Raw genomic sequence first — 72,089 nt, 5'->3', positions numbered from 1 at the left:
TGAGAAACGAAACCTGTTCAAACGTGTATTAAAGAAAAATTCTAGCTCGGCACGGCGTACCATCTTCATTATAATTTCAGATCGGGATACTCGTCTCACTTCTAAATTCGGGATGCCTTACAAGGAACCTTAGGGACACGTTTAAACATGAGTATCGTGTATCATCCATAACCAACAGACCAAACAAACGTACGTTTCACATCTTGAAAAGACATGTTACAAACTTGTATTGTTGCCTTTAGTTGTCTCCTCTCACACAGCAGTTACCATTCGTGTATTAACGCCGCACTTCCGAAACCCTATATGACCGCAAATGTCATACCCCTATTCGTTGGACCAAAGCATGTGGCAATCAAATCACCGAATCCGAACTCATTCAAGAAATAACAGTTGAGATTGTTCAAGTCCGAGAAGGACTCAAGACGACCCGTAGTCGCCAAAAGGGCTATACCGATATTCGACGTAAACCTCTCGAATCCCAAGTTAGTAACCGTGTAATATTGAGAACCCACACCTTGGGAAGGTGTAATCCGTTTCGGGAATCAGGGAAAGTTAAAACCGCGATATATTAATGCTTTTGAAATCTTGGGGCGTATTGGAACTGCCTCCTACCGTTTAGATCTCCTGACTCAATTAAATTTCCGTTTACCTTACATTTCGTGTAACAAACTTAGAGACGTGTCCTGTGAAACAGGAACGTGCTATCCTTCTAGATAAACCTACTATTGATGACAAACTCCCCTCCATGGGAAAAACTGGTTGAAATGGTGGATCGTAAACCAAGCCTTAATACAACGTGAAACCCCGACTATCCAAATTTGTGGGAATGCCCAAGGACGTATCTTCACTTATTCATAGCATTGACAACGTAAGGTCTCGAGTAAGAAGCAACGACTATTGCTTCCAACTAAATTTCGGGACGAAATTTCTTTTAAGGTGTGGGTAATGTAACATCCCGCATTTTTCCGTTAAATTATTTTAACACCCGTCTTTTTATTTTAATAATATCCTCAGTATCTCGATTCGTATCCTCCATTAGCTAACATTCTTAAAAAAATTTCGTTATTGGATTATAACATCTCTGGTACTCTCGTGTAATTCAAAATAATTCGTTTGGTTAATTCACGCACCCGCACCCGAACTAGAGGGACTAAACTTGCAAGGAGGCCAAAGATTTGACTAGATCAACTAGTCAAACCTTCAACCTCCTCCTCTCATTTTCTCTCTTTCTCTCTTTTCATACTTCCATTTTTTCCTCAAGAACTCAAACAAGATTCATCATCTAATTTCGGATTTGGAGGCTAACATCAAAACAAATTACATATTTGAAATCCTCTCTTCATCCTCTTCGACTTGATACCAATTTCATCTCATTTGGGTAACTTTCTAAAATCACTAGATTTTGTGTTCTTGATGTTTTTGAATTATAAAAGTGTTAATTAGTGTCTATGGCTTGTGTATAACATGAATATATGTTTTGTTTGTTCGATTTGTTGTTTTGAGTAACTAGTTTGAACACTTGAAAATGAGTTTGCTTAATCTTTGATTTTAGAAGATTAAATGTTGTTAAATTGTTAAAGTTCATGTTTTAATTGTGTTACTAGTATCACTAGCTTCATTTTTGATGTGTAGGTTGATTTGTAAAACTTCAAAAACATGATTAATGATTTTGTGATTCTTGATTAGGGTTTGATCGTTCTTGAGATGAACTTTTTGATGCTTGAATGCCATGAAATGTTAATTGTTAGTGTTTAGTTGTAATGCATGTTTCATTACCTTCAAAACAGCATATCATATGTGTGAATCGGATTTCCGAAACTTAAAATGCATTTTGTGAACTTGAAACTTGAAAATGGACTTTAAATGATCACATGAAGAGAAATCGGTTATTGGAAATGATGTTTTTGTTTGATGAAACATGTTTAGTTATGTTCCTTGTCAAAAGAGCTTTCCAACGATATAAGGTGCGAGTTCTAAATGTTTACGGTTTGCATTTTGTGCTAAAACGAATTTTGGATCAAGACTTGAACATTTGAAACTGGCCAGGTACCAGCTCCCGTGTATTGTCGCGGCGCGACAATTGTGGGCCGCGGTGCGGCATAAGCCGTGTCCAGGCTCTGACCTCCTTGGTCAAAATAAGAAAAATGTTTGGCACGCTATGAACCTCCGATTCACATGAGACTTGTTCTAACATGCTTATATATGAATAAAAACCTCAGAAAAATAGTTCGAGACCCGACCCGAATGCGTTGACTTTTCGTTGACTTTGACCCGACCAAAGTTTGACTTTTGTCAAACTTAACCAAATGATTATGCAATCTTTCTAACATGATTCTATACTTGTATCTTGCATGAAACTTGACAATTTGATTCACATGCTTTATAATCGAGTCGTGGCGAGCCATAGGACTAATTGAACATCTTTGACCTATCGTGTTTACCGTTATTGATACAACCTATATGTTTAGGTCAAGACTAGCTTTGTCTTTGCACGCGTTTACTTGTTGAAGTACTTTATTACTCTTGCACTCAAGGTGAGATCATAGTCCCACTTTTTACTCTTTGAACTTACTTTTGGGATGAGAAAACATAAACGCTTCTTTTAACTAAGTGAACACAAGTACATGAAAACAAACATTCTACATACGAGTTTAGAACAAAATCCTCAATTCGATTATCATTAGTTACTCTTGCAGTGTGTAAGTGTAGGCATGAACTTATGTTGTATGGCCATATGGGTTTGACAAACCCTCATCTCGGACGGTTCGCTACAGTCCACAGATGAAATATATTTTCGAGAAACAGTGTTGTTCTAGCACTATTAATGGGGTTCAACGGACGGAATGTAAAGCCTTGATAATTGGGTGCTCGTGAATATTAACTTTTAGAATGTACTACTATTTTATCAATGTTGCAAATCTTGTGGTTCGACTTACTTTTACTCACTTACTTACTTAAACCTATGATTTCACCAACGTTTTCGTTGACAGATTTCTATGTTTTTCTCAGGTCTTTGAACGCTATGTGAAACATGCTTCCGCTCATTATTTGATACTTGCATTGGATGTCGAGTATACATGCATTTCATGGAGCGTCTTTTGACTTTCTTTAAAACTGTGTCGCATAGGTTTCACATGTAACTATAACTTTGTAACGTAACTTTTGGATGAACAATTCTTGTAAACTTTGAAACAATCTTTATTTTTGAAAGGAATACGACATATCTTTGGTCAAACGTCACGTTAAAGACCTATGACCACGCAACGGGACCTAAGTAGTCGACACCGTCAATTGACGATTTGTCGGGGTCGCTACATTATACTTGGTATATCACACCCGTGTATTTGTGCTTAAACAAGTCCAAATACATAGAAAAACCGTTCATAAATGATTTGGATCCCCCCATTCCTTTTGGAAATCAAACACACCTTTTCGGGTCAAATTGACACCTTTTCAGCGTCCATGTGTTAAGCCACGTCGCGGCCCAAAGACCTGCACCGCGGCTTAACAAAGATACCAAACACCTAAAATAAGCAAAACTCTCGATCAGCATTTCACCCTATAGGCTGTGCCGTGGGCCCAGGAGCTGCGTCGCGGCTTAAAGTTACTGCGCACCTGAAGCTGTTTTGCACTATGTGATTTGGTATGTTTGGCCTTTCAAATGTTCCAAACATTATTTCCAAGCTTATGTACATTACCTCAAACCATATTATCCTTTACGAACGTGTACTCCACACTCTTCATATTCGTGTAGCGTTTCAACGGTTTGATCACTTTCAACTAAGCAATCCAATCAACTAAAACGACGTTGGATCATGCTAAAATCACCAACACAAGTTAAGATCATATATAAATAATATGTCGTATCCTAATTTATATTTTTGTGTTTAAGGTTATAATGATAAAGGGTTAAATTCGAGTCGAACCGTGACCTCTAAACTTAAATTATTCCTAAAATTCTAGTTTTCCCCCTTATAAATAAAGAGACCTCTCCATAAGCAAAACACACCTCCTACGATCATTTTTTTCTTCTTCTGAAAAGCTATAACTTTATTAAAACAACACCAAGCCACAAGACTTGAGAAAACAGGAAGGGCGCACAAGGAGCATGATGCAAACAGAATACACCTCAACTCCTATTGATACATATATGAACAAAGAGAAATATAAAAGCAAAACCTTCTATCTTCTGCCAAAACCATGGATCATCGCCTTACACCACCATCACCTTACCTCACCGAAGATTTTTAGTTAGATTTCCTTATTCCGAAATCACCATCAACCCATTTACACCTGCTCGAGAATCAAAGATGGGTCATCACTTTGAGAGAGATCAATACAACTTCTTTTATAATTGTTTGGCGTTTTTTCGGCTGACAATGGACCACCGTATTTCTCCAGGTCCAAATGAGCCACAACAACACGTATCGAGAGGCAAAAGCGGTCGTGTTTGTGTTATCTGAGCCCAAGTTAAAGTTTGTTGCACTTAGTAAATTCTTGAGATCATTAGGTAGAGAGATTGGAATCTGCCACCATGATAAGAAACTCGTCCAAAGGGGAGCCATATAACTACATGAAACAAATAAATGATCTCGATCCTCTTGCTGTCGATCACAAAAGGGACAATTGCTCAAGCTAAGGATCATTCCTCGATTGATCAGATTTGACCGAGTGAGGATCTTGTTCAAAGATAATCTCCGAACAAATATATTTATCTATTTTGGGATCCATGGTAACCAAGTAATAAAATTTAGATCTTTACTAACCCCTAGTAAGTGTTTATCAAGTTCTGGAACTAGCGTTTTTTACCTTGAACATACCATTTGATCGAAAACTCCATCTCCTTCCGTCTTCTTCCTCGGTCAGAGGGCAACAAGTAGCCAACAGACCGTTTAGTTGTTGAAATTCGTTATTTACACGACCCCTAAATGAGTTATTCCAAACCCATACACCTACTACACCCGATTTTTCAATTTAACGTTAACCGTCTCTTTTAAGGAATTCTTCCTGGACCGATTCTCTATCTTGTACGATAACACATTAGCGGATTCGTCATCGGTAACGGCCTATCTTCGTTCGATTCTAAGCTCTATTTAGCAACCAATTTTTCTTTCTATTTTTTCTTCTCATTCTTCAATCGGGCCAATCTTTTCGCAGATGTTAAGTTATCATCATTTGATTTTGAGTCTTCATTAAAAACAACAACATTGTCACCTTTAGCTTGATTTACTATTATTAATGGATCAAGATCATTCCCATATACTGAAACACCACCACCACCACCATCATCATCAAATAAATCACCAACAATAGCCAACCCTTTGACAGAAGCATCGCCTATGATATTCCCATTTACATCATCGAATAACGTTTGAATGGCGTCCCCGAATTAAATGTCGTCAACGTTGTCATGTGAACTTAACGAACTCGATATGTTTCTCTTCTTACTCTTTCTAGTAGCTAGCTTTTTCCTACCCATTTACGTTCGACACATTGTACAACATCCTCCTGTCCTGATTTAAAACCTTCACACGATCCCGAACTAACACGTCCAACAACCGAAATATCAACGGAATCAAACATAATATTCAAATTGTCAATAATAGTTCCCACTCCAATAGACGTTTCCGAACCAAGACCGGAACAAATTAGACACTTTTGCAACAAATGTATCCCCCTCTATAGGAACAAAACTAACATTTTTACGGTTCAATTTAGCGGCAACGTCTTCTAAATGTGAGGAATAAGTTGAGTGATCAATACTCTTATTTTCTCTAATACATCACTTCGAACAACATCAGATGAAATCAAAAAGCTCAAGTTACAGCTACTTATCAAATACTTATAAAACATAATAAACACTTACAATCGTTAAATATATAATATGATACTACAAAAAAATAAATATTTTAATTATTATATATATATATATATATATATATATATATATATATATATATATATATATATATATATATATATATGGGCAGGATCAATGGGGAAGTAACCAATCGGGGGGAAGCGGGGGGAAGCAAAAAAAAAAATTCGGTTTTTTTGAAATTTTTTTTTTTTCGACATCAAGATCACACGAAAATATGAACATTTAGAAGAAACACTTCATGATGAATGTTATTATTTAGGCGGGAAAACGATCGACAAAAATAACATTTAAGATAATATTGTTCGTGAAGAATATGAACGTTTTTTTTTCATGTTTTGTGAAGTAAAATTTAGCCCGATTTAGAGTTTAGGGTTTGGGGTTTAGGGTTTAGGGTTTGGTGTTTTGGGTTTATTCCATAAACTCAAAACACCAAACCCTAAACCCTAAACCCTAAACTCTAAACCGTTCGTGTTAAAAACTCAATCTAAATCCTAAATCTAAACCCTAAATCTAAACCCTAAACCCTAAATTTCTAAACCCTAATATCTAAACCCTATAAACCCTAATATCTAAACCCTAATATCTAAACCCCAATAGCTAAAACCTCAAAATACGCTCGAAAAACACGATAATTGTTATATATTACTTCTTCGAGCGTTTTCCCGCCAAAATAAAAATATTTATCACAAAGTGTCTCTAATAAATGTTCATATTTTCATCTCATCTATAACGTTCGTGAACAAAGTTTTTTCAAAAAACGAAGAAAAAAAAAGTTTTTGCTTCCCCCCGCTTCCCCCCGAATGGTTAATTCCCTCTTGATCCTACCACTATATATATATATATATATATATATATATATATATATATATATATATATATATATATATATATATATATATATATTACGTTTTTGTATTTATTTTTTGTTTCTTTGTTATGTCTTCAATTAATAGTATTTTGTATGAACAAAATTTTTATAAACATATATCAAATAAACTAATAAACGATAATAAGTTAGTTTTATATAAATATTGGTATGCGTAGTGTAATACTACGTAATAAATTATAAAAATAATATTTAATTTTATTATTAAAGCGATTTTTATTTCTATTGCAACGCGCAAAAAACTCGTTTATAATAATGGGGGTGTAATTTTGTACAGTAGTGGAGATGTTCAACACTTACTAACTAGTCATCATGCAACGACTTGTTAAAGTCTTTTTCTTTAGTCATCGTGGCAAGATGTGATCTGTTCTTTCCAGGAAAGTTATCTTCACAGTGTAACGACTTTTAAAGTCTTTGTTTTATCGGTATTTGACTTTTTCTTTCTTTTGCATATCAGCAGTTTTTGTGTGCACAAATTACAACCAGAGGTGTGGGAAGATGAATTGGTTGGGTTTGTTTCATTGTTTGAGTAAGAGGGCTCAAAATGAGTTTTGTTTAATTGGACTATTTAAAATTAGAGTATGCTTTACAGTTTCTCAGCATTGTTAATTATTTAAAAACTTATAGCATTTACCATTTTTTGTGACCAATTAACTTTGTTATCACCGTTTTCTTGTGATGTTATATATGTACAAGTTGATTAATATGTTAATTTGGACTATTTAAAATTAAAAGCATTGTTAAATATTTAAGAACTTATAGCATTCACCATTTCTTGTGACCAATTAACTTTATTATCACTGTTTCTTGTGATGTTATATGTACAAGTTGATTATTACTACGTATGTTAATTTGTGACATTTGTTATGGACTTATGGTACTGATAAAATTAGAAAAAAATAAAAAGAAAGTGTTATAATTCAGTAGGCTTATAACTACCTTTAGTGATCTGGTTCTTGACTGTGGACTATTGATAATTATTAGAAGATAGAGAGAAAGAGAGTACATAGGAAAATATATCTCAAGAAGTGTATATTATGTAATATCACATGGTACATATTTATAGTACATATAATTACTATTCAATTTTGGATTCTTATGATAATTGGCAGCCATCACTTTTGACAAGTTCATAACACTCCCCCTTGGATGACAATTTATTTTCATTAGAGATCAACTAGTACTGCCTCGTTAAAAACCTTGCTAAAGAAAACTCAGTGGGATAAAACTTTAGCTAAGGGAAAAAGAGTGCAGCACAGAGTTGACTCCCCCTCAAGTAGACATCGCTGAGTCGTCACATCTTTTGAACTTGCCTTATGCCAATATTGTGAACGTATGTTTTGAAAACAGCGATTGACAGTGCTTTGGTATAAAGATCAGCAGAGTTGTTGATTGAACGTATCTCATTTTAATCTGGTTGTCTTTTACAAAATCTTGAGTATATGAGAAGAATCTGAGGTTTTCATCTGAAACTGTATCATCTAAATCTTTTATGTACAAGTTTAGCCCATGTGATTTGTCTACAGTCTCCTTCATGGTTTGCTCAAACCCTTGTTTCAATTCCTATTCCCTTTTAGTCTTTTCTGAGCCTTACCAACATACCATTCTTTTCCATCAAACTTATGACCGTTAAGACCGTCTATGGCTTTGGCACCTCGTCAGCATTTATATTTTGTTCTGTCACTTTTGATACTCTTCTTTTATTTGTATTATGCAAGCTGCATTATCTTCATAGTTGTTGGTGAAGATAGTTTTTGGTCTTTTATAGCGTTCTAGTCCACAAGAATCAATAATGATTTGTTTCATTGATCTCAATCAAACACATTTTCGAGTAGTTTCATATAATGCAATCACTTCGTCATGATTTGATGATGTTGCAACAAATGTTTGTTTTAAGAATGCCATGATTGTGTGGTACCTCCATTTAGGAATACATATCGAGTTTGAGATTTATCTTTATGAGGATTTGATGAATGACCTGCATATACATAATCAACCAAATCTTGTTTTGAAGCGTTAGAATAAAATAATTTTAAATCAGTAATTCCTCAAGGGTATCAAAATATCTGCTTGATCCCATTTTAATGTCTTTTTGTATGAGTTGAGTTAAACCTTGTCAACAAATTAACTGCAAAAGAAATGTCAGGTCTTGTACATTTTGTAAAATACATAATAATAACCCCAATTGCACTAAAATATGGAACTTCTGATCCGTAAAGATCTTTATAATCTTCACGGAGATGAAATGGATCAGTGTCAATATTGAGTGATATATCAACCAATGGTTTTGTATTTAAAAATGTTTTAAAATCTTTTCGGTATAAGTTGTTTGATGTACAAGTAAACCATTAGGCATGTGCTCAATTTGCAATCCAAGTCAATACTGATCTCTTTAGTTGTTCATATGATGTTATGATCATTGACATAAACAACTTATAATCACATATCCGGACATTGTTTTCTTAATAAGAACACATGTGCAAATGAGATTATTTGTATACCCTTTTTCTTATCAAGTAATCACTTAATCGGGTATACCATATGCTATGCGATTGTTTCAACCCATATAAAGACCTTTGTAGTTTAATTGAGTACATTTCTTTGTGTTTTGCATTTGATACTTCTGATACCTTAAACCCTTCATGGATATTCATGTATATATCACTATCAAGTGCTTCATTTAAATAAGTAGTAATAACATCTATGAGATGCATTTCTAAATTTTTAGAAACTGTTAGGCTGTTAAGTATCTAAAAGTAATTGCATCCATAACAGGAGAATAAGTTTTCCTCATAATCCATTCATGGTCTTTGAGAGAAATCTTGAGTTACAAGTCTAGCTTTATCTTGTAACCTCATTTTTTTCTCATTTCTTTTTCGGATAAAAATTCATTTTTTATCTCATACGTTTCACATCTTTAAAAGTGATAACGATTGATCCGAAAACTTTTCTTTATTCAGTGATTCTTATTCAGCTCGTATTGCTCCTATCCATTGAGTCCAACCATGTCTATTTTGACATGCAATGACATATTTTGGTTCTAGATCATCATCTTTATTCATGATGTCATTGTAAGATTATATGAAAAATTCTTATCAATATTTTGTCATTTCATTTCGGTTCCATATTAATGCATAATTTATTGCAATTTATGTATTTATATTTATCAATATCCTCTGCAGAAGGAATATTAATTTGTGGTTCTTCTTGAACACTTTCTTTTACCTCATTATCAGCTGATTTTCTTTTCGAGGATTTTTATCTTTGGAACCAATTGGTCTCCCACGTTTCAGACATGGCAAAGACTCATGAGTGACATTATTTCCAACTTTTTGAATTTCAATTCAAGCTGAAGTATTTCCTGTTATTATATATGATTTAGTCACTCTTTTTGTATCTATAATGCATTAAGTAATCGATTTGCAAGTTCTTGCATATGCATTATTGTTGAACTTTCTTTTCGCATTCTTTTGTGCGATGATCAAGATACATTAATTTATGTTCACACCATTAAACATCTTTTTCTTTATTTTGCATTTCTTCCCCTAATCTAGGGAACAAATTTTTCATTATAATGACAATCAACAAAATGTGTCGTAAAAACATCACCCGTCATGAGTTCAATATATCTTATAATTGAAGATGTTTCATATTAAATATATATATCCCCATCCTCCTTTGAGGATCCATTTTAGTGTGTTGTGGTTGTGCAACCAGAACACGCACTGCACAATCAAGTGTTCTAAGGCGGGAAATATTTGGCTCTTGGCCAAAATCAAGTTGGTAATGGAGAATATTTATGACTTGCACTTGGTTTAATGCGAATTAATGTCGCATGTAAATTTACATGTCCCCATATAAATATTGAGAGTTTTGTACTCATTACCAATTGTCTAGTTTTTAGCTACAAGCGTTTATCTATTGATTCAGCTAAACCAATTTTGTGTATGCACATGAGCAACTGGATGTTCAACAACAATCCCTGTAGACATATAATAATCATTAAATGCTTGAGATGTTAACTCACCAGCATTATCAAGTCTCATCCTTTTAATGGTGCAATCAGAATAATGTGTTCTCAATTTAATAATTTGTGCAAGAAACTTTGCAATGCCATATTGCGGCTTGATAATACACAAACATGAGACCATCAGCTAGATGCTTCTATTAGAACCATGAAATATCAAAATGGTCCATATGATGGATGAATTGGTCCATATATATATATAACCTTTAATTCTTTCAAGAAATATTGGTGATTATTTCTCAATATTCTTTTCATTAATCACCATATGTGCTTTTCATTAATCACCATATGTGTTTTTTTTTATTAATCACCATATGCGCTTTTCATCATATATCCTTTTCACCATATGCGCTTTTAATCGTATGCGCTGCGCTTTTTATCATATGCACTTTTCATCATATGCGCTTTTAATCATATGCGCTGTGCTTTTAATCATATGCGTTGTGCTTTTCATTATATGCACTTTTCATCATATGCGCTTTTAATCATATGCGTTGCGCTTTTAATCATATGCGTTGTGCTTTTAATCATATGCGTTGTGCTTTTCATTATATGCACTTTTCATCATATGCGCTTTTAATCATATGCGTTGCGCTTTTAATCATATGCGCTGTGCTTTTCATCATATACATTTTTCGGTGCTACATAGGTATTTCTCATTTCCGGATATCATTGACTGATAATCATATCCATTATGATATATATCAGAGAAACTTAACAAATTTCTCTTTGATTTGGGAGAAAACAAAGCATTGTTTATCAGAAAATTCGTACCATATGATAATATGAATTTTGTTATAATTCAGTAGGCTTATAACTACCTTTAGTGGTTCTTGACTGTAGAAGGTATATAGAGATAGAGATACTGTAAAACGGAGAAAACAAAGGTTGAACAAAAGGTATGAGTAATTGGTTTTTTATTTATAGAAAAATATACAATGAGAGTTTGGTGGCATTTGGAATCTAGAGAGAGAGTGTGTTTTTGTTAACCAAAAAATACATACATTAAACTCTAACTCAACACACCTATTTATACTCAAAATAAAATATACTATGCAATATCTATAATAATAATAAAATTATCATCCAATTATTACTTTTATAACACTCCCCCTTGGATGATAATTTTATTAGTGAATAACTAGTACTGCCTCGTTAAAAACCTTGCTAAAGAAAACCCTTTGGGATAAAACTTTAGCTAAGGGAAAAAGAGTGCAGCATAGAGTTGACTCCCCCTCAAGTAGGCAACGCCTGAGTTGTTACATCTTCTGAACATGCCTCATGCCAATATTATGAACGTGTGTTCTGAAAATAGCAGTTGGAAGTGCTTTGGTGAAAAGGTCAGCAGAGTTTTTGCTGGACTGAACATATCTCATTTCAATCTGGTTGTCCTTAATGAGATTTTGAGTGTATGAGAAGAATCTAGGAGGTATGTGTTTTGTTCGGTCACTTTTGATATACCCTTCTTTCATCTGTGTTATGCAAGCTACATTATCTTCATAGATAGTTGTTACGCTTTTATAGCGTTCTAGTCCACAAGAATCAATAATGATTTGTATCATTGATCTTAACTAAAATCATTCCCGAGTAGCTTCATGTAATGCAATCACTTCGGCATGATTTGATGATGTTGCAACAAGTGTTTGTTTTGAGAACGTCATGATATTGCGGTGCCTCCATTTAGGAATACATATCCAGTTTGAGATTTAGCTTTATGTAGATCGGATAAATAATCTGCATCTGTATAACCAAACAAATCTTGTTTCGAGTTGTTAGAATAAAATAATTATAAATCAGTAGTTCCCCGAAGGTATCAAACTATTTGTTTGATCCCATTCCAATGTCTTTTGGTAGGGGCTGAGCTGAACCTTGTCAACAAATTAACTGCAAAAGAAATGTCAGATCTTGTATAATCTATAAGATACATAAGAACCTCAATTGCACTAAAATATAGAACTTCCGATCTGTTAAAATTTTCATGATCTTCGCAGGGATGAAATAGATCAGTGTCAATATTGAGTGATCTAACAACAATGAGTTTGTCTTTAAAAAAAATGTTTTAAAATCTTTTCGGTATAAGTTGTTTGATGTACAAGTAAACTATTAGGCATATGCTCAATTTGCAATCCAAGGTAATACTTGATTTTTTCAAGATCTTTCATTTCAAAATAATTCTTTAGAAGTTGAATGATTTCATAGATCTCTTTATTTGTTCATATGATGTTAAGAACATTGACATAAACAACTACGATCTCATATCCGAACATTGTTTTTATAAAACATACGTGCAAAATAAGTTTATATTTATACCCTTTTTTTTTATCAAGTAGTCATTTAATCGGTTATACCACATACGTCCCGTTTGTATAAACCCACTTAGAAATCTTTGTGATTTAATGGAATATATTCCCTTGGGTTTTACATTAGATGCTTATGATATCTTAACCCTTTAGGTATATTCATATATATCACTATTAAGTGATCCATACAGATAAGTAGTAACAACATTCATGAGATGCATTTAAATAACTACCAGGTTGATTGAGTATCTAATAAGTAATTGTATCCATTACAGGAGGATAATTTTTCCTCCTAATTCATTTCTGGTCTTTGTGGAAAATATTGAGTTACAAGTCTAGTTTTGCCTTGTAACTTCATTTGCACATTTCTTTTCGGATAAAAATTCATTTGTATCCCATACGTTTCACATCTTTAAAAGTGATAACGATTGATCCGAAAACTTTTCTTTTATCGAGCGATTCTAATTCAGCTCTTATTGCTCCTTTTCATTGAGCTCAATCATGTCCATTTTGTATATTCAATGACAGATTTTAGTTCCAGATCATCATCTTTATTCATGATGTCATTGTAACATTATATGAAAATATCTCATAGAGATTTTAGTTTCATTTCGGTTCCATAATATTGCATAATTTATCGCAATTTTAGTATTTACATTTATCAATATCCTCTGCAGAAGGAATATTGATTTGTGGTTCTTCTTGAACACTTTCTCTTACCTCATTATCAGCTGATTTTCTTTTTCGAGGATTTTTATCTTCGGAACCAATTGATCTTCCACGTTTGATGCGTGGCAAAGACTCAACAGTGACATTATTGCCAGCTTTTGGAATTTCAGTTCGAGCTGGAGCATTTATCGCTGGTATATATGATTTAGTCACTTTTTTATATCTGTAAATGCATAAAGTAATTAATTTGCAAGTTCTTGCATATGCATTATTTTTGAACTTTCGTTTCACATTCTTTTGTGCGAGTTCAATATACCTTAATTGATGTTCACATCATGAAGCATCATTTTATTTTTTATTTTTATTTCTCCCCCTAATCTAGGGAACAATGTTTTATTAAAATGACAATCAGCAAAACGTGCTGTAAAAACATCACCCATCATGGGTTCAATATATCTTATGATTGAAGATTTTTTATATCCAAAATATATTATCATCTTTCTTTGAAGAACCATTTTATTGTGTTGTGGTGATACAATTGGAACATACACTGCACAACCAATGTTTTAAGGTAGAAAATATTTGGCTCTTGGCCAAAATCAAGTATTAAGTGAAAATATTTACGACTTCCACATGGTATAATGCGAATTAATGTCGCAGCATGTAAATTTACATGTCCACATATAAATATTGAGAGATTTGTACTCATTATCAATTGTCTAGTTATTAGCTGTAAGCGTTTATCTATTGATTCAGCTAAACCAATTTTGTGTATGCACATGAGCAACTGGATGTTCAACAACAATCCCTGTAGATATATAATGATCATTAAATGCTTGAGATGTTAACTCACCAGCATTATCAAGTCTCATCCTTTTAATGGTGTAATCAGAATAATGTGTTCTCAATTTAATAATTTGTGCAAGAAACTTTGCAAATGCCATATTACGGCTTGATAACATACAAATATGAGACCATCCGCTAGATGCGTCTATTAGAACCATGAAATATCAAAATGGTTCACATGATGGATGAATTGGTTCATATATCTTACCTTGAATTCTTTCAAGAAACATTTGTGATTCTTTTTCACAATATACTTTTCATTAATCACCATATGTGCTTTCCATTAATCACCATATGTGTTTTTTTTTTTTTTTTATAAATCACCATATGTGTTTTTTTTTTATCATATATCCTTTTCACCATATACGCTTTTAATCATATGCGCTGTGTTTTTCACCATATGCGCTTTTAATCATATGCGATTTTCATCATATGCGTTGTGCTTTTCATCATATTCGCTTTTTATCATATGCGCTTATCATATGCGATGCGCTTTTTATCATATGCGCTTTTTTATGTGAATAGTAAATTAATTAATTTCGTTTTACTATTCATATGAATTAATTTAGATTTACTATTTTGTTAATTGAGTAATATATATATACATCATATACTTGTGACTCCGAAGGCTCAAATGAATTTGACCATATAGTTATACGTTGTACCTTGCACATTAATTTTCAGTAGAAGCTTTAGATGCATATTATTTTCAGTAGAAGCTTTAGATGCACTTTTTTTTTTAATCACCAAATACCACAAACACTTTGTTTGCTTTGTTCATAGTCATCAATGAAAACCATTTTCTTTAATTTTATTTTATACAATAAAATTAACGCATCATTATTCTTTTCAAAAACAATAATCTATTGTTATTGTTCACTTGTGCCATGTTTAACAACAAAAGTCAACAACCTCTGTCTTGTTTGTTGTGGCAACCAAAAACAACCTTTGCTTTTGTTACCGAGAATCCAAGACCAAAAAACAATTAATTTTTAATTAATCTTTTATCAAAACCATAAATGATTTTATTGATCTACGTTGATATGGCCATAAAGAATTGACGGCTGACCTACTTTTGTAAGTGTATTTCGGCTATCATCCCGAAAACGCACAACGACCTTTTTTTTTTTTTTTTATGAACTATTTGTTTCATATCTAGCTTAGGCAATTATTGTGAACATTTGGTCCCTATAAGAGCATTTATATTTTAGACTTTTAGTTGATTTGTACTTGTCACAATTAGGGATAGCACCCGCGGGTCGTGGATGCGGATCCATTGGATCCATCACCCGTACCCGCGGATTTTTTTTAAGAGACATCCAATTGAACCCTTGTTCGTTGAAACAATTTGACTATATTTTTACTCCCCATTATTAAACGGGCCATTTTGATGCACACTCTTAAAAAAATAATTTGTTTTTTAAGTTTTATTATTCAACCTCCTTTTTTCAACGGTCACGTTTTTAACAAAACATTTGACAAGTTTGGAAAAAAGTTTTTTATTGATTATCATCAAAAGTTTTCTATTGTCACTCTACTGGATGGAATTATGGCATACAACCAAAATTGCAACCCAACACTACATAAGAACAAAAAGGTTGTTTTTAATTAACATATGTATATGTGTTAAACTCGGAATAATAATAACTTATTTTAGAAAATTAACATAAGACATGTTGAAACATTTTTGTCACATTTAGCTCATCAAGTCTAATACTTATCATTGATAGATTTTATCACGTCTAGGAGATGTTTACTTTTTTCTTGTATTAAGTCCTACTTTCATTTACCTTTGTTTGGAAAAAAGTTTTTTTTTTTACTTTGCTTTCCCCCTTTCTGTAAAACTCATTTAAACACTTTCTTTGTTTTTTTTTTTTTTAAAAAAAACTTCCTTTTTTTTTACGTTACCCGTAAATTATAAATATATAAAAAAAAAACTTTTTGTTTAAATTTTTTTTTCTAGTTTTTAAAAGGCCACTTGACCAATTTTTTAATTCTTTCACAACACCTGATATCGTGATCGTGACCTTTCACCAAAGCAAGAGATATATTCTTGATAAACTAAACACGGACTCGTGTTTGAAATTGTCGGCCACAAAAAAATTCATTTGATAAAAGTATATATATTTTTTTTTAGTTATAGAAGGAGACCACTTCATTTTCAATACTTCATTTTTGACAAAAAACTATTCCATTTTACCATCCCCTTTTTTTTTCTTACTTTAACTTTTAAGATATACTTTTAATAAAAATACAAACTGCTTTTTCTTATTTTAATTTTTAAGATTTACTTTTAATAAAAATACAAACTACTTTTTGTATTTTAACTTTTAAGATTTACTTTTAATAAAAGTACAAACTACTTTTTCTTATTTTAACTTTTAAGATTTACTTTTAATAAAAATACAAACTATTTTTTTATTTTAACTTTTAAAATTATAAATTTAAGAATAAACATTAGTATGCATGAAATAAATAATGATTAATTGCATAAGTAATCATAAATGTTAGATAACATATAAAGACCCCGTCGTATTCGTATTGATCGGAATTAATCTCGACCCATGGTACCGTGTTGTCAAATGACGTGTTGCGTACATAAAGTACCGTGTTGTCAAATGACGTGTTGCGTACAATCATGAGGTCTTATTAACATAAATATAAATGTTAGTGAAGTTAATAAGAGTTAGATTACAGAAAATATAATTCAGGTGGTATAACCGACCATATATAACTTAAATAACATAAATATAAATGTTAGTGAAGTTAGTAAAAGTTAGATTACAGAAATATAATTCAGGTGGTATAACCGACAATATATAACTTAAATAACATAAATATAAATGTTAGTGAAGTTAGTAAAAGTTAGATTACAGAAATATAATTCAGGTGGTATAACCGACCATATATAACTTAAATAACATAAATATAAATGTTAGTAGTCCAAAATTTGATATATTCGAGTCTGAAAATTATTAATAATTTCATACCTTGATTAGTGATTCGTGATCGTTTGAGATATCTTTTAATTACACTAAGCTTTTCGTGCTGATAACGTGTTATAATTCAGTAGGCTTATAACTACCTTTAGTGGTTCTTGACTGTAGAAGGTATATAGAGATAGAGATACTGTAAAACGGAGAAAACAAAGGTTGAACAAAAGGTATGAGTAATTGGTTTTTTATTTATAGAAAAATATACAATGAGAGTTTGGTGGCATTTGGAATCTAGAGAGAGAGTGTGTTTTTGTTAACCAAAAAATACATACATTAAACTCTAACTCAACACACCTATTTATACTCAAAATAAAATATACTATGCAATATCTATAATAATAATAAAATTATCATCCAATTATTACTTTTATAACAAATTTTTGCCTTTTTCGTTCCTTATATCAAGTTTGCAAGACCCGATATAGTATTTATGATTCATTCATTTGATTTAAATCAATGAAATATTTCTTATATTTGATTATAGTGTGTATGCTACCATTATCTACAATACATAGGTCTTTACACTTTACGCTATATTATATGCAAAGAAATTGAGAGTGGAATTAATCAAGGACTTGTGGTTCTAACTTTAATCAATGATACGAAGTCTATTATGAGGACAAAGGCTGCTGCGAAGAGGGATCGATCAACACACACACGAAGCAACAATACTTTGCTCATGTGTTTTCTTATTGTTGAAAAATGTATGGTTAAATGGATTTATGTGTTTCAAGTTTTATCAATATTTTATTTTGGGATTTTTTTTTTATTTATTTGGACAGCCCTCTTAAACCATGTGCACAAAAAAAAATATTTTTAAACTTTGAAACAGGTGCATTGATGTACTTAGTTTACACTGATCAAAATTTTTTTAAATGTAACAGCAGATACATGGACGATCCATGTAATTTTGTCTTATTATTATTATTATATTATTCTTGGAATGGAAGGAATATATGTGTGTGTGTGTATATATAACTAGAAATAGGAGGTGCGCTTCGCTGCGCTCTGCGATTTTTTTACAGCATGATGTTTAATATGCAAATATTACGATACTGTATAGATTCTCATGACTTAAAAATTAAAGAATTAATTAAAATATTTGAACTACTTATCCAGTATTCGTGCAGTTCTATGTTTCATCAAAGAATGTACAAATTATATTGAATAATGTACATGCTTGTTAGTATTATTTTAAAAAATTATATTGAAGGGTTCCTCTCATACCGCTATTCTTTATTTTTTTTACAACAGTAAAACAAGTTAATTATATATTTATATGTAGAGGTGGAGCTTTATTTGAGTAGCGTATGTATTTACAACAACAAAACCCGTTAATTATCTTCTGGGTGAAACTTTATTTAGGCAAAGGAGGGGCTCTCATTTCTTCTAAAATATAGATAAATAATGAATTATTTAGCTCTTTGATTTTAGGCTTTTGAATCTGAAAATCGAATCATGATGATCATGGGATCATGATGATCATGGGATCATGATGTTCAATTGTGGTTGGCTCATGGATTAGGAAGGTGTAAAATGATTGATTGATGTTGTAAAGGGGTGTCCCATGATGCTTGTTTTCAAACATGAAAACAAAATGTATCAGTAAAAAAGTAAAAAAAATATGAGTGGGTCAAAATAGAAATGAATTTAGATTATATCACTTTTGGGCCACCACCTACCATTTTTGACCATGGAAAAAAGTTGTTTAAACGACAAATAATTCCTAGTTGTCTCCCTTTTTGTATTTGATGTAAAGCGGAAAACGACTTTTATATATATATATATATATATATATATATATATATATATATATATATATATATATATATATATATATATATATATATATATATATATATAGTCATTACATTAGCAATAATTCATTCTTGCTTTATTCCCTTCAATGATTGTTTTAATAGTACTAAGTTGAAGAGGTCTCAGGTTCGAATCCCGTCTAGGGCGAATATTTAGTGGTGGCCAGGGATGGGTTGAAAACAGCCAGAGAGTAATCCTGCTGGGCTGCGTACATTAGAGTATGGGGTCGGATTACTCGCCCTCCCGGGTAGCCCGAACAGAAAAAACCTTCTACCTTTACCTTTACCTTTACCTTTACCTTTACCTTTACCTAAGTTGAAGATGAAACAACTTTATCATACATACTTCATATTATTCTTAAAGAAGCACCAAGTTGAGAATTTTGTATAGCCAATAAACAATCTTTTTTGCTCCTTTATCTATAATTCGCAATTTTTTTTTTTTTTTTTTTCGGTTTGATCATATGTTCATCATTTTGTTAATTTTTTTTTTTTTTAGAAAGAAGGAGTAAATTCTTATTAAAGAATGGTGTACCTACTGATTACAATCGATAGCATAAATAATAAATTTTAAGAATAAATATTAGTATGCATGAAATAAATAATGATTAATTGCATAAGTAATCATAAATATTAGATAACATAAATATAAATGTTAGTGAAATTAAGAGTTAGATTACAGAAATATAATTCAGGCGGTATAACCGACCATATATAACTTAAATAACATAAATATAAATGTTAGTGAAGTTAATAAAAGTTAGATTACATAAATATAATTCAGGCGGTATAACCGACCATATATAACTTAAATAACATAAATATAAATGTTAGTGAAGTTAATAAAAGTTAGATTACATAAATATAATTTTACTTATGATGATAATAATATTTACCTTACTAATAAATAATAGAAGATATCGTTAAAGAATTTCTTACCTTGATTAGTGACTTGTGCTTGCTTAGATAAACCTTGATTATACGGAGCACTTCGTGCTGATAACGTGTTATAATTCAGTAGGCTTATAACTACCTTTAGTGATCTGGTTCTTGACTGTGGACTATTGATAATTATTAGAAGATAGAGAGAAAGAGAGTACATAGGAAAATATATCTCAAGAAGTGTATATTATGTAATATCACATGGTACATATTTATAGTACATATAATTACTATTCAATTTTGGATTCTTATGATAATTGGCAGCCATCACTTTTGACAAGTTCATAACAGAAAGAAGCTTTTTGTTTTGTTTATTGAGGGGGGTCCATGCCAGTCTGTTTCCATGAATGTTATGTGAGGAGACTAAAATGCCATCCATTAATTAATACTATATAAGTTCATCCATTTCATTTACACATTCATCATTGTCATATCTAATTAACAGTGTTGTAAAAAACGGAAAAAACGGGGGTGTAGACGGATTTTGGAGTGCCCCGTCCCGTTTATACATAAAACGTTTGAAAAAACGGAAATCGGCCAAAAAACGGTCAAAAGACGGTCAAACACGGTTCGAGAAGGGAAAAAACGGGTTTTTCTGATTTTTTTCAAGTAGCGATGGCAATGAGTCTAATTAAAATGCCACCACATCCACGTATACATCCACGTCTCAATGGTCACAACAAGCATGCTGTGTTTTTGAGTTTGATGAAATTCTGTTAGCAACAGATAATTTTAATGAATCCTTAGTAATTGGGAATGGAGGCTTCGGGAAAGTCTACAAAGGCAACGTTAATATTGGAGCTGGAGCTGGAGCTGGAGCTGGAGCTGGAACGGTTGATCATGTCGTTGCTACGGAAAAGGAGAAGCCGTCAAGAAATCTGCAACTCTATCAACGAATATCAGTTTATTTAATGCGGCAAATAAATAAAAAGTTATTTTTGTTTATTTGTTGGTGTTTTTCATTATTAGCGTTTTCTTCCAGCCCGAGCTTTTGCTATTTCGTCGCTCGGACTGCAGAGGAGTGTTAGACGGATTAGGTTAGGCTCAAGTCCGTTTGTGGGCTTGGGCCCATTAGAGTTAATTAGGGTATTAGGGTTTATATGTAATCTATAAATACCCCTTCAATAATGCATAATAGATCAACGAGTTTACATTATTTAACATTCTAAACTCTTCATTTATGTGTGTGTATATTTTTTTGATATTTGTGCGTCTATCTTTGAAGATATATCAATAAAAACATATCACCCCCATCAAAAACAACTGAATAGCTATTGAACATCATATATATTTAACCTAACTTGTTCAAAATTATTTACATCTCACCTCCTCATACACTGCCAATGGGTAGATATGATATTGTTGTTATTTTTGTCAAAATTTGTCTTTATAACACTTCAATACGATATTATAGTTGATACAGATATTTTTCTTCCTTTATTATTGTTTCATGGAGTGCATTAATTGTGAAGAATCTTTGAACCATAACAATATTTCAATGTTTATTTGTATTTCTTGTTGAGAGTGTTTTCCTTTGGAGAACGGTCTCGTTTTTATATGAGTTTTCGTTTTTTTCCGAAAAAAAAAACAATATTTCAATGTAACCATGGGGGTGGTGGTGACATGGTAAGACTCTGGCCTTCCGATGTGGAGGTCAAGGGTTTAATTCAATGCAACCACAAAGTTATTCTCTCTCATGGCCTCGGAGGTTCGCCTGCAATAACTCACGAATGCTCGCAAAGCGGGTAATCGCCTTGAGATTAGTCAGTTCAATATAAGTTTAATTAAAAAACAACATCATTTCAATGTACAACTAAAAAGAAATGTACTAAGTTTGAAATCTTGCAACTAGGATTACCTAAAACTTCGAGGATACTCCAGGTAGTGGGAACCTTGTGTAGGGGTAGATTTGTGTATGGTTGCCTGAACCTACTTGGACCAACACTATGTTGAATCATTTTGTCGCCTAACCTGACGTGTTCATGTTGCCGGACAAGTTGACATATTGTATGAAAGACATCTGTTGGAGAGCTGAACGAAAAAATCACTGTGTATAAGTTTTCCCCATTCAGTTCACCCGGAATGAAATATTTTTACTCAGATGTATACAGCCTAACCGGGTTATCCCGTGACCATTTTAATTCCTTTTCGCTGGCCAACCAAAGATATGTTGCTAATGATGTTTGAACATGAGATCTCTTGTGATGATAACAGGACCTCTACCATTCGGCTATGTTGTGATAGTTGAGCTAAACGTAGTTGGCCAAAAAATTTCTTATTAGTTGTTTTGATTTGTGGGCTTGGGTTAGTATTTTATTTTCATGATCCAACATATTGGTCGATTTTGTATTTTTTGTGTGTGTAGCATCTCTGTTTTTCCCAGTAAATTTGTCATTAAAAATAAATAAAATACCATAATATTAATGTGTCAATAACCACATATAGGTGTGTTTGGGTTCCTTACCAAGAGGAAGCAACTTATGCTTAGGAAAAAATTCCTCCAGCAAAATGGGACTCTTTTATTGGAAGATAAACTAAAAACCATTGGTGTTGGTTCCATAAAAACTTTTTCGAGTTAAAGAGCTTGAAGAAGCGACCCAAAATTATGCAAGCAATATGATTATTGGAAGGGGAGGTTATGGAACCGTTTACAAGGGAATACTGCGAGACAATCGTGTCATCGCGATAAAGAGGTCTCGAACAATTGACCATACACAGTTGGATCAGTTTCTGAACGAACTTGCAATTCTAGGACAAATTAATCATCAACATGTGGTGCAGCTTTTTGGATGTTGTTTGGAAACTGAGGTCCCGTAGTTGGTTTATGAATTTGTTTCTAATGGGACTCTTTACCATTACATTCATAATGAAAACAGTGGAAACATGAGATTGTCATGGGATAGCCGTTTAAGGATAGCGCATGAATCGGCTCGCGCACTTGCTTATCTTCACACAGACACTAGATTGTCCATCATACATAGAGATGTTAAGTCTTCTAACATTTTGTTGGATGAAAACTTGACGGCAAAAATTGCAGATTTTGGTAATTCTAAGTTAGTCCCGTTGGATCATGATCGTGATGCAATTACTACATTAGTTGCAGGTACATTCGGTTACCTGGATCCTGAATATTTCCATTCGGGTCAATTAACGGTTAAAAGTGATGTGTATAGCTTTGGAGTGGTTCTTGCAGAACTCTTGACGGGAAAGAAATCACTTTTAACGGAAATTGATCTGGAAACAAGAAATCTCAGTGTGTATTTTGTGAATGGAATTAGCGAAAATCGAATGCCTAAAATTATTGATCAACAAGTCTTTATGGAGGCAACCGATGAGCAGCTAAAAGCAACATGTAACCTGGCATGTAGATGCCTTCATTTAAAAGGTGAAAACCGACCTAGCATGAAAGAGGTGGCCTTGGAGCTTGAAACAATAAGGATTGGAAGCGAACAAGTTGACCCTTATGATTATCCTGGTACACCAAACAGCAAAAGTGAACAAGATAGTAATATTTATGATGTTTCCCTTGCAGAAAACAGTGATACTTTTAGCTTTGGAGAATATAGTTCAAGCAGCGACATAAATTAAGAATAGACCATTATTTTGCATTCCATTTAGGCATTTATGTATTTGTTTCTTGTTTGCAGTATCATACACCATATTTTGTATTCAATACTATTTTCATGTGTAAAGTGCGTAATACCGATTAATGATATACTTTGTGATGGGCCGGGTTTTACGAATACTATTTTCTTAAAAAAAAAAAAAAAAAAAGTATTCGACCAATTACTGTTTTTGCTTTCAAGATGTTTTATTCAAAGCTTCTACATATTACTCTTGTAGTGTGGCATAATCCATTTCATGGATTAACCCTGTAATAGTCTATTGTAAAATCTATTTTGTTATGTTTACGTTGGAAAGCATGTTTTGAGTTATTGTCATTTAAACCCTATTTTGATTTTGATATCATGTTATGTTTGCAGGTTTTGAGTGTTCAAGCTATTTCATTTGTATTTGTTTTTAGATAACGGCGATTTCATAGACTTTTGAAGTATTTAATAAGGGTAAAACTTGAAGAAAAAAAAAAAAAAACCTGGTTATACTTTTTATACTTGTTTGATCTTCACATAGACAAGATATATGAATGTCGAATTCAAATTTCATGGGCTTTTAGCCTTAAATATTTTTTAAGACTATGACTTTCGAAGTCAGAGGCCTTTGATTCCTTTTATGCACATTTTGATTTTGATTCTCTATAATAATAGAGTAAGAATGTAAGATGTGGATCATTGATCATCGAACAGTGTCACTAATAAAAGATTAAACAATTTTATTCATTTTCGATTACTGTTTCACAATCTTCAAAGTCGATGTTTTATTGTAGAAAATAGATATGTTTACAGGGTAGAACCGTAAAGCACAAAAACGTGAATTCGTGTATTTGATCTTATATTTGTATGAACAGGACGTATATGGAAATATAGATCTATGAAGATGTGACGATGAATATAAAGGCAGTGGCAGTAATGTAATGAATTTTCTTGTCACATGAGGTTATAGTTGCAGTGTGGATGAATTAGTTATCAGGTTGAGGGGTTTTGGTTTACTATGTGAAGCCTAACGTGTATATCTATGTGTTTGTTATCAAAGTAGAAGTGAGTATTTATATCATATACTCCCTCCCTACAATAAAATCTTAATAATCAAAACTCACACCACATTTTGTAGTCCCAACAAGAACAATTGCATTGCAGAAAAATTTTAAGCCACATTGTTTAAACCACAGCATTAATCTGAAAGTTGAATGTTGGAAATTTGCAAAATGTGGTAAAACTTCTTCAAACATTGCTGTTTTATAAACGTGACTGCTTCTACTGAGATCTTGCATCTTAGGTATCATTTTGTTTTAAACCCCCTCATCTCCGACAAAGACAGATCAGCAATCTGATAAAAGAAAATATAATCAACAATAAAGTCACTAATCATATGAAATATTTTTAAAGCGTCATAAAATAATTAACATCGACATTCATTATTATTATAAAAACTACAGAACATACCTTATAAGTGGCCAACTCACGCTCTAATTCAGAAATCTTGTTGCTTAGAGATGAGCTGGTTTCCTGTGAGAACAATAAAGCATTGTATCAAAGAAAGTATAAAGATGTGAGCGTATAGATATATTTAAAAACATACCTTCAAAGAACAAACTTTTGCTTTCAGGATCTCAATTTCTTTGTTCAAAGCTTCTTTTTGCATACAATCCTACATATTAAATAAAGCACCCATTGAAAACAGGAAGGTTTAACTTATACTTGCAACTAACAGCTGGAATAACTACTTAATTAGTTCACAACTAAGAGCCCATGGGAAGTATAAACGTAGTTACTGATTGTTCTTGAAACCTCAATTCACTAGTAACAAAGCAGGAATTACAGATAAAATAAAATAAATACTACAGTAGTAACAGATAATGATGATGTCAAAAAAAACATACTAAGAATTCACTACACAGTCCTAAACTCAATATGAAAAGTTGAAAGACTTACTTTCATGAATAAGGCTGATTGGTTTTTCAATAGTTCTGATTTCTCGGCCTCCAAATTCAAGATGAGATCATCGGCTCTTTTAAGCTGATTTTGAAGAACCATATTGCAGTCCTTATATTCGCAGCACTTATTGCAAATGTCTTGTGTTTTCACCTGAAAGAAAATCAATATCCAATAATTATAACATTACATTAGCTAATTGGCTAAACTTAATAAAAAAAAAAAACAAATCACCACATTAGGCTCAGATGGTGGTGGCTCAGACGCTGACTCAGCTTGATTATTATCCACGTTTGATGTAGATGCTGTCCCTGATATACTATTGTTGTTGTTGTTGTATCTCTCAAAGACCCGGTCCGAGCTTGCATATTCCTTTAGTTTTCCATTGTCTGAGATCATCACAAGACCAACTTCAGCATCACACATAATAGCCAACTCCCTAGCTTTTTTTAAGAGCCCCTTAGATCTTTTTCCAAATCTTTCATTTCTTGTTTTTTTGTCATCAATTCTCATTATCTCTTCAGCCATCTACAGATTAGAAAATTAGCAAATGAGCAAGTTAAATAAGTATGGTATGTCATGATTACATCCAAATATCTATCTAGCATGAAGCATTATGCAAATTAAGTTAAGCTTGTTTTAATAACAAACCATTAATAGTGGATAAACTTTGTGATTACTAATAGAAAGAGGCCAATGGTCAACGTTATAAAGCTATTATTATTATTCTTATTATATTATCAGTTCTTTCAGCACATGTTATTCTAATTGATAAGAATGAAAGAAGTTTCAATTGGATAGAGCTGAGATAAGATGAATTAAAAGAAAAACACTTCTAAAGCATCAATACGTATTGTTTTGTAATAATTAACACAATCGATTTACTACAACACATCAAGAGGTCAAATGAACAAACACGATTAGGGTACGTTTAGGTGTGGTAGTATAAGTATAGTTGGTATAGCTAAAAAAGAAAAAACAGAAACAGTATAAACTCATATAGTAACAGATAGAAGCCAATAATTTAGAACATATAAAAAACAGATAGATACCGACTACAAATATAGGAGAAAGAAACAGATAGAAGCACAGAAATTCAAAACGGTATAGACGCAGATAGATGCTAACCTTAAAAATTATTCAACTATCCGATGGAAATTGCAAATTAAGCAAAAGTTTAGACGCTAACCTTGCTGACTGCCGTGTATCTTGCTCAATGTTTCAGTTTAAACCTGGTAGAACACAAGTGTCATTTATACGGATTGAAACCCAATGCTTGTAGTATCAAAAAAAAAAGTATACATCAAGTGACAATCGCAAAAATACAATCCATATATGAAGACGTTACATCAACTTGTATAACAGTTTGTACAACAAAGAGTATCAAGTACAGAGTATCACTTAATACAGCATCGATATTTCAATTTTGGTTTTGTAACATCGTTTGTATAACAGATGTCACAAAAAGACCACATTCAAAATATACATTAAAAAAATCAGTATGTAAAGGCCATAAAACATTTGCATCAGCGACTATTGATTAATCAAATCAGATCATGTGCAGTTTTAAAAGGCCATAAAATGTCTGGATCAGAATAACAGCAGAAGACTAAAAAAAAAAAAAAACCTTCAAAGTGTTCAAACCTTGTTAATTACCAAGTCTAAAAATCCTACATCAACCACTACCAAGGGGAAGCTAATTTACCTAATGATCATCATCAAGGTTTATAACTTCTCATAAAGTAATCTATTATCATCCACTTGCAGACATGTACAAGTATTAATAACTGTCATACATTCCCTGAAGATATGATTTTTTGTTATTGTTCTCAGCTCATGTTGACAATATCACTATGTTAGATCGATTTGATTCTCACCATTGACTATGTACGGTAATTACAAGTAATATACATCAATACATATACACACACATATATATCGAACTTATTCATATACTATGTAAGGTTACAAGTAAAATATACAAGTATGTAAGTAATTACAGGTAATATACATATTATATATACAAGCAATATCACAACGAAGACTAATTGAAGTAAACAGACTAATTACAGAACTTAATGCGACGTATAAATAACGTACAGGTGCGGTTCCGTCGCCGGAGCAGAGGTAGGGGTTTCCGTTTGCAGGAGCAGCGATTTGATGTAACAAATTGATGTGAAATGTATCGAATGACTTTTTGTGGTCGGAGCACCAATTAGGGTTTTCGTTTTCTTTTCATTTGACGGGTTTTTTCTGTTTTAAGACTAAGAGAGACGAAATTACGTGTTTGGTCCCCAAGGTTTGTTTCATATTGCATTATAGACATTTACTATATCATTTTTTATGTCGATAGTCACTGAGGGTTACACTAATTACGAGATTAGTACCTCTCATTAACAAGCGTTAAAAATCTCTATTAATTATTATTATTATTATTATTATTATTATTATTATTATTATTATTATTATTATTATTATCCTACAGACTAAAATACACCCAAAATTTCGTCGTTTCAGCTGTTTCGGATTGTCGTTTTAAGTTTGCATTCACACTGCAATCGGTCCCTCAACGTTGACTCAATTTCGCCACGAACTCTTAAGTTTACATTTTTACAGGGGTTAAAAGTATAAATATATAATTTTATTAAAATAAAATAAACTAATTCCACCCAAATTTTTAACGGGCCCTATCTTCTCGCTCGGTGCGAGTTAAATTTTTCCGAGCTCACCGTTCAACTCGAAATAATTTTACGAACACAACGCTACTAACTATAGCGAAACTGATATCATTAAAAAACCACTAAATATTTCGAGCTATATTTCATACATATACATACACGTACAACAAACAACTCAACCTATTAGATATATTAGGTACCAAACAACGTATATCCAAATTCGACCGCGCGTTGAATACAACTGCAGCAACGCGCGGTCGAACTTGTTTCTACAAATGTGAAATGCCTAGTATGTGAGGGTAGTCTCGTCATTTTACTTTTCTATTTATCATTTGACACATCCTCCCTTCACCTCAAAAACACACAAACCTTAATTTAATACTCCGTACTTCTTAACTATGAAAATCAAATCAAAACCACATCCAAATTAAACAAAATACGTGACGTACATGTTAACTGTTAAGGGAAAGTTAACGTAAATCCAAAAATAAAGTAAAATAGTGAAACAGAGTTGCAGTAGGAGAAATTTGGTGAAATAACATTGAAACCTTAGCCTAGTCAAATGTTCGGATAATTCAGTAATTTTTTTACCAGGAATAAAAATACGTTTTGGTGTGGTTGCTTCCATGTTAATGTTTCAAAAACATGTTTTGAACCTACTAAAACGCGATTAATCAATTTTCAGACTTTATATGTCAAGCACAAAAATTAAATTATTTACGCCTTACAGATCATAAAAATCACTATTAAAACGCACCCAAACACCATCTACATCAATTACTCCCTAAGTTACACTTATTAATTTCTAGCGTTCAAAAGCGTCCATGTGAATAAATACCTCGATCATTTCAACAATTCTATTCTTTAACTGAAAAAACATGCCATTAAACTCGTCATTTGTTGTTCGTCTTCTATTCCCGAACATGAATAATGGAGGTAAAGTTCTTATGCATGCACAAAAAAATATAGTTAAAAAGTACTTCATCCATTTTATATTAAGTGTCATGTTTTAACTTTTTAAAATCTGTTCTTTTCAACTTTTACCTCAAATATATTTATTTGTGTTATATAATATTTGATGAAACTCAGATCAATAAAAAGTACATTTAAACTTAATCCAATTATATAATTTTTATTAAATATTATATGCTACAGATACATATATTTAAAGACAAAGATAAGGTACAAGTCAATACATGCATGACACTTATTAGGAGATATAAAACAAAAGTACAATATTTTTCTAAACGAGTTGTGTTTTTTGTCCAGCAACAATTAAATTGGAATGAAGGGAGTAACGTATTAGGTTTAGAGTAGCAGTTCATCTCGATGGTGGTTCCAAATGTTAATTATGGTTGTTCTCCGTACCCAAGAATACATAAAGACATAAAGTCATAAACCAAGTAGGTTACACCATGTTTTTGTTTTAGTAAAAAACTAGTGAAATGACCCGTGGAAACACGGGTTTTTATTTAAACGAAACAGTTTAATGATATGTTTTAGGTATTAAGTGAATGTATATGTAAAGTCATTTGGTTTATTGCCCCGTGAAACCACGGATTCCGACTAAGAACTTGTCGTTGATTTTACAAACATAAAGTTCGCTCAAAATTAAATATTTATATTTATATTTTTAATAATAATAATAATAATTATTAATAATAAATGTCTTTTAAATTTTTTTAGCAAAATAAAATTACAATTTAGCAGAGATTAATATTTCCTTTTATAAAATATTTTGTATTATTTTTGAATTAAATTAATATATAATTATGACATCATCATTATTAAAAGTAAAGGGTAATTTAACTTAATGATGATGTCATCATTTTAGAGGTTTATTAGACTATATAGATATAGATCCTGGTTATATACTTCTTATACTTATGTAAAATAGATAGATATGATCTTCACATAGACAAAATATATGGATGTCGAATTCAAAGGTTTTTAGCCTTAAATATTTTTTAAAACTATAATATTCCAAGGCAGAGGCCTTTAATTCCTTATTCGTATATTATGCACATTTTGATTCCCTATAGAGTAAGAATGTAATATGTGGATTATTGATCATCGAAAAGTGTCGCTAATAAAAAATTTCACAAGATTATTCATTTTCGATTGTTGTTTCACAATCTTCAAAGTCAATTTTATAATTTCAGAAAATATGATGTCTACTGGGAGAACTGTAAAGCATAAAAACTAGAATTCGCGTATTTGATCTTATATTTGTATGAACAGGACCTATATGGAAGTATACATCTATGATGATGATGATGATGATGATGATGATGATGATGATGATGATGATGATGAAGAAGAAGAAGAAGAATATAAACAGAGGCATTAGCAGTAATGTAAGGAATTTTTTTGTCATATGAGGTGATAGTTACAATGTATGTGAGTTAGTTATCAATTTGGGAGGTTTTGATTTAGTGTGTGAAGCCTAAGGTGTATAGCTATGTGTTTGTTATCAAAGGCTTATTCAAAAAGGAAAATTGTTTGAAAATACATTGAACTTTCACCAAATTCCTATTGTATGTATCCAACTTTCAAATCTTCTATTGTATGCATTCAACTTTTAAATCTCTACTATTGTATGCATTTAACCTGTTATAACAGGTAAACTTCCAGGTCACCTCAAATTCAAAATTACATTATTGATCCCTCATGTTTGTAGATATTACATCATTTGTTTTTAAACTTCCCATTCTTTCATCTTCATCATTTCTTCCATCAACAATTTATAAAGCAATCATACACTTAAAAACTCATTTGCTTCAATTCATTAATATTATACGATTCATCAAGTGATACAAGACACCAGACGATTATGAAAGTTACCTACACCGGAATTAAATTGCACCGCCACCGTCGACATCTGCTTTAGTCGAACAGATCTTGTGGATCTCGAACATGAGGATCTATAAGGTGAAAAAGAAAACCCTAGATCTGACTGGTACGGTGAGTGGCGAAGTTAGTGAACCCCATGGTTACAGATCTGAGATTAATTGTATTAAAACTAATTCACTTCAATTAATTTTGATTAAATTAGAGATCAGAAGATTAGATTGGGAAAATAATCAGTCATTTCAATTAATTGTATTAAACCTAATTCACTTAGATTATTCTTGTATGTTAGTAGCTCTCTGGTTTTTGTGTTTTTATTTTTAGGAAGAGTGACGAATAAATTGAAGAATTTTAGGAAATAGTTTATTTAATTTAGGTTTTGTTAATTGGTAAATTATGTTGCCAACACAAAGTTGCCATGTCAATTGCCATCTCAGTTTCCACGTCGGTTTGTAAAGATTCAAGGTTAAACTGCCAACACAAAAGGGGTGTTCATATTTTGGTATTCATATATGTTTTTATAGATTTTTTTTTAAGATTCAATTGTTGTTCATATATATAATTGAAGATGATTGAAGTTTAGATTGTATAGTGAGAATCTGAAAAACCTTCTGCTAAAGATATCCTTGAGTGGAATTTAGTGAATTTGTGTTATAAACATGAAAAATATAAATTTTGTTAAAGATATGCTTGCATGATGTACTTTTAAGTTTTTGGGATGAGTTTATTATGATCTTGAAGTTTAGGGACCAAATAAAAAAATGATGCAAATCACAAGGACTAATTTAATAATTATTTTTACATATTGACCTGCAACCTGACCTACAAGTAATTCAATACATACAATAGTAGAGATTTACAAGTTGAATGCATACAATAGGAGCTTTGAAAGTTGGATGCATACAATAGAAATTTGATGAAAGTTCAATGTATTTTCAAACAATTTTCCCTATTAAAAAATAAGGTAGAGGTGAGTATTTATATCCTATACTCCCTCTTTACAATTAGCTCTTGATTATTATAACTCAGACCATATTTTGTAGTCCTAGCAAGAACAATTGCATAAAAATTTTAAGCTTTGTGGTTTGTCACATAAGACTATTTAAGAAGGTGAAAACTTCCTGATTTCACGTTGTTAAAACCACAGCATTCGTCTGAAAGTTATCTATTGGAAACTTTGCAAAATGTGGTACAACTTGTTGACTTTAAAAGTTATATGAATTTGTTTAACGTTTGGTTTGAAAATAGTTTGCATCAACACATCCAGGTTACAAGAATCTCTCTAACGACCTTCAAAACGCTTGAGTGCCACATAATGAATTAATTGTATTTTTCGTCTTAATCTTTTAGACTAATATATATTATCTTATCCAGATAGTATACCAGGATTGTTGGCAATTTTTTAAACCCAAAATTTTGATCTGCATATGAACCATTATCATATTAATTTGCTACCGTTTGCAGGTAACTGATGAAGCTGAAGAAGAATGGAGCCAACACAATGCCAAGATGTTAATCGATACAAGTGAAAAGGAGTTGCGTCACTCAATAGTCAATATGGATGACACCAAACAACTTAATCAGTATCTTCTTTGTCTCTTGTTTCTACTCATATCTGTTGTATGTTCTGAAATACTTGCACATTTTTTTTATGGGTACAAGTCTTTTTTTCAGAGTGTAAAGAGGTTAAATATCATTGAAGATGGGATATCAAATATGTAGTGTGTAGATTGTTGATTACATTTTTTTTACAGATATTTGACTTTCTTCTTTGTAGATCATTCATTTTTAATTATGTGCACGATTACAAGGTGGCAAGATGGATGGGTCACGGTAGTTTGGGTAACGGGTCTAAATGATTTTAGTCAAATTGATAATACTATGTTCTGCGTTTTTATCAGACTTGTTATTAATTGAAAAAACATTAGTGATAACTCCTAAATTATACATGTTTTTGAATACATTTTGAGGAGTTATTTTGGTATTTTAAAGTCATTTTGATACTAAAACACGCTAAAATGGGTAAAAATGGGAAAAAAGTATTTCTAATGATTTTATCAAAGTTATGTATCAAACATGATCAAAAACACATGAAATTGCAGAACGGCTAAAAGAAGCCGCCGGCATGGATTTTATGAAGCCGCCGGCTTGGAGTCACATATGTCAGAATGTTCCAGAATCTTCGTAAAATTGAAAGAACTTGTTGATCAAGCAAAAAGGCAATGAAGCCACCGGCTTCACCCTGAAGCCGCCGGCCTAAAAGACACGGTTTCTCGACTTGACGACCAAGTTCAAGCAAAAATGGAAACAAAATTAGAAAGATTTGGCGGATCTTCGAAGCCGCCGGCCTTCCCTGAAGCCGTCGGATTATTGATGTCGGTTTAAAGAGTTGTGCTTGCGGATTAAGTTTAACTTGCGAAAGGAGTCACCGACCCAAGGCAAGCCGTCGGCTTGGCCACCGTCCCAGAATATTATAAATACAGGCCTCTGGTCTCAGTTTTCATAGGTATTAGTTTTCAGAATTCTATAATTCTGGTTAGGTCGTTTTTTCTTTAGGGTTTTCTCTAAACTCTTAGGTTAGATTTATTAATTGTAATCAAGATTCAAGCTTTTAATTCAAGTTATTTTACATCTACCTTCTTTTTAAGGTATGATCATATCCTTATTTTATTGTTTTACTTATTTTATTTACTGTATTCGTTACTGTTCATCTTCTACTATGAACTAACGTTCATAGTGGTTACTTGAACGAAAACTGATCTTCATCTGGGAATCAGATGAAGCCGCCCGCCTCACCTCCCAAGCCGCCGGCTTGGTGGGAAGGAAGCCGCCAGCTTTATGCTTCAGTACGTACAGTTTCTGGTTCTTTTTCAGATATGTATGTTCATGTTTCTGTGATGATTATTTAAACTGTTTATGTCTGCCATGATTTAATAGCTTGTTTGCCATGCTTAATGATTAAATATTATGAATTTAGGATTAACTAGTCATTGATTCTATGATCTTATATTCGATTCATATCACTTGTTTAGATCTAGTCCATCAAATATAGTGTTTGGATTGCATGCAAATTAGGTAAACATCATTGGAAGATATACAACTAGTTGAAATTGAATCACATTTATATAATAGAATTCATTATTGTTAGGCTTAATCGAAGAACCTTTGTTTATGTGTGTTTAATTGTCAATTGCATGAGAACCTGATTAAGATTAACTTTCAGCTAGTAACTTGAGTTGATCTGATTAAGTTTATTAGCTTATATAATTTTTCAGTCTAATTAAATGTTGCCTTGGATCCACATCAGGTTTAGGTAATATTTATCATGTGATTATTTGAAAGACACCACCACTTCCATCTTACTCGTATTAACCTAACAACCATATCGGGTTAGTCTTGCCGGTGTCGGAGCTTTCACGCGCCTCCAGGAGCAATCGCCGGATGTGGGTATTTTCCGACGAATAATCTTGTTTTCCGGTCAATTGTCGGCGAGTGGCATCCCACCGTAAACTTATCTGGACCAGGGAAGTTGGAATCAACTACGTTTGCTCACCGGCCACTCGGTCATCGCCGCTGCTACCGGAAATTATAACTTTCCGGCCGGTTAACGATTTCTCTATCTCTTTGTGTTTTCTATATTTTTGTTTGCTACCTCTTTGCTGTTAACGTAATTGCAAATCTGAAAGCTTTCTTACTCATATACGGTGTATATTTATATTTATTTTTTATCTATATTATACAGATATCTATATCTATATTTTATAATTTTATAATCCGACGACGGCTGGCTGTCACCGAAGATTAACTTCTCCGGAGGTTCAGTCTCTTTTTCTCTCTCTGTGACTACTTTACGTCTGTTTCCCTTGCCTATATGCTTTACTATCTATTTCTATTATTATAATATAATAATAATAATATACATTATATAGCCACCGTATTGTGTAGCATAATTTAATTTTTGCATAACAGTGACTTTGCTACTTGCTATTGCTTCTATTTTGCTGCTTTCTTTGTGTAGAAAAGTTTTTCTTACTCTAAGGATTAACTAGTTTTAGTTTTTAACTTGTATGAGCCCTATTATTCCTATTATTTAATTATTAATTATTAATTGTTATTTTGCGCACATACTATTGTTAGCGTTTTGCCCGCTAATTTTACTTCGGTTATTTGCAACTCTTTTCTACTATTATTGTTTATAGGGTAAGATTAACTCGTCACATACGCATGGTTACTTGAGGTCATGTCCTATTAGCTTAGGGGCGGGTAGGGCTAGAGGGAGTAGAGATATTCGTGTTAGGATTAGAGTAGGTAGTTGGAATGTAGGAACTTTGACGAGCAAATCCCGTGAACTTGTAGATACGTTACTTAAGAGTAAAGTGGACATATTGTGTGTTCAGGAGACCAGATGGAGGGGTGCAGAGGCGGTTGACATTGACGACTACAAGTTGTGGTTTTCGGGTTCCAGAGTAGCTAGAAACGGGGTAGGGATCTTTATTGGGCCCCGTTATAAGGATAATATTGTGGGTGTGGGTAGGTGCAGCAATATGATTATGTCGGTTAGGTTAGTTATCCAGGAGGAGACGTACATGGTCATTTGTGCTTACGCACCTCATGTTGGTTTAGGCGAAGAAGAAAAATGTCGCTTTTCGGAATTGTTAGATGAAGTTGTGCGGAGTTGCCCTGCTGATCATCGATTACTTATTGGGGGAGACCTTAATGGACATATAGGAACGTGTTTGGATGGATATGCAGGTGTCCATGGGGGCTTTAGGTACAGAGTTCGAAATGAAGAAGGACGCTCTATCCTCGAATTCGCCGTTGCCCACGATTTGGTTGTTGCAAACTCTTTCTTCAGGAAGACGGAAGCTCAGCTAGCAACTTTTCACAGTGGGGGTCATAGTACCCAGATTGATTATTTGCTGCTTCGCAAAGGAGACCTTAGGGCCTGCAGGGACTGTAAAGCCCTGACTACCTGGACGTGTTCCACCCAACACAGACTTTTGATCATGGACTTGGTTCTGCAGAGACGAGTTAATAGAAGAGTGAGACCTGTCCAACCTAGGATCCTTTGGAAGAATCTGAATGAAGAGAAAGCCGAAACTTTTAAAGCGTCGGTTTTGGAAAGAGTAGAGGCAGGAATGGATACCGTTACTCACAGGGGCGCAGATCAGATGTGGAATAGTTTAGCATAAACTATTAGAGATGTTGCCAAGAAAACCTTAGGTGTGGCAGTAGGGACATCGAGAGGACATAAGTCTTGTAGAGAATCATGGTGGATTAGTGATGAGGTTCAAACCAAAGTCGAGCTTAAGCAACTGAGGTTTAGGGAGCTCATTACATGCCGGGACGGGACACGTGATGACAGAACTAGGTCAGAAGAGAGGTATAAAGAAGCTAAAAGAGAAGCTAAGAAGGCCGTTGCCTGTGCAAAAGATAATGTGTATGAAGTTTTGTATAGGAAACTAGACTCTAAAGAAGGAGAAAATCATATTTACAGGATTGCTAAAGCTAGGGAGCGTAGGAGGAGGGATATAGATAACATCAAGTTTATCAAGGATGAAGCCGGTCAAACCATAGTGAAGGAAGACGAAATTAGGAAAAGATGGGAAGGGTATTTCCAATCTCTTTTCGTGGGTGAAGGACCCGGGCGCCAAGAGGATCCGCAGGACCTGGGAAAATAGGACAATTCCAGAACAATAATTCCTGTAGGAGAATCAGTCATGAAGAAGTAAGATCGACACTATGAAAGATGGGTAGAAATAAAGCTGTTGGACCAGACCAGATTCCAATAGAGGCGTGGCGGTGCCTGGGCGAGGATGGTGTCAAGTGGTTGACGTGTCTTTGCAATAAGACGCTTAGAAGTTATAAAATGCCTACGGAATGGAGACTCGCCGAGATTATCCCCATCTACAAAAATAAAGGGGATGCCCAAATCTGTGGTGATTATAGAGGCATAAAATTACTTAGTCATACTATGAAGCTTTGGGAGAGAGTGATCGAGACTAGACTTCGTCGCGAAACGACGGTTTCAGGAAACCAATTTGGTATCATGCCAGGGCTCCTGATATTGCTCAAATACATCACATATATATATATATATATATATATATATATATATATATATATATATATATATATATATATATATATATATATATATATATATATATATATCTCGCAATATCGTGTGAAATACTCTCGAATCAAGGATAGTTAAGGCGGTTTCTACAAGTAATACATAAAGGTGTGTAAAGTGTATCGAAAAGTGGTTTATAAAGAGTTTTGGTGAATTATGACCGTTCTATAAGTTGTGATATCATCATAGTTGATCTCGATACAAGTTATGGTCAAATTAACGCTCTAAAATGATAAAACAAGGCTTCAGATATGTTGGACGCCGTCCAAAATGATTGGGACTCCGTCCAAATGAATGGAGATCATAAAAAAATGAGACAGTAAAATTCAGCACAACTGGACGCCGTCCAGAAATCTGGACGCCGTCCAGCCCTTCACAACTGGACGCAGTCCAAAAATCTGGATGCCGTCCAAGCCTTTACAACTGGACGCCGTCCAGTATCTTGGACGCCGTCCAGAAGTAGGTTTCAGCCTACTTTTGCTTTTTGACCAACTTTAACTGCTTTAAAAAAGGGAGATAAGATGAGATACGACCAGATACGAACCAGAGGCATTAGAAGACGATTTTAGGAGCATTTTTGGAGAACTCCAAGCTTTTGCAAGTGGTCTAACATCCAAGAATCAAGAAACCAATCCTTCTCCATCCAAGATTCATTCTCAATTAGGTTGTTTTCTTGTTCTCAAACAGTGAATTCTACTTATCATTTGATTATGATTTTGCTTGTTATCATGATTGTTGGCTAAATTCTATAATGTTTGTGTAGATTAATAACCAAAGTATTGGATGTAAACTTATTGATTGAATGTATTATGTGTGATAGATTAAAGCTTGAATTAAAGAACCATGCTTATTGATGTTAAATCATTTGTATCTAGTTAATTGATATGTTGTTGATAAAGAGAACTCTTGTTGATGTATCATATTGATTTACAATCAACTTGTCTTAGATTGATTGTTTACTAAACTAGACCAGGGGGTAAATTAGATCAAAATGATTAGACGATATAGGGATGAATTGTGTAGAGCGAACGCAAAAGACAATTGGTATTCAAGTCTTTGATCTAGCTAATCAACTAGTCACAAACGAAAAGGTCTAGGTGATAGGGAACCCTCTACTTAGTAATTCTAGTTTGAGTACTTGCTAAAGAGAACTCTAGGCAAGTCGATTTGGGTAATTAGCTTATATATCATAGTTATTTGGTTACAAACACGAGAACTATAGAGAAAAGGGAACCCTTGATCTTGTAATCGAGTTTGCGTGTTTACTAAAGAGAACTCTTCGTAAATCTATTAGGTAACTTACACACATATTCATTCAATCGGGTCTTAACAATATAACTTACATCCAATACCGAGAGTAAAATATCTAGATGAACATTTCATCTCTTTGATCTACATCAAACTATCTTATTTTTTTTCTTAGCACTTGTTTTCATTACATAAACTTAAATGACCAAAAATATTGTTTTTACTTTTAATCTTCTCTGATTTGGCTAAATCGTTAAATAGCCACAAAACATAATATCTTGTACCTTTAAGTTTCATTTACTTAGTTAATCATAATATAGTTTCTAATTCTAGTTTGACTAATACAACTGTCCTTGGAACGATACACGGAACTAAACCATTATTTATACTACTACACGATCGGGTACACTGCCCGTTAGTGTGTAACACTCTTTAATTGGTATTTTTCCATACTATTTCATATAACAATTCATATACCACGTTTTGTACATCAAGTTTTTGGCGCCGTTGCCGGGGAAAGTTTTGTGTCAAAATAGAATTGTTAACTAATTTGTGATTAAGTAGTTTCTTAATTATTTTAAATTATTAATAGTCTTTGATTTTAATTTTGTAGAATCGGTGCGTTTAATAGTTTTGTTAGTAGTGTGATTGACAGATTTTAGGTTGCATATGCCACATACCCGAAGTTCAGATTCTCCATTACTTACACCGCTTACAGAACCTGATAGAAAGCTTGGTAGGATCCCAAAAGAAGTACTTGAACTTTTTGAATCTTCATCAAAGCAAGAAACTTTTGATTCAGAATCAAGTACAACCAAGCCAAGATACTCTGAATTTGGTGAAACCGTTCATCCTCCAAATTTTGAAATGGAAGGAGAGGCAAGGCAGGTGGTACCAAGACAATCAATGGCGGCCAAGATGAAAGCAACCCGAACCGGACAAGGTAGTGCCATTACTCCGCCCACGGGTGAGGAAAAATTTGAAATAAAAGGACCTATTCTCCAAATGATTAACAACAGATGTCAATTTGGTGGTGGTCCGAATAAAGATGCAAACGAACATATTCGTCTTTTTCAAGAGATATATCTTCTTTTCAAACTTAAACCAGATACGAACCAGAGGCATTAGAAGACGATTTTAGGAGCATTTTTGGAGAACTCCAAGCTCTTGCAAGTTGTCTAACATCCAAGAATCAAGAAACCAATCCTTCTCCATCCAAGATTCATTCTCAATTAGGTTGTTTTCTTGTTCTCAAACAATGAATTCTACTTATCATTTGATTGTGATTTTGCTTGTTATCATGATTGTTGGCTAAACTCTATAATGTTTGTCTAGATTAATAACCAAAGTATAGGATGTAAACTTATTGATTGAATGTATTATGTGTGATAGATTAAAGCTTTAATTAAAGAACCATGCTTATTGACGTTAAATCATTTGCATCTAGTTAATTGATATGTTGTTGATAAAGAGAACTCTTGTTGATGTATCATATTGATTTACAATCAACTTGTCTTAGATTGATTGTTTACTAAACTGGACCAAGGGGTAAATTAGATCAAAATGATTAGACGATATATGGATGAATTGTGTAGAGCGAATGCAAAAGACAAATGGTATTCAAGTCTTTGATCTAGCTAATCAACTAGTCACAAACGAAAAGGTTTAGGTGATAGGGAACCCTCCACTTAGTAATTTTAGTTTGAGTACTTGCTAAAGAGAACTCTTGGCAAGTCGATTTGGGTGATTAGCCTATATATCATAGTTATTTGGTAACAAACACGAGAACTATAGAGAATGAAATGTCCCGTTCATATTGATTATAAACGTTCCATATTAATTGATTTCGTCGCGAGGTTTTGACCTCTATATGAGACGTTTTTCAAAGACTGCATTCGATTTTAAAACAAACCATAACCTTTAAAATATTACGACGATTATCAAATAATGATAATCTAAAATATAGCGTTTTTCACACGACCATTACATAATGGTTTACAATAATATTACACATCAACATAAGTCTTCAAATGCAGTTTTTAAACAATATTATACAAGCATGGACTTCAAATCTTGTCCTTAATTTAGCATGCAACAGCGAAAGCTTTTAATAATCACCTGAGAATAAACATGCTTAAAACGTTAACAAAATTGTTGGTGAGTTATAGGTTTAACCTACGTATTATTAAATCATAATAATAGACCACAAGATTTCATTTTTATAACACATCTCTTATCAAGCATTTCATAAACTGCATAGAGATAAAAATCATTCATATGTTGAACACCTGGTAACCGACGTTAACTTAATGCATAGAATATCTTCAAAACAGAACCTCTCGTCTGTATAATAATCTCGAAGTACTAAACCATCCATAACCTGAATGGGGGTTGTTAAGCCCAATAGATCTATCTTTAGGATTCGCGTCAATTAGGGGCCATTTCCCTAATTCTTAGGCTACCAGACTTGAAGGGCGATATTCGGTTTAATAATCCAACCATAGAATGTAGTTTTGCGTACTTGTGTCTATTTTGTAAAACATTTATAAAGCTGCATGTATTCTCATCCCAAAATATTAGATTTTAAAAGTGGGACTATAACTCACTTTCACAGATTTTTACTTCGTCGAGAAGTAAGACTTGGCCACTGGTCGATTCATGAACCTATAACAAATATGTACATATATATCAAAGTATGTTCAAAATATATTTACAACATTTTTTAATACGTTTTAATGTTTTAAATATTTTCAGTCAGCTGTCCTCGTTAGTAACCTACAACTAGTTGTCCATAGTTAGATGTACAGAAATAAATTGATAAATATTATCTTGACCCAATCCACGACCTAGTGTATACACGTCTCAGGCTAGATCACAACTCAAAGTATATATATTTTTGGAATCAACCTCAACCCTGTATAGCTAACTCCAACATTACTGCATATAGAGTGTCTATGGTTGTTCCAAATAATATATATAGATGGGTCGATATGATATGTCAAAACATTTGCATACGTGTCTATGGTATCCCAAGATTACATAATATATTAGAATACATGTATAATACAATATAAGTTAGCTAGGATATAATTTGTATAGATTTGTTACCAATTTTTACGTAGCTACAACAAGTAAAAATATCCAATCTTGTTTTACCCATAACTTCTTTGTTTTAAATCCGTTTTGAGTGAATCCAATTGCTATAGTTTCATATTGAACTTAAGTTTATGAATATATACAGAAAAAGTATAAGTTTATAGTCAGAAATATAGGTTACAAGTTATTTTTGTAAAGGTAGTCATTTCAGTCGAAAGAACGACGTCTAGATGACCATTTTGGAAAACATACTTCCATTTTGAGTTTAATCATGATTTTTGGATATAGTTTCATGTTCATAAGAAAAATCATTTTCCCAGAAGAACAACTTTTAAATCAAATTTTATCATAGTTTTTAATTAACTAACCCAAAACAGCCCGCGGTGTTACTATGACGGCGTATATCCAGTTTTACGGTGTTTTTCGTGTTTTCAGGTTTTAAATCATTAAGTTAGCATATCATATAGATATAGATCATGTGTTTAGTTGATTTTAAAAGTAAAGTTAGAAGGATTAACTTTTGTTCACGAACAAGTTTAGAATTAACTAAACTATGTTCTAGTGATTACAAGTTTAAACCTTCGAATAAGGTAGTTATATATATATGAATCGAATGATGTTATGAACATCATTACTACCTCAGGTTTTGTGGATAAACCCACTGGAAATGAGAAAAATATATCTAGCTTCAAAGGATCCTTGGATGGTTTGAAAGTTCTTGAAGCAGAATCATGACACGAAAACAAGTTCAAGTAAGATTTCCACTCGAAATAAGATTGTTACAGTTATAGAAATTGAATCAAAGTTTGAATATGAGTATTACCTTGTATTATAAAGATATCTTACTATAAATAAGAAAGATTTCTTGAGGTTGGATGATCACTTTACAAGATTGGAAGTAAGCTAGCAAACTTGGAAGTATTCTTGATTTTATGAAACTAGAACTTATAGAATTTATGAAGAACACTTAGAACTTGAAGATAGAACTTGAGAGAGATCAATTTGATGAAGAAAATTGATGAATGATAGTGTTTGTAGGTGTTTTTGGTCGTTGGTATATGGATTAGATATAAAGGATGTGTAATTTTGTTTACATGTAAATAAGTCATGAATGATTACTAATATTTTTGTAATTTTATGAGATATTTCATGCTAGTTACCAAATGATGGTTCCCACATGTGTTAGGTGACTCACATGGGCTGCTAAGATCTGATCATTGGAGTGTATATACCAATAGTACATACTTCTAAAAGCTGTGTATTGTACGAGTACGAATACGGGTGCATACGAGTAGAATTGTTGATGAAACTGAACGAGGATGTAATTGTAAGCATTTTTGTTAAGTAGAAGTATTTTGATAAGTGTCTTGAAGTCTTTCAAAAGTGTATAAATACATATTAAAACACTACATGTATATACATTTTAACTGAGTCATTAAGTCATCGTTAGTCGTTACATGTAAATGTTGTTTTGAAGCCTTTAGGTTAACGATCCTGTTAAGTGTTGTTAACCCATTGTTTATTATATCAAATGAGATGTTAAATTATTACATTATTATGATATTATGATATATTAATATATCTTAATATGATATATATACAATTAAATGTCGTTACAACGATAATCGTTACATATATGTCTCGTTTCGAAATCATTAAGTTAGTAGTCTTGTTTTTACATATGTAGTTCATTGTTAATATACTTAATGATATGTTTACTTATCATAATACCATGTTAACTATATATATATATATATATATATATATATATATATATATATATATATATATATATATATATATATATGACATCATATAGTTTTTACAAGTTTTAACGTTCGTGAATCACCGGTCAACTTGGGTGGTCAATTGTCTATATAAAACCTATTTCAATTAATCAAGTCTTAACAAGTTTGATTGCTTAACATGTTGGAAACACTTAATCATATAAATATTAATTTCATTTAATATATATAAACATGGAAAAGTTCGGGTCACTACAGTACCTACCCGTTAAATAAATTTGGTCCCGAAATTTTAAGCAGTTGGAGGTGTTGACGTATCTTCTGGAAATAAATGCGGGAATTTCTTCTTCATCTGATCTTCTCATTCCGAGGTGAACTCGGGTCCTCTACGAGCATTCCATCGAACCTTAACAATTGGTATCTTGTTTTGTTTGAGCCTTTTAACCTCACGCTCCATTATCTCGACGGGTTCTTCAATGAATTATAGTTTTTCATTGATTTTAATTTCGTCTAAAGGAATAGTGAGATCTTCTTTAGCTAAGCACTTATTTAGATTTGAGACGTGAAAGGTATTATGTACATTGGCGAGTTGTTGAGGTAATTCAAGTTGGTAGGCTACTGGTCTGACACGATCTAAAATCTTGAATGGTCCAATGTATCTTGGATTTAGTTTCTCCCGTTTACCAAATCGAACAACGCCTTTCCTAGGCGAAACCTTATGCATGACCATCTCCCCAATTTCAAATTCTATATCTTTCCTTTTAAGGTCCGCGTAGCTCTTTTGTCGACTCTGAGCGGTTTTCAACCATTGTTGAATTTGGATGATTTTCTCTGTAGTTTCTTGGATTATCTCCGGACCCGTAATCTGTCTATCCCCCAATTCATTCCAAAAAATTGGAGATCTGCACTTTCTACCATAAAGTGCTTCGAACGGTGCCATTTCGATACTCGAGTGGTAACTGTTATTGTAGGAAAATTCTGCTAATGGTAGATGTCGATCCCAACCGTTTCCAAAATCAATAACACATGCTCGTAGCATGTCTTCAAGAGTCTATATCGTCCTTTCGCTCTGCCCATCGGTTTGTGGATGATAGGTAGTACTCATGTCTAGACGAGTTCCCAATGCTTGTTGTAATGTCTGCCAAAACCTTGAAACAAATCTGCCATCCCTATCAGAGATAATAGAGATTGGTATTCCATATCTGGAGACGACTTCCTTCAAATACAGTCGTGCTAACTTCTCTATCTTGTCATCTTCTCTTATTGGCAGGAAGTGTGCTGATTTGGTGAGACGATCAACTATTACCCAAATAGTATCAAAACCACTTGCAGTCCTTGGCAATTTAGTGATGAAATCCATGGTAATGTTTTCCCATTTCCATTCCAGGATTTCGGGTTGTTGAAGTAGACCTGATGGTTTCTGATGCTCAGCTTTGACCTTAGAACACGTCAAACATTCCCCTACGTATTTAGCAACATCGGCTTTCATACCTGGCCACCAAAAATGTTTCTTGAGATCTTTGTACATCTTTCCCGTTCCAGGATGTATTGAGTATCTGGTTTTATGAGCTTCTCTAAGTACCATTTCTCTCATATCTCCAAATTTTGGTACCCAAATTCTTTCAGCCCTATACCGGGTTCCGTTTTCCTGAATATTAAGATGCTTCTCCGATCCTTTGGGTATTTCATCCTTTAAATTTCCCTCTTTTAAAACTCCTTGTTGTGCCTCCTTTATTTGAGTAGTAAGGTTATTGTGAATCATTATATTCATAGCTTTTACTCGAATGGGTTCTCTGTCCTTTCTACTCAAAGCGTCAGCTACCACATTCGCCTTCCCCGGGTGGTAACGAATCTCAAAGTCGTAATCATTCAATAATTCAATCCACCTGCGCTGCCTCATGTTCAGTTGTTTCTGATTAAATATATGTTGAAGACTTTTGTGGTCGGTATATATAATACTTTTGACCCCATATAAGTAGTGCCTCTAAGTCTTTAATGCAAAAACAACAGCGCCTAATTCCAAATCGTGTGTCGTATAATTTTGCTCGTGAATCTTCAATTGTCTAGACGCATAAGCAATTACCTTCGTTCGTTGCATTAATACACAACCAAGGCCTTGCTTTGAGGTGTCACAATATATCACAAAATCATCATTCCCTTCAGACAATGACAATATAGGTGCCGTAGTTAACTTTTTCTTCAACAATCGAAACGCTTTTTCTTGTTCATCCTTCCATTCAAATTTCTTCCCTTTATGTGTTAATGCAGTCAAGGGTTTTGCTATTTTAGAAAAATCTTGGATGAATCTTCTGTAGTAACCAGCCAGTCCTAAAAATTGGCGTATATGCTTCGGAGTTTTAGGGGTTTCCCACTTTTCAACGGTCTCAATCTTTTCCAGATCCACCTGAATACCTTCTTTGTTCACTATGTGAGGAGGAATTGAACTTCTTCCAACTAAAATGCACACTTTGAAAACTTAGCGTACAGTTTTTCTTTCCTCAACAACTCTAGCACTTTTCTCAAATGTTCTTCGTGCTCTTGATCATTCTTTGAGTAGATAAGTATGTCATCAATGAAAACAATGACAAACTTGTCGAGATATGGCCCACAAACACGGTTCATGAGGTCAATGAACACAGCTGGTGCGTTAGTCAATCCAAACGGCATAACCATAAACTCGTAATGACCATAACGCGTTCTAAAAGCAGTCTTCGGAATATCGTCCTCCTTCACCCGCATTTGATGATACCCAGAACGTAAATCAATCTTCGAATAAACTGACGAGCCTTGTAATTGATCAAATAAGTCGTCGATTCTCGGTAGTGGGTAACGGTTCTTGATGGTAAGTTTGTTCAACTCTCGGTAGTCGATACACAACCTGAATGTACCATCCTTCTTTTTGACAAACAAAACAGGAGCTCCCCATGGTGATGTACTTGGTCGTATGAAACCACGCTCTAGAAGTTCTTGTAATTGGCTTTGAAGTTCCTTCATTTCGCTGGGTGCGAGTCTGTATGGAGCATGAGCTATTGGTGCAACTCCCGGTACAAGATCTATTTGAAATTCAACGGATCGGTGTGGAGGTAATCCCGGTAATTCTTTCAGAAATACATCGGGAAATTATTTTGCGAGGGGAACATCATTGATGCTCTTTTCTTCAGTTTGTACTTTCTCAACGTGTGCTAGAACATCATAGCAACCCTTTCTTATTAACTTTTGCGCCTTCAAATTACTAATAAGATTTAGCTTCGCGTTGCTCTTTTCTCCGTACACCATTAAGGGTTTTCCTTCTTCTCGTACAATGCAAATTGCATTTTTGTAACATACGATCTCTGCTTTTACCTCTTTCAACCAGTCCATGCCGATTATCACATCAAAACTCCCTAACTATACTGGTATCAAATCAATCTTAAATGTTTCGCTAACAAGTTTAATTTTTCGATTCCGACATATATTATCTGCTGCAATTAATTTACCGTTTGCTAATTCTAGTATAAACTTATTATCCAAAGGCGTCAATGGACAACTTAATTTAGTACCGAAATCCTTACTCATATAGCTTCTATCCGCACCCGAATCAAATAAAACATAAGCAGATGTATTGTCAATAAGAAACGTACCCGTAACAAGCTCCGGGTCTTCCTGCGCTTCAACCGCATTAATGTTGAAGACTCTTCCTCGGCCTTGCCCATTATTATCCCCCTGATTTGGACACATATTTTTGTAATGGCCCTTCTTCCCGCATCCGAAACAGGTAATGTCTGCATAACTTGTTCAGGCATTATTTGTTCCCTTAGCCATTGATCCGTAGATTTCGCACTTTATCGCACCATGGCCCTTTCTATTACACTTAGTACACACTGCTGTACAGAGCCCAGTTGGATGGTATCCTTCATATCTCTGGCAGAATTTCCGCCTCTTGTTGTTATTGTTGGGATTGTTGTTGTTGCAGTTGTTATTGTTGTTGAAACGGTTGTTGTAGTTGTTGCTGGGGTGGTTGTTGTTGTTGCGTTTATTGTTGCGAAAATTGGTGTGATTGTAGTTATGATTGTTGGGTTGATTATTGAAATTGTGACCCTTGTCACTGGTTTCTTCCCATTTCCTCTTGACTTGTTTCGTATTGGCTTCTTCGACCGCCTGTTCTTTAATCCTTTCCTCAATTTGATTTATAAGTTTATGAGCCATTCGACTTGCCTTTTGTATAGAGGCGGGCTCGTGTGAACTTATATCCTCTTGGATCCTTTCCTGTAACCCTTTTACAAATGCGTCGATTTTCTCTTCTTCATCTTCAAACGCTCCCGGACACAATAGGCACAACTCTGTGAATCGTCATTCGTACGTGGTAATATCAAACCCTTGTGTTCGTAACCCTCTAAGCTCTACCTTGAGCTTATTGACCTCATTTCTGGTACGGTACTGCTCGTTCATTAAGTGTTTGAATGCTGACCACGGTAGTGCGTAAGCAGCATCTTGTCCCACTTGTTCGAGATAGGTATTCCACCATGTTAACGCAGTACCTGTGAAGGTATGTGTGGCGTACTTTACCTTATCTTCCTCAGCACATTTGCTTATAGCAAACACAGATTCGACCTTTTCGGTCCATCGTTTCAGTCCGACTGGTCCTTCAGTTCCATCGAATTCCAGAGGTTTACAGGCAGTAAAAGCCTTGCAGGATATGTTGAGTCAAAATAGGTTCTTAACCTGTAGCGTAAAATTGCATTTGGGTTCCCCACATTTAACGCTTTAAAGAAAACACGGCGTAACTTATGGTCTCCCCAATGTGATATACCCCACCTATCAAAGGAAAGCCTTTTATTAACTAGGGCATTTCTGGAAAGTCTTTCAAATGTTTGACAAGTTAATTTCGCCATAACTAAATGTGCTGATGAATTCTGACCGACTCTAGACAAGATTTCCTCAATCATATCCTCTGGTAGGTCTTCTAAAATATTCGGTTGTCTACCCTTAACGTCCATTTTGTTTTTATACTGTAAAATAGACAAGGATTAGATTCGTAAAAGATAATTAACAAACAATACAAGCAATTTTTACATAGAACATAAAAGTACAAGCACACTATATTACATATATTACACAACATGATTACAACTCTTTAATCCGACTCACTCGTTTCTTCTTCTTCGGACTTGGTTCGTTTTGCTAATTTCCTAGGGATATATGATGCTCCCCTAATACGAGCTGTCATTTTCCACAATGGTTTAGAAAAACCTGGTAGTTTAGAGGTTCCCGGGTCATTGTTACATTTTAGGAAATACGGATGTTGCTGATACATATAAAGTTCATCGGGGTTGGAATCGGGTTTCTCTATTTTTATACCTTTTCCCTTATTATTTCTTTCGCTTTATTAAATTGGGTCGAGGTAATTTCTATAACATCATCGGAATCCTCATCGAGATCCGATTCATCGAAAAATTGATAATCTTTCCAATATTTTGTTTCCTCGGCGGAAACACCATTGACCATTATTAACTTTGGTCCGTTGGTTGAGGATTTTTTTTATTTAATCGATTTACTATAGGTATCAATATTTTTTCTTCCGGAACCTCTTCTTCTTCCGGTTCCTCCACTTCTGATTCCTCTTCTTCCGGTTCCTCTTCTTCCGGTTCCTCTTCAGGAATTTGTGAATCTTCCCAAATTATATTTGACTCTTCATTATTATTAGGTGAGTCAATCAGATTTGTACTAGTGGTAGACTTCTATCACACAATATCAAACACATTAAGAGGTTAATATATCACATAATATTTACATGTTAATAATATATAATTTCCAACAAAAGTGTTAAGCAATCGTTTTTAAAGAAAAAATGGTCGAAGTCCAGACTCACTAATGTATCCTAACAAACTCGATAAGACACACTAATGCAAATTTCTGGTTCTCTAAGACCAACGCTCAGATACCAACTGAAATGTCCCGTTCATATTGATTATAAACGTTCCATATTAATTGATTTCGTCGCGAGGTTTTGACCTCTATATGAGACGTTTTTCAAAGACTGCATTCGATTTTAAAACAAACCATAACCTTTAAAATATTACGACGATTATCAAATAATGATAATCTAAAATATAGCATTTTTCACACGACCATTACATAATGGTTTACAATAATATTACACATCGACATAAGTCTTCGAATGCAGTTTTTAAACAATATTATACAAGCATGGACTCCAAATCTTGTCCTTAATTTAGCATGCAACAGCGGAAGCTTTTAATAATCACCTGAGAATAAACATGCTTAAAACGTCAACAAAATTGTTGGTGAGTTATAGGTTTAATCTACATATTATTAAATCATAATAACAGACCACAAGATTTCATTTTTATAACACATCTCTTATCAGGCATTTCGTAAACTGCATAGAGATAAAAATCATTCATATGTTGAACACCTGGTAACCGATGTTAACTTAATGCATAGAATATCCCCAAAACAGAACCTCTCATCTGTATAATAATCTCGAAGTACTAAACCATCCATAACCTGAATGGGGGTTGTTAAGCCCAATAGATCTATCTTTAGGATTCGCGTCAATTAGGGGCCATTTCCCTAATTCTTAGGCTACCAGACTTGAAGGGCGATATTCGGTTTAATAATACAACAATAGAATGTAGTTTTGCGTACTTGTGTCTATTTTTTAAAACATTTATAAAGTTGCATGTATTCTCATCCCAAAATATTAGATTTTAAAAGTGGGACTATAACTCACTTTCACAGATTTTTACTTCGTCGGGAAGTAAGACTTGGCCACTGCTCGATTCACGAACCTATAACAAATATGTACATATATATCAAAGTATGTTCAAAATATATTTACAAAATTTTTTAATACGTTTTAATGTTTTAAATATTTTCAGTCAACTATCCTCGTTAGTAACCTACAACTAGTTGTCCATAGTTAGATGTACAGAAATAAATTGATATATATTATCTTGACCCAATCCACGACCCAGTGTATACACGTCTCAGGCTAGATCACAACTCAAAGTATATATATATTTGGAATCAACCTCAACCCTGTATAGCTAACTCCAACATTACTGCATATAGAGTGTCTATGGTTGTTCCAAATAATATATATATATATGGGTCGATATGATATGACAAAATATTTGCATACGTGTCTATGGTATCCCAAGATTACATAATATATTAGAATACATGTATAATACAATATAAGTTAGCTAGGATATGATTTGTATAGATTTGTTACCAATTTTTACGTAGCTACAACAAGTAAAAATATCCAATTTTTTTTACCCATAACTTCTTCGTTTTAAATCCGTTTTGAGTGAATCCAATTGATATGGTTTCATATTGAACTTAAGTTTATGAATATATACAGAAAAAGTATAAGTTTATAGTCATAAATATAGGTTACAAGTCATTTTTGTAAAGGTAGTCATTTCAGTCGAAAGAACGACGTCTAGATGACCATTTTGGAAAACATACTTCCATTTTGAGTTTAATCATGATTTTTGGATATAGTTTCATGTTCATAAGAAAAATTATTTTCCCAGAAGAACAACTTTTATATCAAAGTTTATCATAGTTTTTAATTAACTAACCCAAAACAGCCCGCGGTGTTACTACGACGGCGTATATCCAGTTTTACGGTGTTTTTCGTGTTTTCAGGTTTTAAATCATTAAGTTAGCATATCATATAGATATAGATCATGTGTTTAGTTGATTTTAAAAGTCAAGTTAGAAGGATTAACTTTTGTTTACGAACAAGTTTAGAATTAACTAAACTATGTTCTAGTGATTACAAGTTTAAACCTTCGAATAAGGTAGTTTTATATATATGAATCGAATGATGTTATGAACATCATTACTACCTCAGGTTTTGTGGATAAACCCACTGGAAATGAGAAAAATATATCTAGCTTCAAAGGATCCTTGGATGGCTTGAAAGTTCTTGAAGCAGAATCATGACACGAAAACAAGTTCAAGTAAGATTTCCACTCGAAATAAGATTGTTAGAGTTATAGAAATTGAATCAAAGTTTGAATATGAGTATTACCTAGTATTAGAAATATATCTTACTGTAAATAAGAAAGATTTCTTGAGGTTGAATGATCACTTTACAAGATTGGAAGTAAGCTAGCAAACTTGGAAGTATTCTTGATTTTATGAAACTAGAACTTATAGAATTTATGAAGAACACTTAGAACTTAAAGATAGAACTTGAGAGAGATCAATTTGATGAAGAAAATTGATGAATGAAAGTGTTTGTAGGTATTTTTGGTCGTTGGTATATGGATTAGATATAAAGGATGTGTAATTTTGTTTACATGTAAATAAGTCATGAATGATTACTAATATTTTTGTAATTTTATGAGATATTTCCTGCTAGTTGCCAAATGATGGTTCCTACATGTGTTAGGTGACTCACATGGGCTGCTAAGAGCTGATCATTGGAGTTTATATACCAATAGTACATACATCTAAAAGCTGTGTATCGTACGAGTACGAATACGGGAGCATACGAGTAGAATTGTTGATGAAACTGAACGAGGATGTAATTGTAAGCATTTTTGTTAAGTAGAAGTATTTTGATAAGTGTCTTGAAGTCTTTCAAAAGTGTATAAATACATATTAAACACTACATGTATATACATTTTAACTGAGTCGTTAAGTCATCGTTAGTCGTTACATGTAAATGTTGTTTTGAAGCCTTTAGGTTAACGATCCTGTTAAGTGTTGTTAACCCATTGTTTATTATATCAAATGAGATGTTAAATTATTACATTATCATGATATTATGATATATTAATATATCTTAATATGATATATATACAATTAAATGTCGTTACAACGATAATCGTTACATATATGTCTCGTTTCGAAATCATTAAGTTAGCAGTCTTGTTCTAAACATGAAAAAGAACGTCTTGTTTCTTTGTTACAGGCCCACAAACCGGCCATTGCATGGAAAATCCATGATATAAAAAGAATTAGTCCTTCTTATTGCACGCACAAGATCTTAATGGAAGAAAATTCTAAACCAGTGGTGCAACGTCAAAGGAGACTAAATCCTCATATGCAAGATGTTGTCAAAAAGGAAATCATTAAATTGCTAGATGCAGGTATAATCTACCCAATCTCAGACAGTCCGTGGATAAGCCCGGTCCATTGTGTTCCTAAAAAGGGTGGTATAACTGTTATCACCAATGATAAATACGAGCTTATCACAACACGAACTGTCACGGGGTGGTGAGCTTGTATAGATTATCGTAAGCTAAACGATGCCACGAGAAAAGACCATTTTCCGCTACCATTCATTGATCAAATGTTAGAGAGACTAGCAGGAAATAGCTTTTATTGTTTCCTAGATGGTTTTTCGGGGTACTTTCAAATTCCCATCTCCCCCGAAGATCAAGAAAAGACTACCTTCACGTGTCCCTATGGCACCTTTTCATACCGCCGAATTCCCTTTGGTCTATGTAATGCTCCCGCAACATTCCAAAGGTGCATGATGGCCATTTTCCATGATATGATTGAAGAATGCATGGAAGTGTTCATGGATGACTTTTCAGTCTTCGGTGACACGTTCGATTCATGCCTTCTAAATTTGGAGAAAATGCTAATTAGGTGTGAGAAATCAAACTTAGTGCTAAATTGGGAAAAATGCCACTTTATGGTTAAAGAAGGCATTGTATTGGGGCACAAAATCTCAAGTGTTGGTATTCAGGTGGATCCAACAAAGGTTGACGTCATTGCCAACCTTCCACCTCCTTCAAATGTGAAGGGTGTGAGAAGTTTTCTTGGCCATGCCGGGTTTTACCGGCGATTTATTAAAGATTTTTCAAAAATTGCAACGCCATTGAATAAACTTCTCGAAAAAGATGCACCCTTTGTTTTCACAAGTGAATGCACTAAGGCATTCAATATTTTAAAACATAAACTTGTCAACGCACCAATAATCATAGCTCCAAATTGGTCACTACCATTCGAGCTAATGTGTGATGCATCGGATTTTGCAGTTGGTTTAGTTTTGGGCCAACGAGTAGAGAAACGTTTTCAACCCATTTATTATGCAAGTAAGACTTTACAAGGAGCTCAATTGAAATACAAAACCACGGAAAAAGAGCTCCTTGCTATCGTCTTTTCTTTTGACAAATTCCGATCATATCTTGTCCTATCGAAGACAATTGTCTTCACCGATCATTCGGCATTGAAATAACCTTTCTCTAAGCCGGATGCAAAACCTCGATTGCTAAGATGGGTCTTTCTTTTGCAAGAATTTGATATCGAGATTAAGGACAAGAAAGGTGCAGAAAATCTCGCGGCTGACCATCTTTCTAGACTTGAAAATCCCAATCTTGAAGTACTCCATGAATCGAGTATTAGAGATGATTTTCTCGATGAATATCTCATGCGAGTAGAGAAGGTGGAAGACCCGTGGTATGTTGATTTCGCCAATTACATTGTTGGGGGTACCTAGAAACCGGTTGGTCACATTAGAAAATAAAGAAATTCTTTAGTGACCTAAAATACTATTTTTGGGAAGACCCTTATCTATTTAGGTGATGTGCGGATGGAGTTATTCGCAGGTGTGTTTCGAGGAAGGAATGCACCGAAATTCTGCTTGATTGTCACCTTGGTCCAACAGGTGGGCACTTTGGTCCCCAAATCACGGGGAGGAAAGTTTACGAGGCCGGTTTCTATTGGCCTACAATATTCAAAGATGCCTACACTGTTTGTAAGGCTTGTGACGCGTGCCAACGGGCCGGTCAAATCACTAAACGGGATGAAATGCCTCAACAAAGCATCTAAGTATGCGAGGTGTTCGATGTTTGGGGAATTGACTTTATGGGGCCCTTTCCAAAGTCTCATTCTTACCTCTACATACTTGTTGCCATAGACTATGTTTCCAAATAGGCAGAGGCAAAACCTTTACCAACAAATGATGGCCGAGTTGTAGTAACCTTTTTGATGGAACTTTTCTCAAGGTTTGGCACACCAAAAGCCCTTATCAGTGACCGAGGCACCCACTTTTGCAATAAGTAATTAGAAAAGGTGTTGAAAAAATATGGAGTGATCCATAAAATTTCAACATCCTATCATCCCCAAACAAGTGGGCAAGTGGAGAATACCAATCGGTCATTAAAATGCATACTTGATAAGACCGTTGGTGCAAATCCAAAAGAGTGGTCAGTTAAGTTAAATGATGCATTGTGGGCCTTTCGCACGGCTTACAAAACACCTATTGGAACCACTCCTTTCCGTATGGTATACTGAAAAGCATGCCATCTCCCTTTGAAGATTGAACACAAAGCGCATTGGGCGCTAAGGGCATGTAATTTGGATTACCAAGAGGCGGGTCGGTTACGTTTGACCCAGTTAAATGAATTAGACGAGTTGAGGCTTGAAGCCTATGACAACTCTCTAATTTATAAAGAAAAACCAAACAATGGCACGACAAGAGATTGAAAAATCCAAAGGAATTCATGGAAGGAGATCGTCTCCTTGTTTACAATGCCCGTTTCAAGTTATCACCAGGAAAGCTTAAGTCCTGATGGTCGGGACCATTTGTTGTTAGAAGGGTGTACCCTTATGGTACGATTGAAGTGGTGAACTGGAAGGGCGATGTTTTTAAAGTGAATGACCACCGGGTCAAACACTATGTCGATGGTCCCCTGGAAATCGAAGACGAGGTTAGCCTCAACTTCGAGAACAAAGCCTAAATCAAAATGGGGACGAGTTGGGTGAACGACTCGTTAAAGAAAGTTCACTCGTGTAAATAGTGTGAATTGAGTGTTTTATGATTGATTTGATTGTTTTTAATGTACAAAATGATCTATGATGATGATATTAGCTTTTGTGTGTTAAAAATGAGATTTTTTATGAGTTTTATGCAAATTTTGAGCCACCAGACCAGTGGGACGCCGTCCAAAATCCCTTGGACGCCGTCTAATTTCAAAGGGTTTTCTCAAATAATGGTCAGTAGATTTTAGTGAAACTGGACGCCGTCCAAACCTTCTGGACGCCGTCTCACGCTTAACAACTGGACGCCGTCCAGATTTCTGGACGCCGTCCAATCCTTCTTTACTGGACGCCGTCCAGAATGTTGGACGCCGTCCAGACACCTGACCAGAAAAAAATAAAACGCGTTTTAAAGGGTTATCCAACCCATTTTTCAACCATACACACTTTTAACTCAGCTTTTCTCTCCCAAACAGGAACCAACACTCACAAAACCCTAAAATCTACTTCAAATTCGCGATTTCTTCCTTCAAATCCAAGCTTGAATCATGTTTTCTAGGGTATTACTACTCCCTTTTCATACTTTTCTTTCTTAATTACTTGATTTGTATGTCTATATGTATAATTTGGTGAAAGATAAGTGTGGGGTGTTTGATTTGCATTATTCTTGTTTCAATTAATATGCCTTAGTTGTTTAATTACCCATTATGTCTTGATTTTGCAATAATTATATGTTTAATGGGTATGTTCATGATTCTAGGGTTTGTAATGTTTAAATCCGAAATTAGGGTAATTAATTCAAGATATTGAGTTTGTTTGTGTTGTTTATAAAGCTTGTGAAGTGTTTAATTGTTGTTGATGATGTAGATGTTAATTTGGCCGGGTCATAAATTGAATGTTCTTGAATTTTTAGCATGCTTTGAATTGTAATGATCTTATGAAAGTTGTATGCTTGATTTTCATTTGTTTAAGCCTATTGAAGTGGATTGATGGTATGAAATGCTATAATGTAGTGGCGTTATAATGGTCATTTTGAACTAAATTGTGATAACTTGTGCTATGATTGTAATGAATATCATTAGAATGCAAGTTTAAATGTCATGACCTATGAACGCAACATGCTTGAGTCCTAAGTTGACGCCTAATTGTGAATTTTATGATCCACATTTTTGAAAGTGTATTTGCAAGTTTATGTTGACTTTGGTTGACTGTAATCAATTATTCTGAACATACGCTTTTGCTTATATGAATCACAATGCTTATGAACTTAGAATGGAATGACTAATTTCCCTTGCTACTCGGTTATGTTTTTAACTAACATTAACACAACGGTTTCTATGTTCTTTTGGTTTGGTGTTATTATGTTTTGCAGGGACAATCTAGCCGAGGTGGAGAACTGAAAAGAGGCAGAACATCAAGAAATGTTCCACCACCACCACCACCACCGGTTCAACAACGACATTCATCATCATCATCCGGCGAAGAAGAAGATCAAAATAATCCAATAGTATGGTTTGAACATCTTCAGGACAATGATGATTACGGAGAAACTTTTGCTCGAATTACCCGTAGACCAATTAATGCTACATGGTATTTTGACTGGGCTCCTTTGATTGAGGCGGGTATGCACGCCCATGTCACTCATTTGTTAGCTATACCATATAATAACATAGTGACCTATGCATGGGAACACATTTTCAGTCTACACGATCAAGTGTTTCCCGTGCTATGTAAAGAGTTCTACTCAACTTTCCGATTCAATAATGTTCGCGATCTACTATCGAATGCTTTCTTTAGATTCCGACTAGGGGGTGAGGAAAGAAGTTTGAGTAGTTTTGGGTTATGTAGAGTTTTGGGTATTTTTAACGAGCTTACTGACGCACAATTAAGGACATATTTGGTAAGCTCAGAGTACCATGGTCAAAGGGGTTTCAATGAACAATCCTTTTGGAGAAGGATTAGAGGTCCGAATGCATCTAGCCCGTTCAAGTCAAGCAGGCACCGGTATACTGAAATAGCAACCCCGGATGATAAGCTTCTCCATCGAATTATCGCATGTACTTTTAATGCGAGAGTCGAAGGACATGAAAAGGTAAAATCTCTGGATCTATGGATAATGGATCAAATAAAAAGGGGTTGTCACACCGATATACCGGGGTTAATTGGGAACTATTTGCTGGGTATCGCTACGGATGTACGAAGAGATAAACCGCTTCTAGGGGGCCACTACATTACGCGGATTGCTCGTCACTTTAATATTGATCTTAATCGCTTGATTGAATGTGACCATGCAATGAAAGCCTTGAAAAAGGTTTCTTATATTAACGCTGGGATTTTGATGTACGACGAAAATAGGCGTTTGGTACCTTTTGTGGCAGGTGGCGCGAGTGGTAATGGAGCGAATGTTCAACAGGAACAACAAGAGGAAGAGGAAGCAGAAATGGAAGCCCAAACTAATGTTCAGGATCAAGGGTCTTGGAATCCATCCCAAACTAGTTGGGATAATTTGGTTAACAGTATGAACAACATAAGCTTGAGTCAGCAAGGAATGGAGCAATGCCAGATTGCTCAAGTACATAATCAGGGATGAAATAGTTATGGTATTGATTGGAATAACCATAACACCGAGTTATTTTATTCCAACCCCGATCAATACTATGGGACAACACGTCTGACACTTCAATACTACACTGATCCTCAAAACCCACCTCCACCTTACCCAATTTATAATAATAACGCTTCGATGCAGGATGCAAGGAACAGATTTGAGCAGGAATACCCACAGGGACGCCCGAGCAGAGATGGCTCAGGAAATTACTTTTGGCCGTACGATAACTGAAGGCCTGCGTGCCTATTATCATTTTGTTACATTACTTTGAGACTATTTATTTATTTCTTGTGGTATGTTTTAAACAATGTTTGGTTTGTAATATTAAATAATTTGAAAATGGTTGTGGTTGTAGAAACACCATTATTTTTAGTATTATTTGTGTGGTTTGTTATTTTGTGCAGCGTGGTTGAACTTCAAAGACTGGCATTAAGTTCAGCAACATTTGATATTATGATGTATGTATGTTGATAATCGAGGAATGGACGATGCTCTTATGCTGGCAGTAAGTTCAGCGGCATTCGTCTACATGTTCCACGATTTACAGGTTAAAAATTTGAAAATTTCTACAATCACCCTATCACTTTGCCCTCTAAATTTAATCCTTTTTCCGATTTCATGCAATAAAGGCCTTGCATGATCTCAAGTGTGGGGTGGGAGATAGAAATTTATCAGTAATTCGTTTTACAAAAAAAAAAAAAAAATTAAGGCGTTTATGATCAAAATTTAAAATTCTCAGGTAGCCTTAGAAACGAAAATTGTCCAAAAACCATTTTACATACATTGTGTGCTAAAACTAGAAAAGAAATGTTGAGTTATGTTTTAAATTATTAATAGTCTTTGAAGTTGTACTAGCATTCAATTATTTGAATGAAAATCCTATTAGTTTAGTAAAGCTAACTGGTAGGTCACTTGTACTAAAACGAGTGTAAACAGTGAGAGAGCGGTGATTGCATAGCGTGGTCGGAAACCGGACCTCGCGCCATATCGAAATCTAAAACAGGACGATCCTCATTGTTTCTCCTAACAAGGACAATGTTGCGTCCGACCACTTTATTATTACCCATAGGATGTATCCATTCCATCCTCAAGGAAGTAAACTCTTCCGAACGACACACTTGCTGATTTGTTTCAGAAGTTGTAGTCCAGACCAGTTGTAGGGTGACGAAAAATCTTAAAAAGTCATTGCTAAAATCGACTGAAAATCTACCAGGCCTCAACGTCAAACAGGGAAACTGGTAGTCAAATCTTATCTCAATGAGGGAGATTTGCTGGCCAAATGGGAAGCGCACTATGATACACAAAATGTCAGTGATTGATCAGATTCCCAGTGGATAACCTCCGGAAAGGTAAAATATCAGCTTTTAAGCCTGATGAAGCTCAATCTTTATGGTTGACTTAATGGATTAGATGATTACCTCATGATTATCAATGATATCTGGACGTAATGTGTATCCTCCTAAACACATTATTTTCTTACCAACATCTAGTGATGTTAGGTACTGTGGGAGGGATTGGCTTGACCAATAGCGGGAAACCCGCACTCATTTTTTTTTTAAAATTCAGAAAAATCTGACTAAATCGGAAAACGTGCCTAGTGTTAAAACTAGCATGATATTTTTAAAACCATAAAACGTGAGGTCCTGATTTCCATAGGACTAAATTTTTCGGATACTTGGCTCTAATCTCTCAAAAATGTGTGCGTGTGTTCTCATTGTGTATATAGCGTGAGTGTGATTACAATAAAGGTGTGTTATACTTAAAGCGTGTGTTTCATATAGCGTGAGTTTGCGTTTCAAATAAACGTGTGTGTTTCATGTGTTTCGCGTGACTTGTGTGATGTGTGTACTCTATATTGTGTAAGTGTGTTTGATAGTTTTCTACTTTGTAAGAATGAATTGCTTGAGGACAAGCAAGGTTTAAGTGTGGGGTGTTTTGATATTGCTCAAATACATCATATATATATCTCACAATATCGTGTGAAATACTCTTAAATCAAGGATAGTTAAGGCGATTTCTACAAGTAATACACAAAGGTATGTAAAGTGTATCAGAAAGTGGTTTATAAAGAGTTTTGGTGAATTATGACCGTTCTATAAGTTGTGATTTCATCATAGTTGATCCCGATACAAGTTATGGTCAAATTAACGCTCTAAATTGATAAAACAAGGCTTCAGATATGTTGGACGCCGTCCAAAATGATTGGGACTCCGTCCAAATGAAGGGAGATCATGAAAAAACGAGACAGTAAAATTCAGCACAACTGGACACCGTCCAGAAATCTGGATGCCGTCCAGGCCTTTACAACTGGACGCCATCCAATATCTTGGACACCGTCCAAAAGTAGGTTTCAGCCTACTTTTGCTTTTTGACCAACTTTAACTGCTTTAAAAAAGGGAGATAAGATTAGATACGACCAGATACGAACCAGAGGCATTAGAAGGCGATTTTAGGAGCATTTTTGGAGAACTTCAAGCTCTTGTAAGTGGTCTAACATCCAAGAATCAAGAAACCAATCCTTCTCCATCCAAGATTCATTCTCAATTAGGTTGTTTTCTTGTTCTCAAACAATGAATTCTACTTATCATTTGATTGTGATTTTGCTTGTTATCATGATTGTTGGCTAAACTCTATAATGTTTTTCTAGATTAATAACCAAAGTATTGGATGTAAACTTATTGATTGAATGTATTATGTATGATAGATTAAAGCTTGAATTAAAGAACCATGCTTATTGATGTTAAATCATTTGTATCTAGTTAATTGATATGTTGTTGATAAAGAGAACTCTTGTTGATGTATCATATTGATTTACAATCAACTTGTCTTAGATTGATTGTTTACTAAACCGGACCAAGGGGGTAAATTAGATCAAAATGATTAGACGATATAGGGATGAATTGTGTAGACCAAACGCAAAAGACAATTGGTATTTAAGTCTTTGATCTAGCTAATCAACTAGTCACAAACGAAAAAGGTCTAGGTGATAGGGAACCATCCACTTAGTAATTCTAGTTTGAGTACTTGCTAAAGAGAACTCTTGGCAAGTCGATTTGGGTGATTAGCCTATATATCATAGTTATTTGGTTACAAACACGAGAACTATAGAGAAAAGGGAACCCTTGATCTTGTAATCGAGTTTGCGTGTTTACTTCTATTAGGTAACTTACACACATATTCATTCAATCGGGTCTTAACAATATAACTTACATCCAATACCGAGGGTAAAATATCTAGATGAACATTTCGTCTCTTTGATCTACATCAAACTATCTTATTTGTTTTCTTTGCACTTGTTTTCATTACATAAACTTAAAAGACCAAAAATATTGTTTTTACTTTTAATCTTCTCTGATTTGGCTAAATCTTTAAATAGCCACAAAAACATAATATCTTGTACCTTTAAATTTCATTTACTTAGTTAATCATAATATAGTTTCTAATTCTAGTTTGACTAATACAACTGTCCTTGGAACGATACACAGAACTAAACTATTATTTATACTACTACACGATCGGGTACACTGCCCGTTAGTGTGTAACACTCTTTAATTGGTATTTTTCCATACTATTTCATATAACAATTTATATACCACGTTTTGCACATCAGCGCCCTTCGTTGGAGGCAATTCATATTTTAAGAAGCGTTATGGAGAAGTATAGGGAGAAATAAAAGAGTCTAGAGATGGTCTTCTTAGACTTAGAAAAGGCCTATGATTGCGTACCGCGAAAGCTGATTTGGAAGACCCTTAATGTTAGGGGTATCCCAAGTAGATATATTAGAGCTATTATGGATATGTACGATGGGGCGAAGGCCTACGTTCGGACGCCTGTGGGAAACACAGAGTATTTTCCGATAGAAGTAGGATTTCACCAGGGATCGGCCCTTAGTCCTTTCCTTTGCGATTTGATCCTCGACGAGCTGTCTCGAGGAATACAAGAGAACATCCCTTGGTGTCTGATTTTTTTCGATGATATCGTGCTTGTATCGGAATCATAGGATGAGCTTAATAGAAGGCTGGAACAATGGAGGGAGGCCTTAAAACAAAATGGGCTACAGATCAGTAGACAAAAGACGGAATATCTTAGGTGCGAATTCGGTAGGACTGAGGATGAACTAAATGTTGGAGGGAACATCAACATTGGGGACCAGATCTTGTACCCACAAGAGTTGTTTAGATATCTAGGCTCGGTCCTCCACAAATCGGGGAGGATAGACGAGGACGTGACTCATCGCATTAAGGTAGGTTAGTTGAAGTGGAGAGCAACGAAAGGGGTCTTGTGCGACAAGAAGATACCACTCAAATTGAACGGGAAATTCCTCAAGGTGGCAATTAGACCTGCCATGTTGTACGGATCAGAATGTTGGCCAATGACGAAGGCCCAAGAGAGAAGGATGGAGGTGGCAGAAATGAGGATGCTAAGGTGGACGTGTGGTAAAACCATGCTAGATATGATCTCAAATGGTGTGTTTAGGGAAAACCTTGGAGTCAGTAGCATCATCGACAAGTTAAGAGAAGAACGGCTTCGATGGTTTGGGCATGTGATGAGACGACCACGTATTGCCCCGGTTAGGAGAGTTGAGGCACTCATGGTCGATGGCGTAAATAGAAGGGGTATACCTACTCGTAGGTGGATGGATAGACTTAGACTCGACATGAGGGAGCTTTCGTTGACCAAGGACATGACTTCTGATAGGGATGCGTGAAGAGCTAGAATAAGAATAGTCGAGTATGGTTACTTTCTATTATGTATTATTATTATTGTTATTATTATTATTATTTATATACTATTTATTAATTGTACTATTTATTATTATTATTTCTATACTATTTATTATTATTATTATAATTATAATTAATACTATAGTACTCTTAGTACTATTATTACTTGTACTATTATTATTATTACTATTTATTATTATTATTATTATTATTATTATTATTATTATTATTATTATTATTATTATTATTATTATTATTATTATTATTATTATTATTATTATTATTTATTAATTATTAATATTACTGGTATTATGAATATTAATACTATTAACCATTATTTACTACTACTAGTATTAGTATTATTATTATTATTATATTTATTATCATTGCTATTATTTTTAAGTACAACTAGTTTTACTAGTAGACGAGTAGGTTTTGTATGGTTGTGTATGTATGCACGTATGTGTGTATGTAGCATGGTATGTACGTATATTTATGGATGTATGTATGTAGGTTTTATAATGTAGGGTCTTTTTGTCTATGTATGTATGTAAGTTTCGTAATATAGGTTTTTTTTTTTGTCTATGTATGTATCTTTTGCCTTTGTATGTATGTTAGGTTGTTTTGTAGGTATGTATGTATGTATGTATGTATGTTTTGTTTGTTTTGTAGGTGTGTGTATCTACGTAGGTATGTTTCATGTAGATATGTAGGTATGTTTATGCACGGTTGTATGTAGGTATGTATATAGGTTTATGTATCTGTACGTGTGTGTGTGTGTGCATGTGTTGTGCGGGTGTGTGTATGTGTGTGTGTGTATCGCATCGTTCGGTGCATCTTGGGGTCATTATGGCTGAAGACGACCTTCCTTGGTCCTGAGCTTGATTGGTATTCTTTTAGCTGTGTGTCTTCGGGGATGTCTACCGTAAAGGTGCATGAGTGGTGTTTTGGTTTGTTACGGGTGGTTTGCTCTTTGCTCGCGCAACAACTTTCACCTGACATACCTTTCGAGTACGGTTTACAAGGTCCCTTGGCTTTATTTATTGAGGCAACACCAAGCGTCGATTAAGTGACGACTTGACTGCCGCTTAGAGCCTAAATTGATGTTGCAGGAAGGCTTTTAAACTCATGGAAATTTGATTCTACCATTTTCATGGCGTCTCTTTTTATTTTTATTTTATTTTTATTTTTAGGTTCATTGTATTTTTTATTTTTAATTTTATTTTACAATGTTTTAAAAAAAAATATATTCCTACTATTTGGCCGGAGGTCCACTCGGAAGCAATCTCTTTATCCATCGAATAGAGATAAGGATGACTTTCTCTACTTTTTTTCTATTCTTGAATAGGGGAAGGATTGTCTACATCTCACCTCCCTCATACACCACGCATGTGGTATTGGGTTTCGTTGTTGTTGTTATTTGAATGCTATGAATGAAGACATTAACTATGAACATCACTTAGTTAATGTATGCTTTAGGTCCTACCTTATGAATGATATGTGACACTTAGCTTAACCTTTTAGGGATAATGATTGGTCTATGATTGTTATCTTGCTACTTGTTAAAATAAGTTATGAAATAACTAATATATTTCTCTTATGATTCACACGTCCTTGTAATCACTTCTCTTGTGTAATTGTTTATTTTAAATCTTTCTTTCTTTCTTGCTTTATATTTTGTTATTTTATTTATCTTTTAAATTATCTCTTTCCTAAGAGATAAGAATCTATCCCATAAATGACATAAAAATATATCTTTAATTATTTAATAAGAATTAAACTATTTAATAAAACAACTCTTATCCGCATCTACGCTCTCTTGGGACGATAACCTAAATTACTACATCTGATCGGGTTTTATTGCTCGTTAGGGTGTTAAAGTGTATTAATAAAGGTTTTATAAATTTAAAAGTTTGAAAGGCAAATTAAGCAGTGCACACTTTTGCACATCAACTTTTTGGCGCCGCTACCGGGGAGCGCGGTAAATACAAAAATTGGATATACTGTGGTTATTGATATTTCTTGAAAACAGTTGATGACTGTCTTCCTTTAGGGAAAGGTTGTTGGGCTTCCGATTTAAAGGGCTCTGCTGGAACCTAGACGCTGACGGGTCACTTAAGTATTGAAAGATTCAACAGGTCGTGTATGTTTGATTATTCGTTGTTATGCGATAAAAGTTGTTATTTAATTTATTTATAAGTTATTTATATTTTATTACTTCAAATTTAATCTATTTAGTTATTATTTAATTACTTAAATTATTTTCTCATTCAAATCTTAATTCCTCCTATAATTAAAATCTAAATCTCAAATCTTAAAATATGGAACAACCAATAAAGAGAAAAGAAGATAAAACTTTTATGGAAATGTTCAGTATAGAAAATAAGGATGAATATAAGCCTGATCCATATACACCAAAACAAATAAAATCTATATTAGAATGGAATGAATACATGAGACAAGTAAAGGAAAAGGAAAAAAAAAATGCTCAAACTCAACATAAGATAACTATCGCACAATATCTTTCCAATGCGTATTATCGGACTAATGATGAGGAAGAGTTGGTTAATGAGAAGTTCGAACCATTCATAGAAGAGGTAGAAGACATTGGGGTTAGTGTTAGAAACATGTCGATAGAAGAGATAACGATAGCCGAGGGATTTAATAAGGTCATTCATTTCACTTTCCACATTCATTATCCATATCTAATATGAATTTTGAATGTGGCGATGGCAAGGAGTCTGATACCTCCACATCCACTATTCAATGGTCACAACAACCATGTCGTGTATTCGAGTTTGATGAAATTCTGTTAGCAATAGACAATTTTAACGAATCATTAGTCATTGGGAGTGGTGGGTTTGGGAAAGTGTACCAAGGAAAGGTTTTTATTGGAACTGGAACTACTGATCAGGTTGTGGCAGCAATTAAAAAGTTGGATTTAATATCATCAAATCAGGGTGCCTCAGAGTTCTGGGCAGAAGTTGAGATGCTTTCCAGATTGCGTCACGCTCATCTTCTGTCTTTGATTGGTTATTGTAATTTCAAAAAAGAGATGACCCTAATATATTAGTACATGACCCATGAAACACTTGAAGATCATCTCCATAAACTTCGTACACCCTTTTCTTGGGTTGAGTGACTTAGGATTTGCATAGGTGCCGCCCGTGGATTAGACTACCTCCACACGGGCACAGGTATTGACCTTGGTGTTATACATCGAGATGCCAAGAGCTCAAATATTTTGTTAACATGATAGTTGGGCATCTAAAATTTCAGACTTCGGGTTGTTAAAAATAGGCCCAACAAATCAGCCGTTGACTTATGTCAACACACTCGTTAAAGGCACATTTGGGTATCTTGATCCGAACTATCTCGCTACTGGAAAGCTGACGAGGAAGTCTGATGTGTATGCTTTTGGGGTGGTTTTGTTTGAAGTGTTGTGCCAGAAGCGACCGACGGATAGTAGTCTTGAATGGGGTTTAGCAACATGGGCTCAAGACTCGATCAGAGTAGGCAATTTAAAGAATATTATTGATAATGATATAAGGGGAGAGATATCATCTAAAATATTGAGAGTTTGCTCATATCGCCCAATGATGCTTGGATAACCATCCGAAAACCCTTCTACCATGACCGAGGTTGTCTCTAATCTTTAATATATGTTGGCCATACAACAAAAAACCAATAATTTGTTACAAAATTCAGGCAAGACGGGTATTTGAAAGAATGGTTTGATGTGTTTTGCCTACAGTTCCATTGGTGAAAACTCAGCCAGGCACTCTTCATTAATGTGTGTACAAATTTGTTTGATTTTTCGCGTGTCTATCTTTGCATATAAACAAAAGCATAAAAATCTGACCAAAATGTAAACCATTATGAAAAGCGTACTCCAATGTAACTGCTCATGACCAGTTTCGACCTGAAACTCATATATGATGTGGAACCCGGTTAGGAAGGCATTGCAGAAGTCCTTAGGAATACAATATTAGTTACATAAGGATAGTTGTTTAATTATTTTAATAAGTCTAGCTACGTTTATTAGATAATAGATAAGTTTGAAGCATTTGTTTGATTAAGTTTAAGTAAGATATGAGTCCTAGTTTATATAGAGTCATAGTCCTAGTTGGTTTCTGTTTCTTTTTTTATATATATTACCGAATATGCTAATGATGATTTTGGCACATAAGGAGCATGGCTCGGTATGAAGCCTCCACCACCATTTGCATAGAAGAGTCAAGTTTTTGCATTGTAATGAACCAAAATAGAGACCACCTTCTGAGTATGGAAGGAGGATTTTTTTTTCCCATTTGATCCAAGAAATCTTTTTGCCCAACCCCGAGACCCCCTAAAAAAAATTCCCTCCTCACTCTCTCAAGCTCACGAATCACACAAGGCGGCGCAAGAAATATCGAAAAGTAATACAACAGGAGACTTGAAAGAATTGATTTAAGAAGAGTTACTCGGCCCCCGAAAGAGATCGAACGTGCTTTTCAATCCGATAATCGTTTTTTGAACTTTTCCATAACCACCTTCCAATCACTTAACTTTTTCATCCTCGATCCAATTGGCAATCCTAGGTATGTAAAGGGGAAGGTGCCAACATTACACCCAAAAATATTGGCTAATGTTGCAATTTCAACCTCGTTCACTCCTACACCATAGATAGCACTTTTCCTCATGTTTATTTTAAGACCGAATGTTAGTTCAAAGCATTTAAGTAAGTTCATGAGATTTCTCAAGTTTTCGGGGGTTCCAATCACCAAAAAAAAAAAATTGTGTCGTCCGCATATTGCAAATGAGACACTACAATTTTATCTTTTCCAACTTCGACCCCCTTGAAGAGATTATTCTCTACCGCCACTTTTGAAAGGATGTTAAGTCCTTCAACCGCGATGATGAAAAGAAACTGTGATAAAGGATCGCCTTGTCGAACTTCTTTCCCCATCAAGAATTCATTTGTTGGTGAACCGTTAACTAAAACCGAGATGGATGCTGACTTGGGGCACGCTGAAATCCATGAACACCACTTTTCACCAAAACCCATGCTACCCATTACCTCCATTAAAAACTCCCAATTAAGCGAGTCAAAAGCCTTCTCAAAGTCAACTTTAAAGATAAGCCCCTTTGTCTTTGATCTTTTAATAAAGTCTACGATTTCATTTGCGATTAAAACACCATCAAGTATGAACCTTTCTTTTAGAAATGCGCTTTGTTCCATCCCGATAACACTAGGAATAACTTTTCGAAGTCTATTTGACAATACTTTCGAGATAATCTTGTAGAAGATTCCTATGAGGCTAATGGGGCGGTATTCATTAAGACTTATAGGATCCGTTGTTTTCGGGATAAGCAAGATAAAAAGACGCGTTACAACCTTTCGATATTTCTCTCTTTTCCCAAAACTAAAAAAGAGCATTTAAAAGATCCCCCTTAATGGTCTCCCAAAATTTCTTAAAGAAGCCAATGTTGAAACCATCTGGTCCGGGAGCTTTGTTGCTCGCACAATCCTTTAAAGCTTCTCACACTTCATTCTCTGTGAATCGGGCCTCAAGTAGACCATTATGTTCGGCTGTGATTGTGGGATATGACAAATTCCTCATCGATGGCTTATTGGTAATTCCTGTATTATATAAACTATGAAAATGAGAGAATACTGCTTTTTGTATTGGTAATGGATATTTATTCTTAATAGTGACTTTATTCAATTCACGATAATCGATGCACATTCTCATTGTTCCATCCTTCTTTTTTACAAACGAAACCGGAGCTCCCCAAGGTGAACTACTAGGACGAATAAAACCTTTATCTATTAAATCTTGTAATTGAGTCATCATTTCCCTCATTTCTGACGGAGCTAATTGATATGGTGCTTTGGCAATTGGCGTGGCTCCGGGAATCGACTCTATTCGAAATTCTACTTCTCGTTCGGGAGGAACACCGGGCAATTCATCCGAAAACACATCCGGAAACTCATTAACTACCGGTACATCATTTATCCCAAAAACCTCCTTTGAATCATCGATAACATGTGCCAGAAACGCACAACACCCATGGGACAAAAATCGTTTGGCTCTAGCATACGTACATATAGGAATAGCACGTCTAGCCCGTTCCCCATAAATCCAAATAACCTTTCCACTGGGTGCTTGAACTAATACAATTTTCTTTCAATATAATATTATTCCTTCATTGTCATCTAGCTAATCCATACCTACTATTACTTGAAATTCTCTCATATGCATGGGTATTAAATCTATATCAAACTTCTCATCATCCAAAATAATTTCACATCCCTTAATGACACTATATACCATAACGGTTTTATTGTCTGCTATCTCTACCTCTAAAGGATGCTCTAATATGCATGGGGTCATGTCAAAATGTTTACAAAAAGAATAAGAAACAAACGACCGCGTAGCACCGAAATCAAACAAAACATGCGCAGGTAAAGAGTTTACAATAAAGGTACCTGACACCACATTTTGGGATTCCTTCGCTTCGAGTGCGGTAATCTGATGAGCTCGGGTTCTTGGTCGGTTATCATTTGTCTTTGATTCCGTTTTCACCTCTTTCTTAATGAAATGTCCCGTTCTTATTGATTAAAAACGTTCCATATTAATTGATTTCGTTGCGAGGTTTTGACCTCTATATGAGACATTTTTCAAAGACTGCATTCATTTTAAAACAAACCATAACCTTTATTTCATCAATAAAGGTTTAAAAAGCTTTACGTAGATTATCAAATAATGATAATCTAAAATATCCTGTTTACACACGACCATTACATAATGGTTTACAATACAAATATGTTACAACAAAATAAGTTTCTTGAATGCAGTTTTTACACAATATCATACAAGCATGGACTCCAAATCTCGTCCTTATTTAAGTATGCGACAGCGGAAGTTCTTAATAATCACCTGAGAATAAACATGCTTAAAACGTCAACAAAAATGTTGGTGAGTTATAGGTTTAACCTATATATATCAAATCATAATAATAGACCACAAGATTTCATATTTCAATACACATCCCATACATAGAGATAAAAATCATGCATATGGTGAACACCTGGTAACCGACAATAACAAGATGCATATATAAGAATATCCCCATCATTCCGGGACACCCTTCGGATATGATATAAATTTCGAAGTACTAAAGCATCCGGTACTTTGGATGGGGTTTGTTAGGCCCAATAGATCTATCTTTAGGATTCGCGTCAATTAGGGTGTCTGTTCCCTAATTCTTAGATTACCAGACTTAATAAAAAGGGGCATATTCGATTTCGATAATTCAACCATAGAATGTAGTTTCACGTACTTGTGTCTATTTTGTAAATCATTTATAAAACCTGCATGTATTCTCATCCCAAAAATATTAGATTTTAAAAGTGGGACTATAACTCACTTTCACAGATTTTTACTTCGTCGGGAAGTAAGACTTGGCCACTGTTGATTCACGAACCTATAACAATATATACATATATATTAAAGTATGTTCAAAATATATTTACAACACTTTTAATATATTTTGATGTTTTAAGTTTATTAAGTCAGCTGTCCTCGTTAGTAACCTATAACTAGTTGTCCACAGTTAGATGTACAGAAATAAATCGATAAATATTATCTTGAATCAATCCACGACCCAGTGTATACGTATCTCAGTATTGATCACAACTCAAACTATATATATTTTGGAATCAACCTCAACCCTGTATAGCTAACTCCAACATTCACATATAGAGTGTCTATGGTTGTTCCGAAATATATATAGATGTGTCGACATGATAGGTCGAAACATTGTATACGTGTCTATGGTATCTCAAGATTACATAATATATAATACAAGTTGATTAAGTTATGGTTGGAATAGATTTGTTACCAATTTTCACGTAGCTAAAATGAGAAAAATTATCCAATCTTGTTTTACCCATAACTTCTTCATTTTAAATCCGTTTTGAGTGAATCAAATTGCTATGGTTTCATATTGAACTCTATTTTATGAATCTAAACAAAAAAAGTATAGGTTTCTAGTCGGAAAAATAAGTTACAAGTCGTTTTTGTAAAGGTAGTCATTTCAGTCGAAAGAACGACGTCTAGATGACCATTTTAGAAAACATACTTCCACTTTGAGTTTAACCATAATTTTTGGATATAGTTTCATGTTCATAATAAAAATCATTTTCTCAGAATAACAACTTTTAAATCAAAGTTTATCATAGTTTTTAATTAACTAACCCAAAACAGCCCGCGGTGTTACTACGACGGCGTAAATCCGGTTTTACGGTGTTTTTCGTGTTTCCAGGTTTTAAATCGTTAAGTTAGCATATCATATAGATATAGAACATGTGTTTAGTTGATTTTAAAAGTCAAGTTAGAAGGATTAACTTTTGTTTGCGAACAAGTTTAGAATTAACTAAACTATGTTCTAGTGATTACAAGTTTAAACCTTCGAATAAGATAGCTTTATATGTATGAATCGAATGATGTTATGAACATCATTACTACCTTAATTTCCTTGGATAAACCTACTGGAAAAGAGAAAAATGGATCTAGCTTCAATGGATCCTTGGATGGCTCGAAGTTCTTGAAGCAGAATCATGACACGAAAACAAGTTCAAGTAAGATCATCACTTGAAATAAGATTGTTATAGTTATAGAAATTGAACCAAAGTTTGAATATGATTATTACCATGTATTAGAATGATAACCTACTGTAAGAAACAAAGATTTCTTGAGGTTGGATGATCACCTTACAAGATTGGAAGTGAGCTAGCAAACTTGAAAGTATTCTTGATTTTATGAAACTAGAACTTTTGGAATTTATGAAGAACACTTAGAACTTGAAGATAGAACTTGAGAGAGATCAATTAGATGAAGAAAATTGAAGAATGAAAGTGTTTGTAGGTGTTTTTGGTCATTGGTGTATGGATTAGATATAAAGGATATGTAATTTTGTTTTCATGTAAATAAGTCATGAATGATTACTCATATTTTTGTAATTTTATGAGATATTTCATGCTAGTTGCCAAATGATGGTTCCCACATGTGTTAGGTGACTCACATGGGCTGCTAAGAGCTGATCATTGGAGTGTATATACCAATAGTACATACATCTAAAAGCTGTGTATTGTACGAGTACGAATACGGGTGCATACGAGTAGAATTGTTGATGAAACTGAACGAGGATGTAATTGTAAGCATTTTTGTTAAGTAGAAGTATTTTGATAAGTGTATTGAAGTCTTTCAAAAGTGTATAAATACATATTAAAACACTACATGTATATACATTTTAACTGAGTCGTTAAGTCATCGTTAGTCGTTACATGTAAGTGTTGTTTTGAAACCTTTAG

At 34.0% G+C, this 72,089-nt stretch overlaps 2 protein-coding genes and 1 pseudogene across 3 annotated transcripts; 2 read left to right on the top strand and 1 right to left on the bottom strand.

Moving 5' to 3' along the window:
* Nucleotides 1-22,980: 22,980 nt before the first annotated feature.
* Nucleotides 22,981-23,952, top strand: LOC139877232 (wall-associated receptor kinase 5-like; annotated as a pseudogene).
* A 1,093-nt stretch (nt 23,953-25,045) lies between these two features.
* On the bottom strand, nt 25,046-28,140 carry LOC139877744 (uncharacterized). Of its 2 annotated transcripts, none has more exons than XM_071865165.1 (7): nt 28,014-28,140; nt 27,103-27,145; nt 26,148-26,441; nt 25,914-26,066; nt 25,561-25,629; nt 25,425-25,487; nt 25,046-25,308 (listed from the first exon to the last, which is right to left on the bottom strand). In XM_071865165.1, the coding sequence occupies exons 3-7, from the start codon at nt 26,439-26,441 to the stop codon at nt 25,261-25,263; spliced, it is 627 nt and encodes a 208-aa protein (XP_071721266.1). In that variant the 5' UTR covers nt 27,103-27,145; nt 28,014-28,140; the 3' UTR covers nt 25,046-25,260. The 2 variants fall into 2 exon arrangements, with proteins under 2 accessions (XP_071721266.1, XP_071721267.1); XM_071865166.1 differs by having other exon boundaries at nt 26,151-26,441.
* A 5,602-nt stretch (nt 28,141-33,742) lies between these two features.
* On the top strand, nt 33,743-56,799 carry LOC139877231 (uncharacterized). The gene is made up of 5 exons (XM_071864648.1): nt 33,743-33,820; nt 34,219-34,287; nt 35,641-36,588; nt 36,655-36,986; nt 56,772-56,799. Exons 1-5 carry the CDS (start codon nt 33,743-33,745, stop codon nt 56,797-56,799), a joined length of 1,455 nt encoding a protein of 484 aa, XP_071720749.1.
* Nucleotides 56,800-72,089: the final 15,290 nt, after the last annotated feature.

Source organism: Rutidosis leptorrhynchoides, chromosome 11 (assembly GCF_046630445.1).
Source record: "Rutidosis leptorrhynchoides isolate AG116_Rl617_1_P2 chromosome 11, CSIRO_AGI_Rlap_v1, whole genome shotgun sequence".
Taxonomy (NCBI): Eukaryota; Viridiplantae; Streptophyta; class Magnoliopsida; order Asterales; family Asteraceae; genus Rutidosis; species Rutidosis leptorrhynchoides.
The sequence above is the reverse complement of the archived record's forward strand: the minus strand, read 5'-3'. Positions and strand labels throughout refer to the sequence as shown.

What these genes read in the sequence shown, in the direction of transcription:
- LOC139877231 (XM_071864648.1), top strand. Translation starts at nt 33,743, where the DNA reads ATGGAAACAAAATTAGAAAGATTTGGCGGATCTTCGAAGCCGCCGGCC. An exon ending in CCGTCGGATTATTGATGTCG is followed by an intron (nt 33,821 to 34,218) that starts GTTTAAAGAGTT and finishes TCTGGGAATCAG; the next exon opens with ATGAAGCCGCCCGCCTCACC. An exon ending in TAGAGGCAGGAATGGATACC is followed by an intron (nt 36,589 to 36,654) that starts GTTACTCACAGG and finishes GATGTTGCCAAG; the next exon opens with AAAACCTTAGGTGTGGCAGT.
- LOC139877744 (XM_071865165.1), bottom strand. Translation starts at nt 26,441, where the DNA reads ATGGCTGAAGAGATAATGAGAATTGATGACAAAAAAACAAGAAATGAA. An exon ending in AATCAGCCTTATTCATGAAA is followed by an intron (nt 25,630 to 25,913) that starts GTAAGTCTTTCA and finishes TTTAATATGTAG; the next exon opens with GATTGTATGCAAAAAGAAGC. An exon ending in CAAAAGTTTGTTCTTTGAAG is followed by an intron (nt 25,488 to 25,560) that starts GTATGTTTTTAA and finishes TTGTTCTCACAG; the next exon opens with GAAACCAGCTCATCTCTAAG.